General features: G+C 45.6%; 1 pseudogene across 1 annotated transcript; it reads right to left on the bottom strand.

The window, feature by feature from the left end:
* Positions 1–20,930: 20,930 nt before the first annotated feature.
* LOC149325314 (domesticated amidase effector 2-like) lies at positions 20,931–27,785 on the bottom strand (annotated as a pseudogene). Its single transcript, XR_016286280.1, has 2 exons — positions 26,816–27,785; positions 20,931–21,314 (listed from the first exon to the last, which is right to left on the bottom strand). The product of XR_016286280.1 is annotated as a domesticated amidase effector 2-like (transcript).
* Positions 27,786–72,089: the final 44,304 nt, after the last annotated feature.

Below are 72,089 nucleotides of genomic sequence, written 5' to 3'. Positions count from 1 at the left end.
TTGCTCGACTCCATATCCAACACACCCCTCCAATGGAACACAGGTTTCGCATCCCGGAACTGTGGAGACGTGCCCTCCACGTGCGGCCTCTTCCAGCAAATATGTCACATGAAGACCATAATGGTCGGCGCCTGGCACGAGCGGAAGCGCTAGCCCGATATTATGGCAACAAAACAGGTGTATACTACGTGGACGACTCCGGCCCTCATCACGGGGGATGGTACACGGCCGCGGTAATTCAAAACAGCAACACAGTTAACGGCCTAACTTTCAGAGCCCGCAGTGCAACACAAGCAGAAGAGGTCGCGATTGCTCTCGCGGCCTCACATTCCAATTCAAAATACATAATCACCGACTCGCGAGGGGCCTGTCGGAACGTCGAACAAGGCTGCACTCCCTTCCTAGCCTATCGAATATACCAAAATTGCATGCGGGATACGGACCCCGCACACCGTTACCTCATATGGGCCCCTGCTCATCAGGGTTGGCAGGAAACGAGGCAGCAGACGCAGCCGCCCGCGCGCTCTCTCACCGGGCTGTTTTCTCCTTCCCATCCGATCAGGAACCCGATTTTAATCCGGTCTATACATTCAAAGATATTACAACATATTATCAAAATTGTCATCGCCTTTACCCTAGCCCATGTAAAGGCCTGAAGAAGTCGGATGAGCGGCTCCTTCTCCGCCTTCTCACCAATACTTTGCTGTGCCCGGCAGCGCTAAAACATTTTGACCCCTCCTTTAGCGGCAGCTGCCCACACTGTAGTGCAGTGTCTTCTGACACCAATCACATGGTGTGGGCCTGCCCCTCCAACCCCGCTATTCCCCCCATCCCCAACCCAACCCGGGAGGACTGGGAGGCGACCCTGCTCGGCTGCCACGACTTACAGGCCCAAAAAGCCTTAGTCCGGCGCGTCCGGGCGGCGGCAACCGCCACTGGGGTCCCATACTAGGGACCTCCACCTAGTGTTTGTAAGGATCGGTCTTTTACGGGCTGATCCAAACATACCTCCTGTTCATTCGTAATAAATGTTTTCACCACCACCACCACCAACACCGCGCTTACAGCTGGTGATTGCGCCACTGTTATAGCCAAAATAGAAAAAGTAACTTCACAGACGCGGTCAGCGCCGACATTACTTCAAATGCCTAGAAGGTTAGCTGATTTGAAAACCGCCTCAGTATTTCTTTAAGTGTCACCAACAATTGTTTTGCTTTCGTTTCGTTTTGCTAAGGGTGTAGTGAAGTTACGGCGAACCTTTTTAAATCACGCTCTCTCCCGCTCTCCTTTGTCCTGTCATGCGCTCGGTTGCGCCGATCGCGGGGCGTTCGTTTTGTTGTAAATATCTGGCTTCATGCCCGCCCGGCTCCGCACTTCGGACTCTGCGTCACTTGCTTCAGCATTAGACGGCTGGGAGGGCTGGACGCGGATTCTTCGTAAATATGCTCCCAAATTGTTTGCACGTATTGTTTTTCAACACAAGCACTTAGCCTCAATCGTATTCATTCAACCAACTCACCAAGTCATCAACAACATCATGCAAATTATTACTCACGCATCATATGGAAGGCGGGATATAGGAGGAGTCCATTGAGGGGCTCTCTGCCCTAACACATGCTCCCACGTCCATTGTGCGTGGACGCATGATGGTGGCGGCAGTCAATGCTCGATGTGCGTACGAGAATGTCGCCCTATAGCACCGGAGGCTTTTAAGAACGTTCCCGCTTCATTAGGACATTGATGAATGTTTAAATACGGCAGCTCTGTAAGTCTATTGAGCAGAAAAACGGGTAAATTGTGAAATGCGTCATCAGTGTGGCGGTGTCAAGCAAATTGTTGCCAAAGTGTCAAAGGATATATTTCTGTGCTCTGGAGAGCTAAAGATCAGCTTAGTGGGAGAGAACGATAGGGGCAAGGCAAAGGATTCCGTGATTCGGTTGCACCGGGAAACCAATTGTACCTCAAAGTGGTTGAGTGCACAAATTGACGGGCGGTGTTGGTTTGACATGGGCTATGCAGAAAAGGCTTTATGGGGGTTTATCATCCCAAAGCGACTCTACCTGAGGGAGGCTATGCAGAAAATGGGTAAGAGGGGTATATATAACGAAATGCATCATTTTAAAACATTTAGTTCTCGAATTAAACATAGTTACTGTGAACATGCAGTAAGAATTATGGCAAAGGCACGGCGGCACTTTCCACCTGCTATTCTTAGATCACTGTATTTTTCATTATGTCACAGTCATCTCAGTTATTGCAGTGAATCATAGGGAATCACATACAAAACGTATTTATCACCATTGCTAAGACTACAAAAACGTGCCTTGAAAACGATGAGATTACCATCTTCGAATAGTTCTAAAAATAACATTTTTGACGCAATGCAAATCATGTCATTAGCAACCTTACGCGATTACAAAATAGCTCTTATGGTTAATAATATTATAAATACCAACTACCCCTTACCTCTTGGTGCATTCAGTATTCCCGTCCACAACACTAGACAAGCAAGCAATGGCAATTTTAATCTTCCTTTTAGCCATAATGCATACGGAGAAAGACGAATAGAATTTACAGGAGCGAAAATTTGAAACTCGTTGCCAATTGAAATAAAGCAAGCTAGGAATTTCAAACTGACATGCAAGAAACATTTCTTGGGAATGGAAGCAAGGCTACAAAGTTAGTTTTCTTCAATGTGTTTGTGATTGCTGTCCTATATGTTATTTTGTATTGGACCGCTGACTAGCCTCATTGTCTATCGGTCCAAATATCTGTGTATACATTTTGTTTGTGTTACTCAATAAAGACTTCTTGATTAAAAAAAAAGAAGTGCTGTAGAAGATGCAAAATCTGTATCTTAACAGTGCCATACATTGTGAATCGTTTTGCATGGAACGCCCAAGTCATATCATCGTCGTATTGCTCGCGCAGCTTCTAGACTGGACGTAGTTCCACAAGTTTCGGGAGAAGACACAACGTTGATATTGTGGTCGTTTCTACCGAGTGGCAGCGCGATTGGATTGGAAAAATATTTCCCGACCTTCTACTTGAAAATTACGTTTCCGTACGAAAGTAACTGCTGTGGAAGCGCACTTCAACTCGATCTCTGGGATATCCCTGAACCACACTCGAGGCCGGCTCATAGATATCACCATCCGCGCTCCCCAATTAAGGGTACACTGAATAGAAATATGACCTCGTCTTCTTGCCGCAGGACCTCGATCTACACGTTCCCAGTATTCTTAAAAACTTTGATTTATTGCCCTGCGCGGTCGATTTCCCTAATTAAATCCGAATAACTTCCGTCTCCTGGCTTTTTTTTTATTTCCCCGAATACAGTGCCAGGAATCGACCAACGCATGGAGTGCCTTGCAGGCAGTCGCGTGGCACATTCCTATCGCTTTTATTTTGTTTCTTTTAGGTTTCCGTGAATTAATACGTCTAGTCAGAGACTACATAGCTGCAAATTAGACCCGCCTAAATAATAATACGCGTGGACTCTGCTTTCGCCGATCACTACGTATCACTCCTCCGATGGCAGAGCGGCAAGCCGCCACGGGACTGGGTGAAAGGTTGGTCGACTTCTCCCACCATTTGCGGGGAATTCAAAGAAAAGGCGGCAGCCCGATGTTGATTTGATCTAAATGAGGAAAATGGGCCGCACAGGGCAATAATTTGAAGTTTCAAAGAACGCTCGGAACGTGTAGATCGAGGTCTATCGGTAAAAATCCGAGTTCAGATTCCTCTTCAGTGCACCTTTAAAGGGATGGAGACACCAAATTTTGAAGCTATAAAAAGCCTGCTATGGGATTCCTATGTATGCAAGGGCACTCAGAGCCAGGTGTTGGACGCAACAAACGTTTAAAAAATATTTTAATTCGGTTCCAAAGATTACCTAAATGCTCACTCTCACGATCTAGACCCATCGCTAGCGCCATCAACCATGACGTCACAAGGGGTGTAGAAAAATTAAAGTTTTAGTGACGTCATCCCAAAATACAGTGCCGTACGATGAGCAGGGCACAGCCGCGTGAGCGCAGTCGACGCACCAGCGAGCCGCGTTTGCTGCTAACCGCCACTCGCTCGGTTTGCGGCGCGCCGTTGCGAACAGCGTCGCAACGTCCGATTGCAGCTCTTTGCCTGCGTCCGGCCTGCTAGATGTCAACGGCGGGCCGCTCGCGGCAACAATAACGACGGGAAGCGGCAGCCAATGCGAGCGCGGAGAGCGGCAGCGTCATGATGACATAGGGCGCACTCCTTGGAGCCGGGCGGTCTGCGCCAGTCTTCGTGCCGAACGCCGGCATCTTAAGAACGCGATAGTATTGTTTGTTTACGTTCATAGCAAACCCTGGGATATATGAATATCAAAAATGCATCGTTTCTGACGATCGTTGGCAAATACCGAGTTCCTGGTAGAAGTGATGACTGCGATGAAAGCAAATTTCATCCCATAGCCGGTTTTGTGCTGCTGCTACCTGGTGCCGTTCGCCTGCCGTGTGCTAGCTCTGTTGCTGAAGACGTCGTGGAAATCGAACATATCTTTTATTATGGGACGAGTTCACAGTAAAGGGGTGCCGAGCGGAGCACGTTTCTGAGCACTGACCAGTCCCGATCGCAGCGCCCTCAGCTGCGGAGTCGATGCGAAAGCAGCTAGGCCTAGTGACGACTAGGGCAGTCTGGGACCACCGCGCAGGTCGTCGGCCGGCGTTGCCGCAGGCAGTGTCGCTGCCAAAAGATCCACTTTTAGCACAGTCATGCTGTCGTATCTCAAATCTAGAAAGCATCCTTTCTGGTAGCGTGGATGTTTTGTATTTTCTTGTGCAGACGTGAAGTACGCCGACTGTGCCGGCCGGTAGGTCAGCCTGGATACCGTCTGCCGACGTCATAAAAGCGAGCTAAAGAGTGTTCTTGATGTAAATAATAAACCATGGGACAAGAAATGTGAAAAAAGTGTCATTTTTGAGGATCGCTGATCAATACTGAGCTGCTGGTAGAGGTAACAACTGTGATATGAGCAAATTTCTCCCAACCGCGCCTAGCAGCTGCCGCTGGCGCGACGTTGGGGTCCGGCTCGCCTAGCGCCCGCTAGCTCCGCTGCCGAAGGCGTCGAGGAGATTGACCATACTATTATTTTATTGTGAGATAATTCTGTTAACACTACAGCTATTTGTGAAAAGTATGCCTTTTATTATAGCGCAGGCGACTTCCGAAGCGCCGGCCGCTTGCTAAACAGGCTATAGGCCTAGCGACGACCACGGCAGCCAGGTAGCAGCAGAGCTCGTCGCCCGGAGCGCCCGCGAGCGGTTCCGTCGCCGAAAGCTCCCAACATAAGCAGACATGCTTTGTCGCTGCTCGAGTATAGCTGGCAGTTCTGATAACAAGGCGATCTTATCTTTTCTTGTGATATTTGTACACCATCCCAAGCAGCGCTCAGGTACTGCTGCACAGCAGCGAAGTGTGACACCGGTTGTGGGCGCAGCTTGGGTAGAGCGGCGCAGCGATGCTTACTGGCATTTTGCAAAGTGTTTCGTATCCTCACGCGAACCCGCGAAGGCGATATTAGCGTGCGAACAAAAAAAAAGTCGATGTCCACACTCACTGGAATCAGATCTGTCAGAATCCGAGCTGCTGGGACTAGACATGCAGTTGTTTGTTTTCATGCGCTGGTCAACACGTGTGTGAGAAAGCAGACGATGCAGCAGTAGGTGCGTCACAACTTTTGTGGGCCCACGTGACCAAGCGAAGCAGCTGATCTTCCCCCTCTGTGACGTCACTGTGCAACTCGGCGTTCCGAAACCGAAACCGAAAATCGTTCACCTAAAAATGCTATAATAAATTATTCACTGTGAATATATGAATCTTTAAGTGTGTGTTATGCTTCCTGGAGCCATAAGAAACGTTTGAAACTAAGAACGCGCGAACCACAAATTTGGTGCCTCCACCCCTTTAAGTCTCGGTCAGAGAAAAAGCCCAAGAGACGCTTTCAGCTCCTCCCCCTCAACTGCTCTGGTCACGCTATAAGGGCCCAAAGCGTTATTTTCTGTCCTCTTTGATCGTCGTCCTCGTTTCGTGTCCATATAAAAAATCTGTTTGCTAGGCAAGAATAGCGATAAAAGCGCGTTCGAAAAACCTGTCTCCGTGTGGCAGTTTGCAGTGTCCAAAGATATTGCCTAAAATTCAGAGACGTGTTTAATCTGAACGCGGCCCTGAAACACAACTATCAGTCCGATGTCCGACGATCGCCAAGTGTACTTGCTGATGTCGCCGTTATCAGTCTGCTTCATTTGACGGTAAAGATGAGCGTGATATACAGTTTGCTCTGAAACCGTTCTGCTGTCTTCTGGCTGCGTGACTACATTCCCTGAATTGTGAAAATTGCTACAGCTGTGTGAGACACCCAATTTAAGCTACTGAACCAGGCAAGGCTGCTTCGACGTTTGAGCAAATATTGGGGCGGACACTTAAACTCCACCTTACGGGCATATTAGTAATTTTTTACTTTATATTCATAGATCCTTGCGAGTCCTCATACCAGTTTGGTAAAAATAAGATTGGCAGATTCTGATCAGTAATTCGATGAGGGGTGCTGAGCGACGAAAATACTCGCAGCCTACCCTTTAACCGAGGGTAACCGTTTCATGGCTTCAAAAACACGCCATAGGCCGAAGCTTAGCTACCATTAAGTGTGCTTAGGCAAGCGCACAGTTTTTCCGGCGGCGGCGTGAAAGCGCCTTTGAATAACACCGTGTTTTCGCTGGTACGCAGGGAAATTTCTAACCGGCGGATGGGTCGGCTGGGATAAAAGGCGTGAACACAAGGCTGTTTTTTTTCTTTGTGCCGTTAAGGGGGTGCAAGGCGAGATTTCGTTGTTTTTCATTAGCGGATGAACAAATTTTGGTAAGAGAGAAAATAAAACACGCCGTGCTTCGCATTAGTGAAACGAAACGTTCTTCAGCACGCAACTTCCCTCAAGAAACTCCTTAAAATGTGTTAAGATTTCTACGCGATTCATTTCTTCTACGAGCCATGAGTATGGAGGTCTGCTCTACCTTTGTCCTTGTCGGTGACCTATAACGCCATTGCAAAGCTGCCCCACACCTCCCGTCTTCGACTCCTGGAGTATTACAATTCTTCCTGGACGACTGGTGAGGTCCCCACGGAATGGAAGCTGCCGAAAATTGTGCCCGTTTTGAAACCCTGTAAGCAGCCAACATGCTACGCATCATTCCGGCCCATTACCCTACTAAGCGGCGTATGTAAGCTCATGGAGCGCATGATCTGCAGACGCAAAACTTGGTTCCTAGAAAGCCGAAATGAGTTCCCCCAAGAAATGAACGGGTTGCGTCAAAACAGGTCTGCGGCTGACAATATCATCACCTTCGTCTCATAACTTGAGGAGTACCTTCATGCTGGGTACATTCCGACAGCCGTTTTCCTAGACATCAAGGCCGCCTTTGACTCTGTCTTTCACCATGCAATTCTCGCAGCCTTTGCCAGTCTTGGCCTTGGAGGAAAGCTATACAAATGGATTGGGCATTATTTAAAAGAACGGCAAATTTTTATGGCCACTCCAAACGGTCCCGCACGCTTTTACGCATTGGAGAGGGGCGTATCACAGGGAGCGGTGCTCGGCCCTGTCCTGTTCAATATTTTCCTTATACACATAAGCAGAAACCTTCCGCGAGGGGTCCGCATAACAATTTATGGTGATGATATCTGCATCTGGACCGCATCACATTCGCGCTATATTACCCAGCAACGTCTTCAGAGCGCGCTATTGCACATTTCGATGTACCTAGCTTCCAGAGCTCTTCGTCTCTAGCCAGAAAAGAGTGTTGCAATGGCATTTACAAGAAAAACGATGACTCGATATCCACTGCTCCTAGGCGGACGATCGCTACCATAGGTACGATCTCAGCGATTCCTGGGTGTTGTAATCGACTATAATCTGTCATGGCCAGCTCAGATCAAAAAACTCCGCGAGAGGATCACTGTAGCATCGCAAGTGTTCAGGTTCATGGCGGGAACAAGGTGGGGTAGCAACTGGCGATCAATGCTTCTGCTTGAAAAAGCCTACGTTGAAGGAACATTGCGCTACTGTCTACCAGTGTTTCAAAGATTATCTACATCAAGCAATAAGACTCTCGTTGCCGCACGGAACAACTGCCTGCGCAATATCCTTGGCCTCCCAAAGGGTTCCGCTGCATCAGGAACAGTGGCGGAGGCAGGATGTCTCCAACTAGAGGTGATTTCCGCCCAAAAAACTATGCGTACCCATCTCCGCCATGTCCTGCAAGGGAAGAAACACTTCCTGCACCGTGTCCACCTAACTCACAGCAACTCTAGCTTTGGCCAGGCAGTGCAGCTCCTGCCCCTCCCTACTATTAATCAGCCACAGAAACTACTACCTCTGGCCTTTCCTACATGGACACTCTCTCCTCTAAAGGTGAAGAAGTTTGTTTCAGGTGTGAATGCAAAGAGCCGCATGCCACGGGCAGCGCTTCTGCAAGCTACTCTCGCCTACTTAACGGAGGAATATAGGCAGCACACCCATATCTTCACCGATGGTTCAACTACTAAAGGAACCTCTTCTTGTGGCCTTTATGTGCCCTCAACAGGCCATGCCCTTTCTTACGGGCTGCAGGGGAGGACATCCTCTACGACAGCAGAGCTTCACGGTATTAAGGAAGCTGTTTCTTACATCCTGCGCCGAACCGCCGGCCGTTGGGTTATCTTCACCGATTCAAAAGCATCTCTGCAGATCCTGGCCAACCTGCTGAAGAAAACGAATCACCAGCCAGTTTCCGAGGACATCGGGTATCTACATCATTTAGCTTTTGCCGCAGGCCACTACATAACATTTCAGTGGGCACCTGCTCACTGTGGCATTCTGGCGAATGAAAAAGCAGATGAAGCGGCCCGTAAGGGCCATCAACATCGGAGATACATTCGAACTTTTTTCACGAAATCTGATGCGTCCCAAATGGCTAAAAGATTTGCTTCCGAAGAAACGTATCGACTTTGGAGTTCGCCGACACATCAGCACCAATTTCTTCACTCAATCGACCCACATCTTAGATCAAGACTCTCACCCAGAATTCCTCGACATCTGGAAACACTTTATCATCGACTTCGTCTGAATGCTGCATATACAAACGGCGTGCGATACCGTTTTGAACAAATGAACAGTCCGCCTTGTGACAACTGAGCCTCAACAGAAACTGTGGAACATATCTTGCTTGAGTGCACTGCAGAAGTTCTGCCCAGTGCCCCTAACAATGGACAAAGTTTTAGGTCTCTTAGCCTGCCTTAGGCAACAGAGACTTGCAATGAACTTTCTATTTACATATTTAAAAGACATTGGACATATCGATAAGCTTTAAATTCACTTGCACGTTACCTTCATGCATTCTTCATGCAGTGAACTTCGTCAGCCCACTTTTCGGACTATGCACTCCATCATTTCATAGGTTACATCAATACTGGCCGCAATTTCATGGCCACATTTTATCTTCGTTTTTTTACCTCTTCCATACTGCTCTCCTTCTGTCTTTATCTTCCAAATTCCCCTCCCTACGCAGAGTAGCATGCCAGCGATTTTTAAACGCCGGCTAAATTCTCTGTATTTCATTAAAGAGTCTCTATTTTTAAGCCGCTTGAATGTCTCCCACTTCCACTAACAACCAACTAGCCCAGCGTTCTACACTTAAAGAGGATTGGTCAGTGCCCAAGCGTCTGTTTGCAGGTCCAGCGAGCAAATCTAATATCAAGCCACCACATAAAGTCCAAAGTCGTAGGAGGTGGTAGAGGTCGGCTAGAAGAAGGTTACGTGTTGACAATATAGTGAAGTAATGGTCTAAAACACGTCATAAATCCCACGGTCAATTTCGTGTCCTTAAAATATTCTGAGCCTCATTGCGCGGAAGGAAGTCCCTTCTAACCACCCTTAGAATTCCGAGTATGAGGTGTGGATATGAGCTAGCCGCTCAAAGATAAGTAATTGCGAGCAATGCTCTAGCGCGACCTCAGAAAGTCAGCAGCATAAGTGGTGTACAATCAGGTGACATCTTGACGAGTGTTATACAAACGCGAGAGTTCGACAGGATTTGAGAGGTCCATGAGCCAAAAAGCCTGGCTACATTTCCGGAAATAGAACCACTGCTGCGATCGGGTATTACTGGGTGTTTATCGGCGCAGTTACCACAGTGCTGGGATGTCACCACTTCACGCACTTTAGCGTTCGTTCCTAGACACCCTTAGAGCGTGTGGGGGCAGCGGTCTCGGACACAAAGTAGATGCCCTCGACTAAGAGTGCAAGCTCAGCAGAAACCAGCCACGAATTGACAAGAGGTTTGGCCGTTTGGTGCCCAGCTTTCGCCGGTAGCAAGCCAGATAATGGGTCGGAGCCAACAAACAAAACAAACTTCATACAGTAAAGAGACAATACTGAGTCTGTCAGAATCACTGGTACGAGCACATATTGTCGTGTGTCTTGTGATCCGACATTGACTGAGTCTGTCAATGTCGCACTTTACCCCTCGCATAAGAATGCGCACCTTCTTGTCCTCCGTGGCTCAAGGATCGGCTCGGGCGCTAAGCCGCAACACGTCTTCGACGAAACTGGTGACGGTTTCATCGGGGCCCTGGAACCTGGTTTGCAGGAGGTCCTCTGCGCGTTGACGGCGATGCTGGTTAGCAAAATTGAGTCGCAGTTGTGCCTTGCAAGTATCCCACGACGTAAGGGTGTTCTCGTGGTTCTCATACCAGTGACAGGCAGTGCCCTCAAGGCAGAAATACAAGTTCTGCAGGCAATGTTCCGCTGTCCAGCCGTTGTGGCGGGCAAAGCGTTCGTAGTGCTGAAGCCAATCGTCGATGTCCTCGGAGGCTTCTCCACGGAACGGGAGAGCTGAACGAGGAGCGATAGGGAGGTAAACCATGGCAGGCACGGGAGAAGAATCTGTCTTCTGGCCTTGGTTCACAGTAGATCGAGCCATGTGCAGTGCCGGTACGGACCCTTGGTAAGGTGCGGCAAGAGGCCGAATTCGAGGCCGAGTCCTTGAATTCGCCGGCTGGCACGTATCTCGGCTTCCTCTGCCGAGGAGCGGCGGCCGGGGCTGGGAACGCAACTCTGCGAATCGGGAGGCAGGGGATGAGGTCGCATAAGACGGCACCTCCACCAGAATGTCACGGGTCGCTCAAAAGACGCGGGTCGTGAGGACACTGGAAGATCAGGACCACAGGAGGGCAGGCGCCAGAGACAGTCGTTGTTGTTGTTGTTGTCCTCTAGATAATGGCGCGTACCCACTGCGGGGGATTGGCCAAGACACAGGCGGCAACTGATAGGTGCACAAAATGTTAAACAAGAAAATAATGGTTGGGAAGAATAAAATAATTATGATAATAATAGCAATTAGGAAATAAATGAAATGATCTCAGATGTGTAATTGAAATAGGCTAAACAAATGCTGTGAGATCGGTGACTGAAATAGAGAACGGGGCTAAATATTCCACGTTTCAGAAAGCTTTCGTTCCAGAGGAATATTGATCATGAGAAAGAGCAGAGCTTAAGACGGCAGCTGTTTAGTGTCTGTAAGGAAGTTTTGCATGGCGGAAAGCACATTCCAGTTGCTGTGCCCAAGGGAGGAAGCCCCAAGAGACAGAGCAACCCCGGCAGACACACTTAGACCAAGCTGTCGTAACGGAAGCTCCAGCAGGCGGCTCCGTAAAGAGGAGAAACGGCGGCAGGTCAACAAGAAATGATCTATCGTTTCGGGTTCTCCGCAGAACGGGCACAATGGGGAGACCGCCAGACCAGATCTATAAAGGTATAAATTTAAGTGAGGCACGCGACAACGTAGACGCGTGAAGGAAACCTCAAGCTTGCGTGATCGCCATCCTTTACTGCACCACGGGTAAAGGAGATGCCGGAATTCGGGAGAGGAGGTCAGAGCTGATGCCGCGAATTCTTTCAAGAGCAGATACCTGCGAAACCTGGCCGCCGTAATATATGCGCTGGGTGGAAGCACAGATACGACTGGGCCTTGAAGAGATGCCTTCGCCAGGGTATCGGCAACCTCATTCAAATGGATTCCTCGGTGCCCAGGCACCCAGACCAACCGTAATGAGCACACGTGGGATGGAACCAAGAATTTGAGTAACCGAAGTGCCTGAGATGTTGTAGACGCGGTGAGAGAGGTACACAACGATAATGAATCTTTCATAATTATGACAGAAGACAAGGAGCTGTTTAATTTGCGCAACGCTAAGACTACTGCTAGAAATTCAGCCAAATAAATAGGGGTGTAATCGGGAAGGCGGAGTGAGAATGATCAGTCAAAGGAGATGGAGAAAATGCCAACACCGGCCTTTTCTTCACACTGTGAGGCGCCTGTCGCTATGAGCACATGAGATTTAAAGCACAGCAGGTAATCCTGCAATAAACCGCTGAGCAAATGAAAAGGTATCAACTTTGCATGTTTTGGAAAGATGTCATCGAAGACAATATGAATAGATGAAGAGCTGGCGCATACCGGACGGATGTCCGAAATGCGGACGTTTAAGGGGTCAAGGAGGGATTGCACAAAACATATCTGAGGGGTACGGAAACGAGACCAGGATTCGTTGAAAAATGGCCGAGGCTGACGAAGGAAGATCAAATTGGAGGCATGAAGCGAAGAATCGCACATTCTTACGAACGTTTTCACCGTTAAGAGCCGAAATCTAGAAGTCAATGGTGGAATACGCGCTTCCAGGTACAAAACGGAATTCGCCACAAATTTTGGAAGGCCCGAACAAAGGCGCAACGCCTCCCTCCCGCTCCAAGAGAATCAAGGGGCGAAGTTTATACGCTGGCGCACCAGAGAATAAAACACAGCCGAACTCTAAGACTGGACGGACGTACATTCTATAAATCATAAGAAGTGAGTGTCTTCTCATGCCAGAACGAACACTGCTCAGCCTGCGCAGCATACCGACTGCTCGGACTCCTTTCGCAGTGATCTGCTCGATATGGGCCCCCCAGGAAAGAGAAGGATCATAAATTACTCCGAGGAATTTGACACTTTGCACTTGAGGAATTACATGGTTCCGGTAAACAATAGAGATATTAACTGGACGAGAGAGCGGAAAAACCAATAAAGCACATTTATTGACATTAAGGGACAGATTAATGTCTCCTAACCATTGGTCTAGGACATTCAGGTAGGACTGTAAGGACTGGTACAAAGAGGAAATGTCGTTCTCTGAAGCAAAAAAGGCGATGACATCAGCATACACATAGGTGGACACCTGAGGACTGCAGGGAATACTGCTGAGTAAGATGTTGAAAAGTACAGGGGAGAGGACCGCCCCTTGGGGCACTCCTCTCGCTTGTCGAAATTTGCTTGATGAAACACCGTTCTGGAAGCAGTAAAATTCCCTGTCAGCAAGGAATTCAGCAACCCAAGACACAAAGTATCTCGGAAGTTCTACTGCCTGTAGTCTTTGCAAGAGCGTCCTGTGTTCAACACTGTCATAAGCTTTAGATACATCTAAAGTAACAAGCGCTGCGAATTGGTTTCGGCGACGAGCTAACTGTATGCGGCTCTCCAGATCGGTATGGGCACACCATATAGAGCATCCTGGTCTGAAACCAATCTGGCAAGGGTTCAACAACCCAGTATCTGAAATAACAGACATTATTCTACCATGCAACACCCTCTCAATTAACTTGACGAGATTCGAAGTTAAAGAAATTGGCCTTATATTGTCTAACACATAACCATCTCCCTGCATTTTAAGCACCGGGATAATCTTTGCTAGACGCCACTCATTTGGAATCCATGGCCTCTTGAGAGAGTAATTTATAAGTGCCAGTAAGTCGGTGGGAGATTCCTCGAACAAAATTTTAATCATAGAAGAAGTCACACCATCAGGGCCAGGGGCCGCGGGTGGAAGGCGGGATACAGTGTTCGAGAGCTCATTGAGGGTGACCTCCTCGAAATCGTCCAAAGTGGCAAGAAATCTCTGAGGAGAAGGAAGAAGAGCCGTAAACCGGCGCTCAAGGCCTCTGCCTATCTCTTCCAGGGACTGTGCAAGTTCAGCCGGTGACTGAACTAGGGAGACAGCGTTCATGGTGGACGAGATTAGTTTCCTGGATTTTAGGTAATTGAATAAAGCGCGCCTATTACCAGATTTTGAAAGGAATTCGTAGCGTTCAGTATCCTGCAACTCCTTTGCACGAGATACGGTGCGCTGCAACGAACTTATTATCGATCCAGTTTTTGGGACACTGATTGTGGAGAAGTTTCTTCCAAGCAGCCTTTCGGCGCCTATAATCTCGAGCGCGCTCTGCGTTCCACCAAAGGCACGGCGATGTTCCCTTATGTGCCTGAACCAAGAACTACGATTTTTTAGGAGCTCCATCCAAAATTGAACAAATGCGGATGGCATTATCTCCACTGTTGGAATGAGAAAATTCCTGAAGGTCTGCTTTGAGGGCATTTTTAAAACTGTCGTAATTTATGAATGTGCGCCGTGTGCTGTTAGGAGAGGTCAACTGGCACATAACTTGGAAGCTGATCGGAAGGTGATCACTATTGGAGGCGCAGTCAACTGGCGCCCAAGAGGACACAGTTATTCCGGGGGGAAGAAAATGACGTCTAACGCTGAGCGAGACTGACCACGGACAAATGTGGGGAGACCCGAATTTAAACAGATGAGGTTATTTACACAAGCCCAGTCCCATAAGAGCGTACCGCAGCGATCTGTTCGAAACGCCCACGAAACATGATGCGAGTTGAAGTCTCCAACAATTAAAACCTGTTTCCTGCAACTAGATAAAAACGAGTCAAGAGGCCGAACGTCATGCACACCTGTTCGAAAATATACATTAGCCAGAGTGAGTGGCTGATAACCAGGAATATTGAGATCAAGTGCCTGAATTTCGCACTGTCTGTCCATATATTGAAATGACACAGTTGCCCTGTGGCAAAATTTTGTGGATACGAACAATAGCAACCCACCACCTCTTGAGGGCCGGTCAAGCCTGAAAGAACGATAATTTTGTCAATTGTACCTAGAATCCTTAGTGAGCCATGTTTCTTGAAGAGCAATTAAATCTGGACTTAATTTACTGATTAAACAAACTAAATCTGTTGAAGCAGAAAGAATAGACCGGCAGTTCCACTGCAACACCTTCAACGACCCTATGTCGCCGAAAGGGCCGCAGCGGAGACCGCCTGATCCAAAATGCTGCCTTTGGATGTAGATCCAGGGTGATTCTTTTTATTCTTCGACTGAGAGCAAGACGGACCAGCACCACCTAATGGAGACGCACGGCGCTTTTGAGCACGCATCTCAGTCTCCATATCAACGCACTCGTCAGATGAGATTTCTGTCTCACTGTGATGTGAATAACTGGTTGTAGGGATAGACGAAGGTTGTGATTGAGTCTGACTCAGTGGATTGGAAGTCACGGGCACAGAAGGTTGGGGAGGTGGAACCAATGGAAAAGTGATTATGCCACAAAGAGGGGCAATAGAAGCTTGCAATAAAGTGGACATTTGGGATGCCATGACCTGCGAAATACACGCGGACAGATTTTCAACTATGCGATCCATGGCACTTGCCATTGCTTTCTCCGCCGCCGCCGCAATCGCTTGCGACAAGGAGAGACAGTCCAAGCGGTCGCGGCCGGGCGCACGAGCGATTCCCTCCGCGCTTCTTCCTCTTTGCCGGCGATCGGCACCCCGCTGGCTGAAGATCACGTTGAGTGGAAAATCACAACGCACATGACAATATAAGTGATTAAGAAAACAATGCAACTCGCGCAAAGTTGCACTCCAGAGAGATTACAATACAAATGAATTATTGAACATAAGGTGCGCTAACACAAGAGAGAGGCGAACAAACAAGACAGTTTGTTCATCGAGCAACGCGACAGTCCGGCGAGCAGAGGTTCACGATGGTGCCCTCCCGTAGACTGGCGTGCACTGCCTCGACGGTCCGTGGCTGGGCGAGTGGTGTTGTCTCAGGAGTCGAGCAGGCGCGCTTGTCGGAAGCTTAAGCGGTGGTTCAGGGTTGATCCACGTCTCTTTGCTCTACGCGCCAAGGCAGGCGCACACTACACCCAGTATCGGCTGTGCAATCTCCTCCTCCTCGCGTGGGGCGCTCCTGCCCATTGGTCGGGCGCTAGACTGGCTTCGAGTTACTTCCAGTCGTTTCTGGCCTGGCGCCGCCACCGATGCACGAGTTACGAGAGGGAGGGCGCCTCTTAGCACACGCAAGGCTATGCCCTCTCCGCCGGCATCGAGCCGAAGGGTCTCCGACATTCCAGAAGGTGCGATGTCATGGCTGAAGCAATCCCCTTGGCGGTGGTGGAGGGGGAATCCACACACACAAGGCTAGTCGCTCTCCGCAGTTTCCTTCTCCCCATTTTTACGACGCGCGCTGGCGACATGCAAGGGGTGGCGTTAAGTTATCGGGCGAGTAATGCTTCGGCACATAGTTTCGCTTCGTGAATCGGGAATTAAAATTGAGGTAGCTCGTGACCAAGGCCCTCAAAGCTGAATTGCATGACATGAAAGGTGTACGTTAGGGATCATTAGCATTAAGAACAAGACCACTCCTTTGTAGTGCATTTTACAATAGGCATTTGGGCATTCTTAGAATACGTGTAGAACGGTCAGGCACTTTGGAGTCCTGTTTTCTGTGCTCACTAGTCGAAGAAGACGCTTGGGAACCTCGCCCACCATGCGGATGATGGGAATGTTGTAGTAAGTAAGAGGGACCCTGACAGAGGCTGCGGAGTTGTTTACGTACCTGAGCAATTTCCACATCAATAGCAGGAGTCTCATCAGCAGAAGTAAAAGTAATGTTCGGAAATTTGCCATTGTGCCGGTGGTTTCGCTTTTGGTTACGGAAAGCGGGGGCTGATGCTAAAGGTGCTTTTGCAGAAAAACTACAATAAAACTGACCAGCACGGGGAGGGGCTGAGCGTTATGTAAATGTTCCTTATAATTCTCCTGAGTTCCCTCCTGAGAAAGAAGTGTGAGCGGCTAGAAGTCTGCAAGACAGGGAGAGTGGCCATGGAGTGGCGCTTCTTGCGAGGATACCTTGGACCGATCGTTAAATTTTCAAAGTTGGAATTTAAGCGTTGGAACACTATCTGTTGTAGACCGATCATACAGGGACCCACGACATGCCCTTTAGCGCGATTGCGTTAAGACTCTAAATCAGCGGAGAATCTGGTGTAGTTGCCGTCGTCACCGGTGAGAGCGGCAAAGATGGTTTGATGGAGAGGCTTGTGACGTCAAAACATTACAAAACTGTGATTAAAAGGTTGCAACATGACTTAAATGTATGTAAAATAAACTGCTATGGTAAAAAAAATGTGGTAATAACTTGGGTATCAAACTCCTGACGGTTGGATTGCGACTCATACACGTTAATCCTAGGCCCCGCAGTCATGTGCTTTAGGTAGGCACATGCCCAATTAAGGCAGTGCTTTTTATGTATGGCGTGTGGTCTTGTACATGATATGGAAAGAATGTCTGTATCTGCGAAGGTGTTAGGAGCCGCTGACGGCACAAATTAACGCTATCGCGTCATCCTCTCAAAGTTGAGCTAAAGGCGGAGCTAAAAGCAAACACAGCGGAAGACACACGCGAGACGGGAGTGTCGGGCCAACGATGAGCCCATTCCACAATACACGGGTGAAGAATCCTGATGGACCGGTGAGCCACGGTCTATTGTGGCCTCGGTGTTCTAGCGGACAGGCCTTGAGCACGTTGTGCTTGTCGGAAATGATAGTGGTCATTACTTTTAGAGGACACTCAAAAGTGTACGTTGCACAGAAAGAAACATTGGAAGGGACACTGAAGCTCCGCCTTAAGTGTATGACTGCATAGCGTATTATGTTAATTCCCATATATGCGGAAGGTCATTCTCTGCATTACATCCATATGTCCCTGAGAGTCAGCATACCCTTCCTGGCGAAATTACATCCATATGTCCCTGAGAGTCAGCATACCCTTCCTGGCGAAGTGGCGTAGCGGTTAAGCGAGTCTCCACTGCCCTGAGAGGAGCAGGTGCTCCCAGTGGTGGGCCTTGTGCGGCGCAGCTGGCTCCTCCCAAGAGACCAATCAGTTATTTACCGCCACCTGCCGCGGTATGCAGTTTGCTCACTACCCGGTGGGCAGGTTGTGCTGACGCCGAAAGGTCACGTGACATAGGTGTCCCACCTGCCTCCTATCTTGCTCTCTGGCACCACCTTGCTCATAACGTAGTTTTCGCTCATAGCACCAACGCCAACAACGCCGACAAGGACGATACCGGATTTTCTGGACAAGAGGCGTTAACGCTCTCGTGTTAACACCTTTCAGTGGTTCCAAAGCTTCATATAGAGAGCCCAGTGGTGCCCTGAGCGCGGCTGTTTTGACACATACGATGTACATGTCGTATGTGTTCCTTCTTTTTTGTCCTGTTTTTTCGCGCAAGTGCACACCTTTACTAGATCGGAACCAACTTGCCAAAAACATAGCTTTCATTAAACTTTCGTAGGCAGTCTTGCGGATGCATGAGAGCAAAAAGTGATTTCCCTACAAACACCCTGGGAAGAGTCTACACACCCCTTTGCTTTTCGGAAGGCATCCCCTAATTCATAACAATTCCTTGTACACTGATAAATAGCTAAAATGGCTACACCAGATAAAAAGACATGATGCTGAGTTAACAGGAGAAACCCTCGCGAACGCATTCAACCAACATTTTGTTCAAGGTAACACCGCCATTTGCTCCAATGACCTAGCAAACTTTCCGCGTAATGATAACTCGGTGTTTCTGACTCCAGTAAGTGAAACAGAAACTGCAAGCATAATTCTGAATTTAAGAAATAGCAGTGCCAAAGACGTAGATGGAATTCAGGTGAAACCAATCAAACACGTTGCACATTATCTCGCTCCATGCTTAATGCATGTACTTAATTTATGCTTTCAGCAGGCCATATTTCCGCCCAAAATGCAGGTCGCTCGAGTAAGCGTGCTATATAAGAAAGGTGACAAAAATGATATGGGAAATTATCGGCCCATATCGATTCTCCCGGTCTTTTCCAAAGTCTTTGAAAAAGCTATTTTAAACCGATTGACAGCATTTCAAGAAAAGCACAAATTGCTAGCTAGTAGCCAGTTCGGTTTCCGCAAAGGATTTAGCACTGAACTTGCCCTCTTGACGGAGAAAGAACACATTTTAAGTGGTTTGGAGAAAGGTAAGCTAGTCTTGGGCCTTTACATTGACTTCTCGAAAGCATTCGACACTATCAGCCACGCAATACTTATTAGGAAGTTACAACATTATGGCATTCGCGGAAAGGCCGGTGTTCTTATGGAGTCCTACCTTAAACATCGTACCCAAATTGTAGCCATTGGTGATTCTTTATCAGATGCACTTCATGTTTCCCAGGGTGTGCCGCAAGGCAGCATCCTGGGCCCCTTTTTGTTCAATTTGTACGTGAACGATGTTTACGGTATCGCTCCATCCGCTACTTTTGTGAATTATGCGGATGATACAAGCGTGTTTTTCACAGGAGAATCAAGTGATCACCTAATAGCTGCAGCAAATGTAGCGCTTGCTAAGCTTGATGAATGGACCCAAAAAAATAGCTTGAAGATTAATGCTGATAAAACTAAAGCAGTTTTGTATCATACTAGGAACAAAAACATAGACACACAAAACACAATTACACTACGGTCAACTCCTGTAGAGATTGTGTCTAGTTTTAAAACTCTGGGTGTCATTTTTCAAAACACAATGTCATGGGATGCCCACATAGATTATATTACAAAAAAACTATCACAAATAGTAGGCATTGTTTCGCGAAATCGCCATGCATTCCCTCGCCACATTCTGATGCTGATTTATAATGGTCTTTTCTCCCCTAGACTTAATTATTGTCACTTGGTATGGGCATCGACTACTAAATCTAATATAGACAGAGTGCTCATTCTCCAAAAAAAGTTTTTAAGAGCTGTCGAAAACGTACCAATGCACTACCACACACATGAATTATTTAAAAAATACAATGTAATTCCAGTAACAAAATCCTATGACTACCGGCTTTGCAAGTTGTTCAAACAAGAAACTAAATGTAACAATTGTACTATTCAGAACATAGCTCAGCTAGAAAATAATGTAGTTTCATACCAGACGCGTCATTTTGAACCATGGAAGGTTAACACAAATAGAACTACATGCGGTCTACAAATGCTGCAAAACAAGTTACCCCGATTACTAAACAGTTTGCAAGCTAAAAATATCCAACTCGACAATATAACTTTCAAAGCACTGCGCGATCTTTTCAAAACGAAGTAAAACGAGATTTTGTGTCTAATATTTCCCCATGAATGTATTAAAAATGTGAGTACGTGTTACACTGAAATGTGGTAACAGTATATATGTTTTAGCGTTTTTTCTTGTAATATGTTGTTTCTTTTCCACTTTTTTTTCTTTACATGTTGTGATAAAATATGCTGTGTATAAACTTTTTTTTACGACATTCCGCCAACTGCCAATGAAAGGGGGCCTGCGGCCCTGTCAAGCTGGCTTCTGGCAGCTTTTTCTGCAGGCTTCCTGCATCATGTAATGTGATGTGAATAAACTTCTTATTCTTCTTCTTCTTCTTCTTCCGTTGTACTCTCAACGACACTCTTCCGCGTAAAAATTTAGGCACTCCGTTGATTCCGATTCCTGTAGAAAACCCCGAAGACAATTAAACTGATAAATATTAGTTCATAGAAAGCTGGTTTGCACATTTCGTCGCTCCAATATTTGGCCACCTTACGAACCGTAATTCCTCTATCCTCAGGCAATTTTAGCATAAGGCACCGGGATAAGTTGCGTATTGACCACTGCATCGCTGCATGATTTTGTATAACTTGGTTTATTGTTTTTGCGAGTACATAATTTTGACACATAGTTGAGGCCAGCAGTGACACAGGAGCTGTCTGACTGGGTCTCGGGTACTACGAGAGAAGAAGTGCATGTGACATGTGCAGCATAGAGGAGAGGTCAGAGGGTGCGCAGATCTATTCAAGAGAAAGCATACAATAGCCAAAGCGTAAGTGATACATATAAAAGGCATAAAATGCTGGAAGAAGTAAAGCATTTCCATCTCTACACGGGCAGCCTCATGCCTGTGCGTCTTGCTGTGTCCGCGTCTTGATTTAACGCCCCCGAAGCTCAATGACGTGGTACTTGCGAGCGTTGTTAACGTCGTTGGCGTCTCCCATGTCGCTGAAGAAGGTTCTCTTGATAGCATGTCTGTTGTTTTGGTCGTAAACCTGAAAAGATAACAATTTTGTTTCTATTCACATGGAAGCCTTGGCAATGTTTCAGATTTAAAACATTTCTTCTTGCATGATTTGTCGATATTACATTTTTGCAGAGATACGCATCTCTGCTATGAAATCAGGTTCAAAACTACATCTGCAATGCTTTTTCGTGCCAAAGTAGGCAAATTCTTATTTTCTACCTGCATTGTTTTATTTCTGACATAAAAACCACGCATGCCTCGTTATTCACGGTGCACATAAATAAAAGGCATGCAGGTTTTTCTAGTACACCATCGGTTGATTTTTAAACAGCCACTTACCACGTGGCATACTTGATGCACCATACTCATAGTTCAGAAAAATGCTTTCCAAATCACAGATTAATCATATTTATAGCGTATTCTAGGACGAGTGAAAGATGCTCCTAGCAGCGCTTGTTGAATTCGTCTTACTTGTGCGTATAACGTAGCGTTCGTCTCACTTATTCTTCAGCTTTAGAGACAGGCTCAGATATACTCTCTCGATCGCATGCGTCCCCATATTGCAGTCGTTGCCGACCAGGCCTGTGGTGTGGTGCGGAATTTCGTAGCATTACAAATCGTTAATAATACTGACTGCTCTCTACTCATCCAAATGCTACAGTTGATTAGAGCACTACTCTACTGATATTCAATAATTAAACAATTTGAGAATGAGCAGGCACTCCTGGTGCGGGCCGCACACTATTGGCTAATTTTTTGTCGCTCTTCTGCGCTGCAAAATCTGCGAACTGCGGGTTCGCGTTCACACGGCCAACATGCCTGGGGGTGCGCCGAGGAAGGCAACGATAAAACGTGGGGTCCAGGTAAGTGCATGATACTCTTGAGTAGAGGTGTGTGAGAGACTGCTTTCTAGGTACCTCCCGAACTCAGTCATAAGTTTAGAGGTAAGCTGAATTAAGCATGAAATATTTTTGGTCGTCTTGTGTTTTGCATTCTCATGTATATGTCATCAGACCACTTGTGCTGGTTTTGTCTTACAGCACCATTCGGCATAACCGCACTGACTCACAAACGAGCCGATGTACCCATGCATCATAAACGAACAAAAATAAACCCATTTTAGACAGGACAGCTACTCTAAGATAGGTGTCGAGGCTTTAGATTCAGTGTGAGAGCAGTGTTGTTTTAGGTTTATTGTTTTTTTGGGGTTTAACGTCCCGGAGCAACTCAGGCTATGAGGGGCGCCGTAGTGGAGGGCTCCCATGAAATTTCGACCACCTGGGGTTCTTTAACGTGCACTGACATGGCACAGTACACAGGCCTCTAGAATTTCGCCTTCATCGATATTCGGCCGCCGCAGCCGGGATCGAACCCGTGTCTTTCGGGTCAGCAGCCGAGCACCGCAACCCCTGAGCCATCGCGGCGGGTTAGCAGTGTTGTGCAACTCATTTCACGTGCAACTCATGCGCAACATGTTTTAATGACACCAACTTCTCGCCTAAAAACTGGTTCCAAGGAGAAAGAATGGCATATCAGGAGGACCTCTCTTCACTGCCACTAGGATTTATACGATGGATTTATTTTCAAAATTCATTGGCGATCAGCGCGATTGATGCGGAGAGGGAACCGTTGAAAAGTCGGCTCCGATTTCATTACCCATCGAGGAAGGTTTCATGAAAACATTGACTCGTGGCACCCTCTCTGCGCACTCACGTAAACCAGCTCGACCGCCATGGATTTGTGGCCGCCTCCCCGCGCAGCTGCGCTAACTGGTCCCACAGCAATACAGACTGGCAGTTTAACACGTGGTGTAAAAGCTGCTTGTCATCTTCTCTTATTTTAGGACAATCACTGTCGAGAGTGTCCAGTTTGTTGAAATGAGATCTAAAATTGGGTCAAGCGTATCATCAAGTGCCAATCAAGCGTACTTCAAATCGAACACGCGGTCAATATTTGAGGGCATGTGGGAGCAGTCGTGGGCTTTTGTCGTTGAACTCTATCGCACACAGATCGAAGTTGACTCAGGCAACAATTTCTAATGCACCATGCTACTAACTGACAGTTTAAGACACCAAGAAAGGTTGTGGCGATGGTCGCGTGGTCTTCAGCAGCGGCAGCCTGATCTTGTTTGTTCCTTCCACCGCAGGTTCGAATTCCTCTCGAGGCCACAAGCACGGCAAGTGGCTTTCTGTTCCACGCTGTATTGGACACACATCGGGCGTGAAGCTTTCGTTAACATAACCGTTCTAAGCCTTAAGCAGTAATATTTTCCTCTTTTCTTGTTAACAGGTCTTCATTCTGTCGAATATTTCGAAGCGACTACATCAAAAGTATTAAACAGCAGTGCGTATTAACCATCATGATCATCAGCCATACTACGCCCACTGCAGGGCAAAGGCCTATACCATGTCTCTCCACTCAACCCTGTCTTTTGCCAGTTGCGGCCACTGTATTCCCGCAAATTTCTTAATCTTATCCGCCCACCTAACTTTCTGCCATCCCCTGCTACGCTTGCCTTCTCTTGGAATCCACTCCGTTACCCTTAAGGACGAGCGGTTATCTTGTCTCCGCATTACATGCCCTGCCCAAGCCCACTTCTTCCTGTTGATTTCGACTAGGATATCATTGACCCGCGTTTGTTCTCTCACCCACTCCGCCCGCTTCTGATCTCTTAACGTTACACCTATCATTTTTCTTTCCATAGCTCGCTGCGTTGTCCTTAACTTAAGCTGAACACTCTTTGTTAGCCTCAACGTTTCTGCCCCATAGGTGAGTACCGGCAAGATGCAGCTGTTGTATACTTTTCTGTTGAGGGATATTGGTAAACTGCCATTCATGATCTGAGAGAGCCTGCCATATGCTCTCCACCCCAATCTTATTCTCCTAGATTTTTCCTTCTCATGATCCCGATCAGCTGCCACTACCTGCCCTAAACAGACATGTTCTCTTACTTCTTCCTGTACCACGCCATAAGTTGCGAACTGCTATTCTCTTGCTAGACTGTTGAATATTACTTTGGTTTTCTGCACGTTAATTTTTTGCCCCACCGTTCTGCTCCATGCTTTGCAGTGCAAGTCCTTAGTGACTTAGCAAGCCAATGTCATCAGCGAATCGCAAATTACTAAGGTATTCTCCATTAACTCTTATTCCCAACTGTTCCGATTCCAGTCCCCGGAATGCCTCCTGTAAACAGACAGTGAATAGCATCGGCGAGATAGTGTCTTTCTTATTGCTTATTGCAATTTTATTGATGACTTTATGAAGTACTGTGGTAGCTGCGCCGTCGTTATAGATATCTACCGATTTCGCAAAGCCTGCATCACTGCTGAGGCACTAAGTCAAATTCTTTCTCGTAATCAATGAAGGCTATATGTAGGGGTCGGTTATACTCTTCGCATTTTTTTATCACCTGATTGATAGCATGAATATGGTCTATTGTCGAGCATCTTTTCCGAAACCCTGCCTCATCATTCGGTTGATTGAAGTGTAAGGTTGTCCTCACTGTATTAGTATTACCTCAGTAAACACCTGGTTGGCAACGGACAGTAAGCTGATCGGTCTGTAACTCAAGTCCTTGACGTCTCCTTTCTCATGAATTAAGATAATGTTAGCGTTTTTGCAAGCTTCTGGTACGCTCGAGGCCACAAGGCATTGCGCATGCAGGGTGACTAGTTTTTCGAGCACAATCTCTCCTCCATGTTTAAAAGAAAGAGTATTTCCGATGCAAAATAAACGTTCACATTACGATTTGCCGAACATGGAGCATTTCTCAGTCTTACGTGACGTAATACGTGTCCCTTGTAATTTTTCTTATTTCAGTTATAGCTCTGCAAAGTGCAGCTCACAGCCGAGAGCTTCATTTTGATATCCCCCCCCCCCCCCCCCCCGGGATCCCCCAGTGAAGTGATTGGTCTAGTGCAGCTAGAATATTGAGCATCCCATCTTCAACTGCCTACAATGGACTGTTTTCAGTTCGCTAGCATTAAAATCCCTATTCTCAGTTACCATCCATGTTTCTTTGACAGAAACCTCTCCCCGTTACCTTGCGGTTGCTCGGGAAGAGCACCCCCTGCCACCTCACTGCGACCACCGCTGGCAGCTGATTTAGAGAGCAGCTCTGTGGCGCCCGTTTCGCGGCGTCGCCGTCGCCCTTACCAGTTCGGCGTTCATTGTGTTCATTCGCGTTGGCGTTGATGCTTTACACTCCGATCATATTAAGGAAAGGAAGTCCCTGGGTCAATGGACGCCTGAATCGCGCTGTTGTGTTGTTGATGCGGCCGTATAAGCTGTTGCAGGAACGGAGGAAGTGAGAGTGAAAGAAGAAAGAGGAAGAGGGGCCGTAATGAAGAAAATTAAAATTGTATCTGACGAAAGGAAATTACGCACTAACGGTCTCGCATATCTCGGTGGACATTCGTCATCCGTTTGTAGAGGATTGGAGGGAGTGGGAGTGAAAGCAGAAACAGAAAGAGGAATCGTGATGAAGAAAATTATTTTGAGGAATAAAAATTACGGAGGAGGTTGCAATGCTGTGCGTAGGACAGGCCACAGTTGGCACAATTCCAGCCATGGATGGACACCGGAAGCATGGACGAACACCTCGAGCATGAGCCATTAAATCCTTTCGCTTTAAAAGCACGAATTTTTTAAGGAAGTGGAGGTCATATCCTTTTTCATCTATCGATGTCTATCGATGGCTGTCGTAGCCAAAAGAGGGACAAAAAGGCTTTTCTCTGAATTCTTTCTTGTATATAATTTCCAGTGCGAACAATATATGACGCAAGGTTCAAACTACATCTTATCCTGTGATATCTCAAAGCCATACCGAAAAGAAGCAACATGGTGTACGCACAGACCAGTAAATTATATTAAATGCTGCAGAAATTTGCCAGAAATTAAGGTGTCTTTTCTTGCCCTGCAACGCCCACGTTCAGAAGTAAGGTACATGCCGTTTCTAGGCGTTTACTCATTGCTATATGGACCCTGCATGTAAAACTTTCATGCCCATAAGTTTTCAGTAGCGGCCGCTTCCTGTGGAAATTCTTGACGTCTCTTTGAGCAAGCTGAGCCAAAAAAGTAGGACGCAGATATGCGACTTTACGCAAGCCTTCGGGAAATCCTCGTCGCTCATATTGCGATTACTTAGGGAATAATAGGAAGGCATTCTTGAGAATATAAAATAGTTTACTGTGTCTGCGCCTTCTAGAGCATCTCACTGATCGGTCTAGCAGCCCGAAATGAACAAAATTCTAGCTGTTGCCAATTAGTGAAACAGCGCCATCTCCAATTTTATAGGCACAAAGTATTTTTTATGCTGTATTTTGAATTTCGGCGTGTACTGTAAAATATTTCAGAGGCAATGACTTTTAATCTGCCAGCTCACAATTTGGGAATGAAAGGGATAACGAAGTTGTTTTATTCCTTAGCTTCAAGAAGCCTAAAAAATAGATTTATTAAGTTAATTTTCAAGAACCCTGCACACTGCCTTTTTTTTTCATGTTCTTTCTCTTTTGCATTGGCTTCACTCACGTTGATTCCACCGTTCGTACAGCTGTCAAAGACAGCTGCATGCTGGCTCCAGTTTGGTGGCGCATTATAGTTGCCGCCGGGTCCCAAGAAAGTGGCGATGGCTGTCCATTGGGCGATGTTGCAGCTGGGGAAGACAGGCTCACCGGCTACCCACGCGTGTGTTGTGTTGAGGTGTAGACCCGGGCATATGAGCTTCACCAGAGCCGTGCACTCAGTTCGGTCGGGGTGCTCAGGTCCTTGTATGTGCCAATGCACGGCCTTGGGTACTCACAGACGAAGCCTCCGCTCACTTCGGTCCGCGGTGCGTGGAGCATGCATGGAATAAGCGTAACGTATTACAGGCTACCCGGGATAGTCTCACACGGTGTGCACTCTTGGCCTATAGAGAGTGCACACGGTAACGTGCATAACAGCGCCGGTAGCTAACTGCTCACTTTTTTTGCCCTCCTTACTGGATTTTCTCCTAAAACAACGCTCTTAATGCTCCGAAATTCAATCTTGGGCTGAAATTTAGAATGATTATTACAAAGCGTAACTTCTCCCAAATGCTTTGCTCTTGATATGGCCCTTAGAAATAAATTACTGACGAGCAACTCCTTTCCTTGTTTCTCAAAGTCACCGCGACTTTCCCACTTTTCAAACACTCAACAACATTGTTATTCTAATAACAATCCCAAACGCATGTAGCAGTAACTGAGAAACATGGTTGAATGCAAAATACCTGTCAAGCTTCCATGTGCGCCATCTCGTACATAAACATTTTTTTCATGGATACGTGGTCGCTGTTTATCGTTACTTGCAATAAGCGGTTTGAAGAAACCTTGCGTGGACGTCCGACATACATAAACCGACTTAACGCCGTTTACAGCCGTGCTGCGAGGTCATAATGCATCAAAAGCCCATGTATAGCAACTAGGCTTACTTGGTACATTTTTTTCATTCATTTGAAGTATTTGTGAAATGGGACGAGTTTTGCAACGATTTCAAAACGCCAGATACGGTTGTTTGCGAACATGTGACTCTATTAGACCCTTTTCCGAACTTTGGAGGAAACCTGCGAATAATAAAAAAAAAGATGTTGGGGGCCTACTCAGTCACATTCTTAAAACTCAAAATGGGATAGCATGTAGATTTCCTGCTGTGGTGTCCACAATCAGTGTCGGATATCCTTCCTGTTGGAACCGACTTTATTGCCGACTTATATGGTATCTTTGAATTAGCATCTTTCAGAACATTTGTCTATGTTCCATTGGATTATCGCTATATTATTCGGGCGCATTTATCCCATTTATCCTCCTGAATCTATTTTCTGGGGAGGGCCAACTTCAAAAATACGGCGGTCCCTTGCAATTCTTTACTTGGGCCATCTTCCAAAATTTGGACACTCCTCAGATTTTTCAATTCTGTAGTGATATAATTGGTTTACTGGTGGTAACGTGGTGTTGACGACGTTAGGCCCCTTTGAATCACGTAGCTCATTGGGAGTTCTCATACCACTCCTGGTGCCGTGGTGCTGCGGTTGAGCGATGCGCCACCTATCCGGCATGTGGATGATGTGATGACAGCCTCCTGTTGGGCACGTGAGACCCAGGTAACTCATCCCAGCTCCCGTAAAGCCCTTTTTGCCCTGACGGTTCTTAGCCAGGTTGTCTACCTCTCGATCCGTCAACTTACGCGTAATGCCTCGATGGGCAGGTGGCCATTGCATTGAAGTTGTTTCAATTAATTCCGCTGGTACCAGGCAGGGCGGGCAGATTATCCACAAACCTGTGGGCAGGTCTCCACCTGCCCACTGCGGCAGGTGTGCCAGTTGCTTTTTCGTGATATGGACGCACGGACGCTGGACTTTTTCGAGATCGGGACCTCTAAGCCTATCGCAATATTGACGAAGTACTTGGTTATCACACGTTGGAACTGCATTGAGGTGCGCCCTTACCTCAAAGATACGAAAAAAAAAAGTTTTAAAAAGCTAATAGTGCCATTACAGTGTCCTCCTGAGAGCAACCAACGGTGACAGGACCTGCATTCCGTTTTTTAACCTTCTACACCTTGTAAAATGCCATTTTTGGTTGACGCCCCCATGATTATCCTTAGGGTACGGTAATTTCTCGCTAGAGATTAGTCCTTAGTGTTCCTAAGTTGAAAAGAGCAACTTGTCTAACTGATAAATTTACATTGTGGAGTTCTACATAACAGTGAGGACGCATAACAAAGAGTAGAAAAATAAAAGGCTAACATCGAAGTATCTGACGTATTACATACTGGCTGAGCCCGAGGAGGCAGGTTTGTTCCTATATTCTCTTTTGTGTGCCTAACTGCATTCACTGAAGCGTAAACCTCTATGCAAATAGTCCTTCGAAGACATGTTCTGATGCAAACCAAGCGTTGACAAGCGTATCAAGTTTCCAAACCTGCCAGTTTTCGCAACTTTGGCTGGGATAAATTTTTGTTCTATTTTTACTTTCAAGACCGACTGACGATACCAGTGGGAGAAAGTGGGAAAAAGATTTGGGCTGCTTACATCAGGTGTATTCTCTGCATAATACTGTTTTATGATTTTGGACACCTTTACCTTTTGGAAATAAAAGTAGAAATGGTGTGGCCGCCAGAAAACAACAGCTATTCGATGTTCATTACAATATCAATTTTTCATCTAGTGATAAGAGCATTCAGTGACATATGGGATGAGATACACGCAGTATCACCATTTTGAAATTTTGGTCACAGGACGTACCTAAAGTCCCCTGTGCTTGCTTTTTGTCTGTATGCAACGCTACCTTGATAAATGATTCATACCGTATGTTGCGAACAAGGAAAATCAGTCCCAACGAAGGAGATAATTTGGATTTCAAGAGGATAGAAATGCATAGCGCACAGGCTTGCCGCTGCTCACACATCCACTGAGAGGAGAATCTCTGCAGACCGCAACCCATCTGCTGCTAAATCCTCGGGCTAGAGTTTTTCTTTTTTGAAAATGCACCCACATACGTATGACACAGTACACTTGACATTTTTATTTTTTCTCTATTTCTTCTCTCCTTTTTATTTCTTCTTTCGCGGTGGAGTCAACGAGCCCATCTGAAGGGAGTAAGCAGCCTCGGCATGACTTATTTATTTATTTCTTTATTTCTGATACCCTCAGGGTACAAAGTACATTTCAGAGGGGAAAGGCAGTTGATAACAAGAAAAAGCAAACGAAGCACAATTCGTACAAAACTATAGAACGACTCAGGGAAGATAAAAAGAAGTGAGCAAAATTAACTCGGAGCAGATTAATAAAATAGTTTAAGAACAATACTAGTAGGTGGAGAACACAACACTACAAAAAATACAAGAGCGATCATTTTGTAATCAGAGTGATAAGTATTCTTCTAAATTGAGTTGTATCAGTGATGCTAGTTAATGATGCGCGTAGCGAATTCCATTCTTTAGAGGTTAACGGAAAATAGGATTGTGCACATGTCACTGTGTTACAATAAGGCACTGTGACCTTTTGTTGATCACGAAGGTGAGAAATCAACGGTGCCGGTTGAATCCATCGAGAGCGAAGTTGAAAATTAGAGTTGAAAATCTTATGGAACAGGCAGATGCGGAAGTGCTTACGGCGGGTAGCTAGTGGCAGGAGGTTTAAAGACCTTTTCATTTGGGTGACGCTAGATGTGGAGATGGTAATTGCCTAAAATGAATCTAGCTGCACTATTCTGGACAGTTTCCACAACCTGTGTCAGTGAGACCTGTCCAGGGCCCCATATGGATGAAGCGTATTCCATTTGCGGTCGTACGTAGGTCGTGTATAATAATGATTTTAATGAAGATATAGCAAGTGTAAAATTTCTTCGAAGATAACCTAGCGTTTTATTTGCTTTAGATGCTATATGTTCTATATGAAGTTTCCAGGACAGGGTGTTAGTTATATGTATGCCAAGATACCGGTACGATCTCACGCTTTCAAGGGGATGACTGTGAAGAAACAAAGGAGGACAAGTAGTATTTGAACGTGAAACTCTCGTAGATTTGCATTTTTTTTATATTTAGTTTCATTTTCCAATTATGACACCAGTCTTGTATGTTATTGAGATCGACCTGGAGAGAGCGAATATCAAAATCGTTAGTTATTTTACGGTAAATCACGCAATCGTCGGCAAACAAACAACTCCTAGAGTTAACAGTAGCAGGCAGATCATTAATATAAATCAGGAACAGTAAAGGGCCAAGGACAGATCCTTGAGGAACCGCAGAACCAATTGGCACGGTAGAAGAATTAGTGTCATTAGCATGCACAAACTGAAGGCGAGAAAAAAGAAACGCGCGAATCCAGTTCGGAACAGAAGGGTCAATATTTAGAATGCTGAGTTTATATAGAAGTTATGAATGGCTAACTTTATCGAATGCCTTAGCAAAGTCGAGAAATATGCAGTCTGTGGAAAACGCGGAGTCTAAGTAGAAGTGCATATCATTAGTAAAGGAGAGTAATTGACTTTCACAGGAGAAACCTTTCCGAAAGCCATGCTGAGACAGAGAAAAGAAGCTATTATCTTCAAGAAAATTAACAAGGTGAGTGAAAATTATATGTTCCATTATTTTGCACGGTATTGATGTGAGAGAGATGGGTCGATAGTTAGACGGCTTCTGTTTGTCTCCGGCTTTATGTACAGGTATGACCTTAGCAGTATTCCAGTCCTCAGGTAGTACGCCATCATGGTACGACTGTGAGACTATGCTGTCCAAAATAGTAGAGGTATATTCAACAGTATTCCGAAGAATTTTGCTAATAATGCCATCGATTCCGCTAGAAGATGTTTGTTTTAAATTATTGATGATCGTTATAATGCCATGAGAGTCAAACACAATTGGATCCATACAGTAGTAGTTACACGATTGGAGTTTGGGATGGTGGCGATCAACGGATGAAGAAAATGACTGGACAAAAGAGTCATTTAGTAAGTGGCACAAAGATGGTCCGGAATGGGATTTCCAGTTGGTGAAAGTAATGACACTCTGTCGTTAATGCTAGGTTTTATTATGCTCCAGAAGCGTTTAGGATTAGACTTTAAGACGTTGTGGAGCGTTACATTAAAAAAAGAAAATTTAGTAGTCTTTAGTGCACGGGAATAGGCTAAGGCAGCTGATTTATATGCAGTCCATCGCTCAGGTTTTAATGAATACCTAGCTGTTCGAAAAGTCTTTTCTTTTTGTTAGAAAGTCGGTTTAAATATTGATTATACCATGGAGCTTGGTTATTCGAGTAGACGCGCCGAAGAGGAATATGTCGGTTAATCAATTCAGATACCTTATTTCGGAGCATGCACCATTTAGTTTCCACCCAGCGCTCGAGGTAATTAGGTAAGAATATGTCTAGAAAAGAACTCAGTTGGTCATTAATAGCAAGAAAATTAGCTTTGTCGTAGTCTCTAATATTTTTGGAGCGGTTTGATTCAAATTCAAATTCACTTTATTTCTGGTAGAAAGCAAGTATACATCATGAGCAAGAGAGTTTAAAAGGGGATTATTCTACCAAGGAAGACCAGGCAAAAGGCGTTTCATCTACGCCTGACAAGGCCTCGCCTCCTGGCGAGATACATTGCACTCTCTATGCTACAAAAGCGATTGAAAAAAAAATATATTGCACCATTCATTACGTGCAGAAAACAGAAGCATTGTGGACAAGCATTATATGAAATTAAAACCGTAAGTACTACAGAAAACAAGAGAATTTTTCCTAAAAAAAAAAAGCTTACATCATAACCTGTTAGTTATTATTGTGTCAAAAGGTAAGAACCACAGTTGCATAAATATTTATCTCAACAAAAGATTAGCTCCTAACCAGAAAATTATTAGTGTCAAAAGCATGAAAAAGCAACATTTGTGTCTACATATTTCAATAATCTAACAAGGAACACAGCAATACAAACGAAACACAAACCTAAATGAGATAACAAGGAGACAGGTCATTTTTTTTCTACCAGGAGTATTTTTTTTATCCGTGCTTTCGGGAGGTGCTGGGTTCGATCCCCAGTGCCGCCGGGTACCCACCGGTTTCTTTAATGGGTACAAGATTTCCCCTGGCCTGGTGCTCGGCTCTTCTAGGGTGAAATGCTTGGGAAAAGGGTCTTAGACCAAACAGTTGCCTTGGCGGATGAGTGATAAGTTCCCCCGCCAAGCAACCATAAGTCCGCCTCGTGCGGCATAAGCCCAATTTGTGGCCCTTTTTTCACTTCTCCCAAACGTACACCCCTAAAGGAAGCCGAGCGCCAGGCCGGGGGACGCTTGTACCCTTTTGACCGGTGGGTGCCCGGCGGTGGGTTGGTTTCGAACCACCCACCTCCCGCAGCCGAGACGGGCTTTGTCCACACGACTCTTTGCCCACAGTGACGGGATTTGAAGGCGCAGGCTCCTTTCCCAAGCAATGCAGCCCTAGGAAGCCGAGCACCAGGCCAGGCCATAGCTTGTACCCATTTTGAGAAAACCGGTGGGTACCCGGCCGGTGGCGGGAGTCGAACCCACCATACGGTGACTGTACATTCACTGCGATGTCAATAAGCTCTGGAAACAAATTTAAAAGGACAGGAATCTGGTAGTCTAACGATTGTGTACCATAGGAAGTTCTGACTTTTTTCTTAGCAAATGAATTTGCCCTAAAGTTATAGCCGCATTCTTGACGTCGGTACTTCCCAAGAAATGAATTTAGCTTACTTTTTATATGAGTGAATATGTTCAGTGCCAAGCGCTGTCGAAATATACTTGTAATTGCAAGTATTTCATTTTTTACGAACAGTGGAGCTGTGTGTTCTCGCAACGCTGCATTTTCTATGAATCGGATGCATTTCTTTTGAAGAATATGAAGACGTTCCAAATTACCAGTGGTAGTGGTGCCCCAAACTAGTATGCAGTATTGCAATCTTGAATTAATCATGGTATAATAAAGCTGGCGTTTGAACCACGCTGGGAGCATAAACTTAAATCTATTTAGCATTCCAATAGTTTTCGCGAGGTCCATAGTCAAATAGTTTATGTGGTGTGTCACAGTTCAAGTTTTCGTGGAAATGTACACCCAGAAATTTCTGAGCGCTAACACGGTTTAATGTTTGCCCCTCGAAGACTAGTTTAAGTTTAAGATGAAGGTGCGTGTTCTAGAGTTAACGTGAAATGTAAGACATCGGGGTCGCTCAGGCCAGGCATATGTATTACAGGTGACGTGCAATCTTCTGCAGTCGTTAATACAAGATCTAGAAGAGAAGATAAATTTTCAGTAACACGTGTGGGTGAAGTGACGATTTGTGTCAAGCCAAAGTCTGCACAGATGGTGATAAATTGGTTAGTTTCTGCGATCGGTGGGTTAGAAAAAGGGAACGTGTGTGACCAGATAATGTTGGGATAGTTGAAGTCCCCCAAAAGTATAATTTGTGCGCTGGGATATCGAACAGTGATTCGATTCAGACTGTCATGTAAGCTATCACAGAATGACATATCGCTAGAAGGGGAGCCACAGAAAACGCCTACGATCACTCTTTTGAAACCTAAACTCACGCAGCACCACACAGATTCAATATCAGAAACAATTGATATGCAGTGACAATCAAACTGCTCGTCAATTGCGAGCAAAACACCACCACCTGTTCTTTGAGTGCGGTCACTGCGGTAGACAACATATCTTTTATCGCAATGAAACAATTCTGAATTAGATGTTTTGCTGCTGAGCCACGTTACAGTTAATGCAATAACATCTGCTTTGAGGTCGTTAATCAAGGTGCATAATTCATCCTTCTTACGAAAAATACTGCGAATATTAGTATAACAAATACAAAATTTCGATTTCGAGGATATGTCATCTCTTCCCCTCGCGCATTCCTATTTTTTATCCTTATCGGGCATTAGTTGGCGTCCAGAACGAAGAAATCTAGGTGATGCAGAAGCAGTCATTGGGGCAGTATTCGAAGTTGCGATTTCAAAAACTATGTCATCTACTTCATTATAACTGTAACATTTTCCATTGACATGCAGTTTCTTATACCCATGTTTATATGGTTTATGCAGGCTTTTGGTTACATGGTTTATGCGGAGGGTAGACCTCCGTCTACCCGCTTCCTCACTTGTGCTGTATGGCTGTGTAAATGGACGCTTTGACGCGTGTCAGCGCAGTGTACATTCATTGCCAACCTACAACTATTTCTGGCTGGCTCGCGACGATCATGTTAGATCAAAGCATGCCGTTTTGGTTTCAATCTGGTTACGTGAACATGCTTTCTACAGCTGAGAGGTCAATGATAAATGACAAAGGATAATGCACGATGCCTTGCATAATAGTGGTAACAGTTGAAGCCTGTGCTATCAGAACTATATTAAAGTACCAAATTCAAAAGACACAAGTTCAAGTACCATTCACTTCCGCGATACTGCTCAATCAGTGAAAGGCAGCTAATATATGAAGCCGCCCTATCTGCACATCACAATAGTCTTTTTGGACAGTGCGCAGAGTTGGCAGGCGTCTCTTGATAGCGATCCCTCGCTTTATCAGCAGCACACGCTATGACAACTGGGTCACGTCCACTTCAGGCAAAAAGACTCTTGCATCAGTTTTCAATTTTAACATCCCTGCGCCACCTGCGACAAGCTTATCGCACCGTACAAGATAATGTCACCACCTTCATTGTGTTGCCTTTAGTAAATATACAAGAAGGAAATAAAATCTCAAAAACGATGTGCGACGATCAATTAGTAGTTTACGCAGCATTTCTCGAGAACTAAAAAAAAGTCGGTGCGATAAACTCTTCGACCACAGGCACTGATTTAAATTCGGTGTACTGCTCCTGAGCGCCACTAGTTAAGCGTGAGAGTTCTGTGAAAACATTTAACACATCGTGAGTAGCGTAATGAATATTTTGCGGACTCGTGTCAACAGAACAATGGGCTGCGCGCCGCACTCAGTGCTGGAAAGGAATCACAGTGAAGAAGAGCAAATTTCCTCGGCCACAACTAGCAAAAATGGAAATACTTGATACTTGAAGGAATTGGTGAGCGCTAAAAAACACGGAAAAGGGACGAACACACAGGACGAAGCGCTTTCTAACAACTGTTTTAATATCAAAAGGAACATGACTATATACACACACTGCACGTCAAATCATGCACACAAGAGGAAGGAACGCACGCGCTGACAAGAATGAAGGAAAAAAATGAAAACAGGTAAAATACTACGCGCGCTTACAACAGCCGAAGATTACTATTCTTGAGATAGTTTAATTCAGTTCCCCCTAACATCACCGAAGGGGAGCTGACGCATTGCTTATCAGGAGCAACGTGCATTGCGAAAGCTTCGATAATTTCTCTTCCCGTCTGTTTCTAGCCCTACCTATTACCTTGGTGTTTTTTAGCAGTGGTATGCATTTACAGATGCACAATGAGGTGCCAGATTCCCGGATTTTGCAATTTGTTCGCATGATCTTTCGTGTTCCCGGAGCCTCTTGTTAAGGCATCTGCCCGTTTGCCCAACGTAAGTTCGTTGGCAGCTGAGCGGAAGGCTTTAAATGACGTTTTCGTCACACTTTACATAGGTGTTTTCGTGTTTGATGTTGCACCCAGGTTTCTTTTTGTGGTCTTCAGTCTCGTTGACCTTTTTACACATTCCAATGAGCTTATTGGGAGCTGAGGAAACCACCTGGACTCCGTGCTTGTTGACTGTCCTCCTTATTCTGTGGGAGATATTGTGAACATACGGCATCACGGCAGGGCGTCCCTCGTAGCTCGTTTTCTTAGTTTTGTGGGACTAGTAACTTCTCTTAGTAAGCTTTCAGCAATGCCGCAAAGTAACTGCTCCGGATAACCGCTCTCCTTCAATCGGGAGACCTGTTGGTCTACGCTGTGAATTATCGATTGGAGGCAAGATTTTTTGATAGGTAGTTTCAGGCAAGAGGTAGCTACAGCTCGCTTTACAATTCTGGAATGACCGGAGTCAAACCGCAGCAGCGGTTTTTCTGCTCTAGACTTGTAAGCCCAGCAAGTGTGATTGTCGCAGCAAGTCACCAGCGGGTCTAGGAATCTAATCTGACTGTCCTTTGGGGTTTCAGAAGTGAAGTGGAGGCCAGGAAAAGCTATCTTACAAGAGCAGTGAAATTGTTAGCATGGCAAACAGTGCTGCTTTTTCGTCGAGTGATTAGCAACCTCCATTTCGGAACTTGTAAACTATAAGCCAATTCACACACTTATGCAGTATTTCTCTTTGAAGCCAGAAATACAAGTCGCTGATAAAAATTGCCTCCATCAGTTCCGCCCTCTGTCCAGAATTATTCGCGGTTTTCAGGCGTGACGAAGTCTGCATAATGTCATCATAGAGCTCACCCATGTCATACAGTAGCAGAAGGGCCAGCGCTGGCAAAACCTCCAACGTCTTCATTGCTGCTCTCGTTTCGCGCTTGATGGCTTCTAGCTTGTAAAAACGGCGACAGTGCCCTTATTGTGGCGCTGAGCTTTTTTATACAGCCAGCCTATCTCTCCAGTTTTATTTTTGCCGGATGCTGGGGAACTACAGCTCGGCCGCTGTTGTCAACAGCTGCGTCATAGCTTCCCAAAAGCCGGAAATGTTTTGAACTGGCTTCAGTTCCGCTTTTCTGTATGTGATCCTGCTTTTTGATATGATGGCTTTGCCCGATGAAAGTCACTCCTGTATTTTCGCTCTGGTCGGCTGGTGCAGATTAGTCAGGATCCATAGCGGTAAAAAATAGTGTTGCTACAACATTTCATTTAGAATTTAATCTGAACTTTCAGTATTTCCTTTTTTCACGAATGATGATATTCTGAAAACGGCCTGCAATATTCAGCAGATATGTAAAGCAGCAGCAGCGTCAGATAGACTTGAATAACTAATTCGACACATCGAATACTGTGAGGTCAGTGGGATACTAACGCAGAGTTGCATCGCAGTCACACATGTCAGAGTTAAAATTATCATGCCGAATTCCCTCCTTATAACAAAATATTCGAGCCATCGTCCCCGCTCTCATTACACACCAGAATACTGCGGCTAACCAATGTTGCAAACAATTATTTTGGCCAGCAACCAAAACACACAAAACACAACAACCCATCGCGTTCCATTGCTGGCGGTGTCCATTTAAGAATATATTTTTCTACTCGGTCCAGTAAAGATTATGTCTCAATTATTTTCCAATTTCACAGTAAGTAGTGAAAAATTTCAAATGCCAGTACAGCCAGCGATTGGAAGGAACATTATTATATCGACGTGAAGAGTTACAGGGTAGCATGTATCAAAAAGCAAGCGTAAAATACTGATATCTTTTTCCATATTAAATGCAATAAATTGAATAAAACGGACAAAGGTCTGCGCAGGAGGGTGACCGAGTACGTACTGAAATAAGGAGCGCTCAATGGGTAACGTCAGGATGCCACCCTTTGCTCTGCTGACCTTCGCTTCTGTAATGCTCTAGAGCTGCGTTCCATATGTTCATTCCGGAGTTGACCCGCAACTTAACCGAACGTTAAAGGCCTTTGGCTTTTTGTGAATAAGGTACTGAACGGAATGCGAGCGAGTTTTGTTCACAAGAGGGAAACCTTCAAATTACTTAAATAAATTAGATCTGAATAGAATGTTGCGTTGATGGAAGGTCGAATTGCGATGGAGGCGAAATTCCAGAAGCCCGTGTACTATGCTATGTCAGGGCACATTAAAGAGCCCCAGATGGTCGAAATTTTCGGAGCCTTTCACTACGGCGTCCCTCATAGCCTGAGTCGCTTCTGGGACGTTAAACCGCATAAACCAAATCAAAGTGCTTCTCTTCACTGAATCTGTAATTACCGAACTTTCGTGGCTGCAATTGCACAGCAACCTGTCAGTTACTCAGGGCCCAGTTGGATATCTCTCATCACCATTATCATCTGCCGTGGCTGCATCTAATGCCGCACATTGACTTAAAAACGGCTCAGCCTTTCACCAGGCACGGCTATCCTTCTCATACATATTTTCTCAGCTCCCCACCTGACTCTCTGTCTCATACGTTTGCGTTATTTTGTAACCCCCTCCATCGACCATCCACTGCTTGGTTCTCCACACTGCATGCTTCCGCACTGATATCATTTACAAACTATGAACGTTAAAGCTTTCAAACACTTCCAGGTCACTGAAATGCTCTCCGACTTTAATCACTTTTTGGGGTGCTCTTTAGATCACGGGTCTGCGGTACACAGCTGACTGAGAACGTCTTACGAGTAGACTAAGCATATCGCATAGGCCTGCGACCTTCATTACACTACAAATTCGAACAACCGCGCTTACTCCAAAGAACGGTTTTTAAGTAAGAAAAATTCCGAAACACGCCAGCTACCCAATTATCAAATACAATATTTCAACCAGTAGTGATGCAAATGTTTGCTTACGTGTTTTATTCTTTTTAGCAGCACTGTAGATACTATTATAAAAGATAACACTATGGTGTCATTGTGTTGAGATAGAGCATCTGCCTGGGGGTGGGGGGGGGGGTATTATTATAGTTCGGAGAGAAAAATAATTTACGGATCATGAATACCTTGTCTCTCAAACGAGAGAACATTAAATGGGCGTGGAAGAGCCCCAAAGAGAGACACAAAAAATGAAATAGACTACGTACTATGCGCTCACCCTTGCACCGTGCAGGATGATGTGCTTCTTGAAAATGTACGTCGCCGACACAACAACACGCCAAGGTCTCGAATTAAGCTAGCCTTGAAGAGCGAACGTAGGAAATCACTGAAACGAAAGATCATTACCGAGTTTGCGGTTAGATGGAAAGTAGGGGTACTCAGAGGTCTGGATTGGTAACAGTTGGGGATAACATTTAATGAGAATACCTGAGGAAACTGCGATTCGCTGATGACGTTGCCTTGCTCAGTCACTCAGGAGAAGGACTCCAAACCTTAATCAATGAGTGTGACAGTCAGAGCTGTACTGTGGGTCTGAAAATTAATATGCAGAAAACCAAAGTAATACTCCACAGTCTAGGAAGGGAACGTCACTCTGCAGTTGGTAGCGAGGTACTGGAAGTGGTAAGTTAATGCGTCTACTCATGGCAGGTAGTGTCTGCATATCCAGATCCTGAGAGTGAAATAAGCAGAAGAATAAGAATGGGGTGGAGTGCATGTCGCCGTTTCTCTCTAGTCACCAACGGCAGTTTATCAATATCCCTCAAGAGAAAAGTATACAACAGCTGTATCCTACCGGTACTCACCTATGAGGCAGAAACGTGGAGGCTAACAAACAGGGTTCTGCTTAAGTTGAGGACAACGCAGCGAGGTACGGAAAGAAAAATGATAGGTGTAACGTTAAGAGATCGGAAGTGGGCGGAGTGAGTGAGGGAACAAGCGCGGGTTAATGACATCCTAGTCAAAATCAAGAGGAATAAATAGGCTTGGACAGATCATGTAATGCGAAGGCAAGATAACCGCTGGCCCTTAATAGCAACGCACTGGATTCCAAAGGCAGGCATGCGTAGCAGGTGGCCGCAGAAAGTTAGGTGGGCAGATGAGATTAAAACTTTCGGGCTTATAGGGTGGCCGCCGCTGGCCCAGGACAGGGTCAGTTGGAGAGATATGGGAGAGGCCTTTGTCCTGCAGTGGGCGTAGTAAGGCTGATAATGATGATGATGATGATCACTGTACGCCCGCTAAAGATTTATTATTCCATTCCTTCTCTGGTGCTGCTGCGCATTGCGTTTAGATATCCCAATTATAGCTCTGATTGCAAAACTGGGTTAAGCGCACGTTCGGAATACAAAAAAAAACTACAATGCAATCGCTTATACGTCGTTTTATTTGACCATGTTAAGCCACCTTGCTTCAACAGCAGCGATGAAAATAGGCTTATAAGCGAATACATTATCTATGCCGCACATGACCTGAATCCAAGTTCGCAGCCGTGAAGGCGCAACAGCATGAGAGAAGAAATTCGAATAAAAGTCTTTAGCTGCGGAAGACGAAAGTCACACAGTAACCCATGTAGGCTAATGTCTTATGCGGCATTACAGAGAAAAAAAAAATGCTAGTAAAATTCGGCGTCTGTATCCTTTAAAGACGAAAGTCGATTATGGAAGCCACTGCTGTTGTGCTTTGAATAAATGAGCTGCAATCTTGGCCTGCTATAAGCAACCTGGTAATAATGAAATCCGCGATCCATGGAACGCACGGTACAATTTTACCACAGCCTGCGCTTACACTTTTGCGCAGTTCCGTAGGAAGAAATGCCATAATAATACACTTTGCGAGAATACCTCACACCTAGCCCCCCAGAGAAGCAACACAAGAGAGAGCTTAACGCAGTTGGTTTGGAAACGGCTTTTTAACTCTTTCGCTACCGCGGAAAAATGCACGATTTGGAGCGTACTGAAAGAATTTTTTTTTTCTCAAGAACTAATACACCCAGCACATATTGCAATGCATGAAATTGTAGCTTATTAGTTACACTTCTGAATGAAACAAACACCAGAGTTGTGTGTGCAAAAGTAAATGAACATTTATTTGTGAAATTTGCTAAAAACACAAAAAAAGTAAATAGCAAAAACAAAAATTACCGGCTGCACTAAGCCCAAACTTGATTAGAGGAAAACTGGAATATACAAACTGTTGCACATGTTTATAGCTGTCATTATTCACAGTTTCAGCTATGAGAAAAATTTACTGCACTTTCCATGGCTTGTCAAGTCAGGGGTCATGACTGTGGTGCCACTGTGAAGAGCAGTCAGAGGTGAAGATGTGAAGTAGAGGTAGACTGACAAGTGCTTCACATAAGGTTTTATCTTTGTTCCTCCCTTGTTCTCTGATAGCCGAGCTTGTAGTTTCTTCTTTTTTTCATTCTTTTCGGTTGGTGTTGAATGGATTCTATGAGAGGATTGGGGGCGTGGACTTCTTTTCCCTCATCATACCCGAAGATTTCTTGAATGAGCTGCTCCCTGAAAGCCAGCTGATAAAATTTGGCATTTTAGGCAAGCTCTAAAACATCAGGATCGATGAAATAAGTTTTATCGATGTGGTTCAAAAGCCAGGACTCTTTTCAAGTGTTGCCAATAGAAGCTGCCGCCACTGAATCATCCGGGTCCGTTACGTTAAAAAAAAAAACAAAAACAAAAAAAGCGAAAAACCAATTTTGAGAAATGATTTTTGATGGCAGAGGGCCAGAATAGATTATTCTGGTATTTCAGTAGAGATACAGTCGTGGCAGGTCAACAATTCCAATGTATATGATGATTCCAATGAACATCAGAATCTCCAACAGATTCACGTCTTCCCATGAGCAGTCACGCCGAATTTGCTGAAAATCTTCATCCATGCATACTTATTAGTGTTTCCGCACACGATCTTCATCATTTCCGCCGTGAAGAGCATCAAAAAAAAGTCGAGAACTCGAGCGAATCTCCGAGCGCCGCTCCGCAGCGATGTGCCGATATGGACACCTAGCTGTCGTCTTGGTTGAAAAACGCGACGCGACCTTGAGCATTTGGCGAACTGTCTTCGCCATACGTTGTCAAGACCCTGAAGCACAAAAATAAACCACTGTCATCAATTACAAACCGTATGCACCGCAGAAAACACACAGCGAACGAAAACAGAACTTACATGCAAGTACGCGCTGACGTTCCAGGCTCCCAAGGCGAAGTCTCGCTGCCAAAACCGAAATCCAACGTTTGTACATTGTTGCCCGACTAATAACCGCTGCTTTCGTAGCAAAAAACGAAACCGAAACCGGCCGTCGTGCTCGGTGTCAGCTTTCGCTTCCGAGGAGCGCGCGGCGACGCGGACGCCATTTTCTCCGGCTGACGGTGCTGCGGCCGTTCAAAGTTTTATTTTTCACGGCGCCCCCTCATGTCAAAACACTGAAACCAAGGCTGCAATCGAAAGAGCAGTTGTTGAGCTTGCTAACTAGATGACGGAGCACGTCCGCAACGCTCCAAAATTAGCTTTTTTCCGCGGGCGATTTGAATCGATTATATGCGAACGATCGCCTACGGCGCGGTAGCGAAAGAGTTAACTTGGAAGTGGAGTGGCACAAAATGGTTGGGAAAAGTAGACCGCAGCTGTGTTCATGTGTTTTCACTGCCGTATCTTGTGCCGTCTGTCTGGCTGTACAAATAATCATAGGGAACAATATTAAAGAACACATTTTGTACACTGATTAACATTAAAGAAATCGCAGTTAAATCATTAGATGCAAAATGCAGACATCTTACAGAATGTTGATTTAGCTTGTTTATAGGGTTTACCTTCAAAAGCGACAGAGGCTGGGAGGGACACCGCAGTGGAAGACTCCGGACATTTCGATCAACTGGGGTTTTTTTTTTTTAACTTGCGCTGACATCGCACAGTACACGAGACTCTAGCATTTCAGCTCCATCAAGATGCGACCGCCATGGCCGCGATCGAACCCGCGTCGTTCGGGCCAGCAGCCGAGCGCCATGACCGCTGAGCCACCGCGGCCCCCCTACATAATGTGACAACAGTCACAATATAACAGTAAAACACACCATTCGGTCTCAGGTGGCGCCTAAATTAGCAGCAAGGAGAGAGCAGATGTGTATGAAGCACAAGCAGTAAATGCGAAGATAAAAAAAAATCAAACATGCAAAGTAAACATTACTGGAAATTTGTACACTATAACCAGGAGGATAAACTACAGTCTACAGAGAGCAATAAATTAAATAAAATAATGGAGCGGACTTAAAACTACTTACATATTTCGAAGGCGAAAGCATTATTTTTTCATTTATATTTTTTCTTTCCTTCCTAATGATACGCATACATTTAGAATACACTCGTAAGGAGACACAGCCTCTAGGTTGGCCTTTACTCGTCCCGAACAAACACGGTTTTGTGCTGCCCTGCAAGCGCCGCATATCTGGCTCCCCTGTCTGAATGCATGTGTGTGCCTCCTAGACTTTTGATGTTTGGTAAGGTGGGGGTGCAGGGGTAAGGTTGCCTGGTGTTTTGTGGCGTAAGCATGCATAGATTTCTTTTTCGGCACTGATCCTATGCAATAAAGAAGAAAAAAATGGTTTTGTTCCCTATGAGTTGCGTGCTAGGTTCGCAATATAAATGTCCTTGCTTGAATTCCAAGCGCATTCGGGAGCAATTTTATTTTTCTTTGCTGATGACATCGCGAGTTCATGTGGGTTTTGGTACCACTTTTCCTGCACAGACGCCGGAATCTGTTGCTGATCAGCCATATAAGGCTTCCGCCTTAATATACTGCACCTGTTCAGCCAGTGCAAGGACGAAAGAAGTCATGTGCAAACTAATTTAACATCCCCTTCCGAGTCACCATGCACTCCTCACACACGGAAAAAAAAACCTCCATGCGAACCCTGCGGGGCAGGGGTCACCGCGATACATGCTTTATTTTCATGCACAAAATTCAAGAAAGTGAGAGAAAGCATCTCTATAGCCATCACGAATAGCTCATTACTTCCTACGTTTTGTGTTAGGCGAAAAAGCAGCATTTGACTATTGCTGCGCACGTACATTTCTCAAAGCAAAGGTTATTGAACAACATGTTATAAATATTGCTTCGGTTGCTTCGAACAAAAACACGCATCTGTAACCTTTAGTTTGGCGCATGATAGCCTTAGTCGATTCAGCGCTATTTAAATCAACAAACGGGTTCTCTAATCCATGCTGCTCTCTCTGCTTTAAAGTTAGCTCACTTTTGTAGATCTCCTTGCGACGTTTGCAATGCCATTTCGTGCAGTTGTTTCAGGCATTAAAATTCACTCCTTCTGCCAGCTTAAAAACTTCATGACTGTCTTTCAGTGAATGAGTGTAAGCCGCTGTTAAAACCTTGATATTCTCGCCCACGGTAACTGCAACCTGTTCTTCCAGTAGGGACTCTATAGGCATAACATAGCCTAGATGGAGATGCTCCCTCACTACTTACTGTACCTAACCGACAATTGTTGATCATTTAATACCGTTCAGAAAATTTTGGGCACATCTTCGTGGAAGTTCCGCTTTAAGTGCAATTTATACGCCAAGCCATTGGCAGTAGGACGTCAACAGCCAATGGATGGTTAATGAGCTTTTTCTTTGCCTTCAGTAACACTCATTCTTTGCTTCCTGAGTTAGGTGTTCACGGAAATTTTACGGACGCTTGACCGAATAGCGCCGATACTAGCGTTAAAACGCGAATACCTCATCAGGACAAATTTCGCAGTGTGGGAAGTGTCGTCACAAGTGGATTTCGCTCGACCATTCGTCGTTGTTGAATGCTACAGCTGGTCCTTCGACTTTCGCTGCAAATCTCATCATGCAGAACAAGTAGCAGGCTGTGTCACCGACCTTCCGCCGTGATCGGTATAAAAAACCAGTACAAATTGTTCACAACAAACTGTTAACATTGTGCGCGCAGCTGCCTGTCATGCAGTAATTCAAGCGTCCGCTTGAAAGTCGTTCGACAGGGAAGGCATTCTCTAGCATAAAGCGAAGTCCGCCACCTGTGCTGCTGCGTGAATTTGTTTGTTCATGTATATGTGTGCTTAAGCCGAGGTGTTCTAAAAAGTTTCAGCGACGGAATAGGCACCTATCCAACCAATTTATTCTTACTCGAGTCACTAGACACTCCGCCCCGCCGCGGTGGCTCAGTGGTTACGGCGCTCGGCTGCTGACCCGAAAGACGCGGGTTCGATCCCGGCCGCGGCGGCTGAATTTCTTGAAGGCGAAATTCTAGAGCCCCATGTGCTGTGCGATGTCAGTGCACGTTAAAGAACCCCAGGTGGTCGAAATTTCCGGAGCCCTCCACTACGGCGTCTCTCATAGCCTCAGTCGCTTTGGGACGTTAAACCCCATAAACCAAACCAACCAACTAGACACTCCCAAAAATGTTTTCGCAAAGCAGCAAAACATCCTTTTCTTTACGTTTTCTTTATGCATTTATTTGCGCTGGCAGAAAATCGGTAATAAAAGTTCGAGTCTTGCGGCAATAAACCAGCTTAAATGCCTAGTGGCAATTTTCGCCTTCTTGTGTTTGAATAACAATGCGAATAACACTTTGACAGTTACCTTTATTTTCAAATATATATTGGTTTCTCAACAAACATAGCTTCAAGCATAAAAACGTGAACATTTTCCTGCACAACTGGAAGTGCTTCCATACGCTGTAGTGGGGAAAGCGAATTTTTGCCAAGATGAGACGTGAAGCTAGGGCGGTTGGTTCGAGTGCATAACAAAGGAATCGATCAACAGCAAACAAGAAGACAGGAAGCAAGAGCGTTCCATCCGCCTCGTCGAGCTTTTTCCGCTGTTTCTCCTGTGTATTTAGTTCCTCTTTGTGCGTCAAGCTGTGAAATCCCAAGCAGAAGGGTGATTCACACACAACTCGAATATGGAATGAGTTGACCGCAGTTCCGTTTCAAGCTCGCTTCGGGCTTTTCCACGAAGCTCAGCCTTTCATGGGCTTTGTGTCTCGTACTGCGTCCAGTCAATCTCAGTAAATACTCAATACTCAGTCTGCGCTCAGTAAATAGCTAAGTAACTGTTTATAAGGACACTTTACTTTCTGATGGGTGCTAGCTGTGTAGTGCGCTGGATGGTGGTTGAGTACAAAAAAGGTTATCTTATTTCTGCCATGGAGCAAATAGCCCTCATTTGTGCGCGGTCGCCCACTAAGCAGACAAGGATATTCCGCTCGCTTTATGTATCAAAACACTTTCGTAGAACATGCTTCCTGAGCTAGTATACGTGCGTGAAAAACACAAAATAAAACTGTACCTGAGCGCTAGGCAGCACCACAAGCAGATTTTATTACGAGGTGTAGAGAGAAGGACCCCTCCCCTACCACTGCTGCATCAGCTAAGTACAATGTCGAAGTCTCCCCGTTTGCTCTCAACATCTTTTCACCTAGCAAGCAGGCTGAAACTGCGACTCGCTTATCCAGATTGGGCGCCGAACGGTGCTTTAGCCCATGGTATCTAAAGTGGACGCTAAACCAGAGGTGACCCCGGTCATCTAAAATGATTCATTGCATTATTTGGCTGGCAATCCCCTTCATTCTGTCAGCGCATATAAGTAGCTAGACGTTCATATGACACATAATTTAACATGGTGTACCCATATTCAATACTTCACTAACAGCGCTAATCGCATGTTAGGGTATTAAAGCCACAACTGTTCCGCCGCTCCATCGCTCCTAAAACTTATTACTTATAAAACGCTAAGACGTCCTAAACTACAACACTCAGCACCCACATGGCATTCTACGCAGGAAAACCTTTCAACGTTTCTCGAACTCATCCAAAATACTTCCTGTTCAAGCACCACAGCCATTAAACCTCACCTTTCCCTCGCATCCTTGCAATCTTGCCGGAAAATCAGTCACGTAACTCTGTTCCACAAGGTATACAACCACGCCACGCTGCATGATGATTTCAAGCCAGAAGACATTTCCCGCCGTGTTGAGCATCGTGTCATGGTTACCATTGCGAAACGCCATACCAGTGATTTTTTTTGTCTCACTTTCCCTGGAATTGCATCGAGTGGAGCCACCTTCCCTCCGATATTGCAGCCATTGAAGTTTGCCTAAGTTTCCGCGATGCACTAGCTAGCATTGTATATTCTGGAGAAAGTTAAATTTGTGTTCTAATTAGATTCACTCTAGAGTAATCACTATTATTTATTTTATAGAACCGACAGCCCACTTTAATGCTTTCGGCCTGGAGGGTGCAGTAAATAAGTATGAACTTTCCAGCTCCATCAGAACAGCTTTGAAAATGTTAAGATCATTCAAAATAGGCTGCAACTGTGGGTCTCCTCAGGTCGGTGATGCCGCCATTATCGCATTTTATTGAAAGAAGCACACATATATTGGCCACCGGCACGAATGAAATCGAGAATAAAGATTAGAACAAACCGCAGAATGTTTTCTTAGGTTTTTCTTCCCCGCACTGTGCGAGAATTACCTTTTGTATGGGCCTCTGCTAATTATGTTGCCTATTACAACAAGGTTAAGGATTTCTTACTAAGGTCGGCTCTCAGTGCTCCCGTGATATTTCCTGTCCCTTACTTTATTCTCTTGGAGATTCTATTTTTTAGCGATGCCATCATATCTCAGCCAGCTTCTATAATTGTTTACTTAATAGCACAGATTTTCATCATTTAGCATACCCTTGGAATGCCGGGTGATGTAAATCAAGCCTGCGCGAAGTCTTAGTGACGGTTCTGTGGTGCAGAATCCGCGCATAAATTTGATGCGTGTTCGCAACGACAAACCTTTCTGACTCAAGTGTTGGCAACTTGCAGAAAAGGAACTGTTTTTCCGCTTTTACAAAACAGTTCCCGCTTGACAGAATAACTTATCTGGAGGTCCCTCTCCCGAGGTTAGGGTTCCCTGTGTCACTCCCAGTTCTTTTTTGGATGCATGCACCAAGCGATTCGCGTTAAGTATGGTTTGTAGATATTTTCACGGCCCGTTATTGCAATTCGAAGGTTCCTTTGTGAACTCTATTCAACATTATTCCACGTGTCTTTCTTCGTCCTCCAAAACTATTTTGTAATAATGTTTCATTAAATACTTTTAAGTACTTTTCGAAATTTTCGTCGAGTCACTATTCTAATTTTTCGCCTTTTCTTTTTGTTATCCTCGTTATCGCTTATTAGTTTTTACTGAGCATTCGCGAGCAGCGCGTTGCCATTCACTGCGTGTGAGTATGTGCTTCTGTCTACTGTGGTTATAACCACTCTCCAATAAAAAGGCAGTGAATCAGCTCTGCGACTAAAAGTTCATGTTTTTATCGCCCAAGGTGACTCGCTCATAAGTGCGTCCAACTGTACAGCTGCTCGTAATCTCTTTCTTTACTTGTCTTTTTTTTTTTGCTGAGCCGTTTCAAACTATCTTGGACCCAGTGTTGTTATATGATGTCTCCCGAAATGCACACAAGGTGCTTTCATGTGTGGGTATAAAACTGCATGGCGCTGGAGCTGATATATCCGTTGATGGCTTCCTCGGTTAAAAATATGACTGGTCGCCTATCATCACAGTGACTGCCGTGCACGGTGTTGCGACTGGGCCTCCCACCCTGTCTCACTGTTGGGACTGGAGGAGCACCTCAGCTTGCTGCCACTGTTGCGCAGAGCAGACTGAAGAAACGGTCGACGGGACGGTGAGTCAACGAAACGTTTTACAGTTGTACAGGTGCCGTCAGAAGTAAAGGAAGGCAATATTACCGAAAAATTTAATCGTTGCCCCCCTAGTTCATGCATCCTCGAGTACATATGTGCAGCCTAATTGTGATTGTGAGAATTGCACTGTGCACCAACAAGCATGGACCATTATGCTTTAGGTTTAAAGAAATTAGATTGTTTTGACAAAGTCGCCTTCCATTTACTTTTGACGGCAAGTGTACGTACAAGGGCTCCACATAATCGGCACAAGTGCCGAGAACACAGCGTGGTAGCACAGAGGAGCGGGGCGATGACCCGACGCGAGCGTCTCGCTGGCGTGATGTCTCGTCTGCTGCCCGTCTGCTGCTGTGGCTCAGCTCGGTTCCGTTTTTATAGCCTCCGGTTACGGTTGCTGTCACCAGCCGTTTTAACTCTCCAATCAGGTCACGCCAGTGGCACTGTTTCAATTGGACGAATCGATGAGAGGTGTTCGGCCGTTGAAAGCTTGCAGCCTGGAAAGGGCGGCCTGCGAAGCCTGGGTTGAGCAAGGAGAGGGGGAAGGGTCTGTGGGGGGAAGCCAGGATGAATCATGCTACAAGCTGCGACATGTTCGAGAGTCCGGGCTTGCTTTGTGCAATGGCGAGCGCACGGCGCTCGTATACACAGAGGTCAGCGAAATGCGTGCTCGAGCATAACAACGGATAAGAACTACGTTTCTGATCATTTTTCTTATTGCATTTATCTTTTTTGTCAATCTATTTCTGAATACCAAAACGGTTCAAGATTTACGTCTTATGGGTGTTTAATGTCCCAAAGCGACTCAGACTATGAGGGACGCCGTAGGGGAGGGCTCAGGAAATTTACACCGCCTGGGGTTCTTTAACGTGCAGTGCCATCGCACAGTACACGGGCCTCTAGAATTTCGCCTCCATCGAAATTCAACCGCCGCAGCAGGTATCGAACCAGCGTCTTTCGGGCCAGCAGCCGAGCGCCGTAACCACTCAGCCAACGCGTTTTTTTTTCTTTATTGCATTTTCACAACGGGTACAAAGAAGTAAAACATGTCAGCACCACTGCACTGACACGGCAGGTTAAAATTTTTTCAGTTCAACCAAGTCATCCAACACATTTAACCAAGTTGGCTGACCAGGCAGTGCCTGATACACTTCCCTCAGACGTATGACACCTTCATTGAAATGCTCGCGTGGAGATCTCACAACTACTTCGCATTGTTGAATTGTGTCCTTGTTTTCCATAAACTATGGAGGCCAAGGAGCATAATAGTGTCATAATAGTGTCATAAGAGTTTCCTACCGGTAAGAACCTGATGCCATGCGGGTGTAGCGGTAAATCTTTCTTTAAGGTTCTTTGAAGCACATCCCAGAAGAAAAACGCATCCCAACAATCTAAAAACACGTGATCTATTGTTTCAGGTTTTTTACATAGAAAACAATCTGTTGACCAAGGGACAAAGACTCCTTTATCATGCATCCATGTTTTGAACGGCAGTGTTCCGGTGTGAAGTTTGAAGAAGAAAGTTTTCAAAGATGGGTAAACTGGCATTCTTTTAACCCTTTTGAGCACATCTGCTCCTGGGCCTCCGCCGTTTGACATTCGGTAAAAGGGTACATGGAGCTTTGATTCAATTAAATCTTTATACAGATTTTTTCTAGTGACATTGGAGAGGTACTGCATTGAAAATCGCACTTGTAACATTCTGTACGCAAGCACAACTTCACACAGATAACCTCTCACGGTACCACGCATGTTTTCAACAGAGCATACTACAACTCCTGGTAGCAATCGACATAAACGAACTTGCATAACTGTGCGAAGAAAAATATCGTTCTGGTCGTGAAGAAACATAAAGCGGGACACGATTTGTCGTACAAATAAATGAACAAGACCGAGACCTCCTCTCTTCACAGGCAAGAATAAGTTTGTTCGACTAGTTCTTTCCCATGTCGACGCCCAAATAAATACATCAAAAACCCGATGGATCCTTTCAATATTGATCCGCGATGCGCTCAACACATTCATGACGTACCATATCTTGGAGATGAGGAACAGGTTACACACAGTGGCGCGCGAGAACATTGATAGTGGTCGCCCCTGCCGCCCACTGGTCTTCTCCTTTGCCAATGCCACCTGTTCATTCCATTATGGTTCGGGGTTGCTATAAGAGTTCAGCGGTACTCCAAGATATGTCGTCGGAGTTGTGGCCCACCGAAATCGGGAATAATAGCCTGGCGTTTCCTCCCAGTCACCATGCCAGAATCCATAACTGTTCTCCCAATCTATTTGCGCTCCGGTGCATTTGCAAAACTTCTCAACAGCTGTGGCTTCACAGATACTCTGTTTACTTGAGACCATTTCGGTATTCACAGCTGCAGCGTTGGCTGAGCCGTGTTCTACTCAGCCAACGCGGCAGCTGTGAATACCTAAATGGTATTTTGCATTGCAGTGTGCTAGTACGCCATTCCTGGATTCCGCGTTGTAGTTGCAGGCGTTGTCGGCGTAACCACGCCACACCTGAGAACCGCGGCAGGTAGTAGCAGAATGAAATGCCACGTGCCACTGTGAGATGCAGCATATCGTATCTCCTCAGCATATCGCAAAACTGAATTTTTTTTTATTTATTTATTTATTTATTTATTTATTTCATAATACTGCAGGCCATTGCTTGGCCCAAGCAGGAGTGGACATACAATGACACATAACCAAAAGAATAAAGTTATTCAATATTAGCAGCACACGGAAACCAAAAGAATAACCTTATACAATGTTAGCAGTGCACGGATACCAAAAGAATAAAACCAAACGAATAAACTTATACAATATCAGCAGCACACGGATACAAAACATGCATATAATCAATATTAGCAGGTAAGTAGACGATTTAACGCACCTGAAAAATTTTGCGAGGAAAAAACAGATTCCGGTAACGAATTCCAATCTTGCAGTGTTCTAGGGAAAAAACTGTATTTAAAACTGTTAGTTTTGGCGAAAAGGGGAGTAAGTGAATGTTCACGAACGTTCCGAGTCCTTCTCACTAGAGGACGCTTAATGCACTCCGGAAGCTTCAGTTTATTTTTACCTGTTAAACTGTTAATCAAGAATACCAATCTATTAATCTTTCGGCGGACTTCTAGTGTAGGAATGTTATTTGACATCATTAACTGCGATGGAGAGTCTTCCCTTTTGTATTTTCCGTATATAAACCTAACCGCTTTCCTATTTACTTTTTCAAGGACCATTATGTCCTTTTTCGAGTACTGGTCCCAAACGACTGAAGCATATTCAAGTAAAGACCGCACACAAGTTTCGTAAGCCAATTTTTTCATGTGTGCTGGGGCAGTTTTTAGCTTTCTTCGTAAAACCCATAGCTTTCTCAATGCGGCTGTAGAAATATTAGTAATGTGTGACGACCATTTTAACTTACTGTCGAGTGTTACACCTAAATATTTATATTTCTCAACTTCCAAAATCCCATTACCGCGAATAAGGTAAGGCAGCAAACTTGGAGACTTTTTTCTAGTTATACGTAAGACAACAGTTTTTTCACTATCAAGTTCCATAGCCCATTTAAGACACCATTCTTCAATGGCAGAAACTGCTTTTTGTACAGAGCTGTGGTCATATTCGGATGAAATTTGTTTAAACACAACACAGTCGTCTGCGAATAACTTAACAGAAACATCTTCAGGTACAACCGCAACTAAATCATTGACATATATTAAAAACAACAATGGCCCAAGCACACTTCCCTGGGGGACTCCTGATTGAACACTAACAACACTTGAAGCGGTCTTATTAATTTCCACATATTGCCGTCTGTCTGTAAGGAATGCTTGAACCCACCGAATGATAAAAAAGGCACACCCATACATTCCATCTTTAGAGAAGTTTGGCATGTGGCACCTTATCAAAGGCCTTGCTAAAATCAAAGAAAACCACGTCCGTTTGCCCGGACGTATCAAGCACCCGCGCAAAGTCGTGCACAGCCAGAACAGTCTGAGTAACTGTAGATAAACCCTGCCTAAACCCGTGTTCACAATCAGAGAGAAGATTATGATCGCTCAGGAACTTTCGCAGATAGCCGGCTACAATGTGCTCCAACATCTTACAGCAACTGCATGTTATGGAAACAGGCCGATAATTTGAAACTGATAGTCGATCACCTTTTTTATGCACAGGAAGCACACGTGCTATTTTCCAATCTGAAGGAAGTTTCCGCATGCTAATGATAGTTTAAAAATGTCTGTTAGGCAACCTGATATTTGTTCTGCGTATCGCCTCAAAAATACATTCGGAAGACCATCGGGTCCAGCGGATTTTTTAGTGTCCAGTTTCAAGAGCATCGCCAGGACACCCTCACGAGTCACTTCAATACCCTCCTCTGGTGCAGCCGCTGCTTTTATTTCATATTCATCTAATTCTAAAAACACCTCGTAGAAATACTGATTAAAATTCTCAGCTATTTCGGCAGCGTCCGTGATAATCGTGTCGCTAAGTTTTATTTTGGTAAGTGCATCTTTGGGCTTACTCAAGTGCCGCCAAAATTTCTGCGGATCAGACTTTAGAAACTCTGCTAAAGTGTGCGAAAAATCTTTAGTCCTGCCGCTGCTCACTTTTGATAACAGGTCACGTTTGATGTCTTTAAACAGCGGCGTTGACGTCCCGTGCTTTTTACGATATCTCTTAAGTCTACGCTTAATGTGTATAATTTCACGAGTAATCCATGGATGTTTCCGCTTTTTAAATGTTTTTCTGTCTGGAACGTAATCTTTAACACAATGCCTAAGCACATTAGCGAACCTTTGCCAAGAGCTTTCCAAATCACATGTAATCACAAGATTTTCTTCAATATAGTCAATAATCGCCACATCGTCAGCTCGACTAAATTCCTTAACTGTAGCAATATCGAGCGCGTGTGTTTTTGACGTTTCAACTTTCCAGGAAAAAAAAACTAACTTATGGTCAGATATACCGGGTTCAATTGTAACCGTTCCTTCTCTAAATCTTTCGCTAATGAACAGCAGGTCAAGAATTGATGTTTCGCGAGTGCATTCAGTAACTATTTGATCAAGACCAAGAGCAAGCATAACATCAAGGATAATATCGCTCGTTTGCGATAATCCAAAAGACAGATTGTTCCAATTTAGTAAAGGCAAATTAAAGTCACCCGTTACAATCACATTCTTGTTTCGTAACAGCAACAATCGATCATACAATTTACTCAAGAAGCTTTCATCAGCATCTGGAGCACGATAACCCGCACACAAATGAAACGCTGTTTCCTTCACTTAGATTTTTTTAAAAAAGGCTTTCATACTCCGCAATCTGGCTTTCGACGTCAACATCGACACAGGATTTAACAACAGCAACACCACCCCTTCTAGATCCTCGGTCCCGCCGATATAACCGATAACCTGGTGGGACGATGTCATCGTCACTGATTTGCTCGTGTAGCCAGGTTTCAGTTATGGCGAACACGTGCGGATCCAAAGAGAGCAAACATTCTTCCAGTTTTTCTGTTTTGGTTACAACGCTTCTTGCATTGAGAGAAACTAACCGCACATCGTACGTATCTGGCCATTAACTTTCAGATAAAGATGTGGTGTTGCGTTCTATCAATCTCCTAGAGTTTAGAACAGCATCCCATTCATAGAACCGCCCATCAACCTTCAACTTGTCATAAATCAAGGAAACCTTACTTCCAGCCTTTTTTTGAAGTTTTGCACTTTGCCAAAGATGCTTGCATTTGCACAACGTTTCCGCGCAGTAGTCATTATCGATTCTGATGTTTTCTCCTTTTAGTTTAGACACATTGCTCTAGACTGCTTGCTTTTCCCTATAGTCCTGAAAGTACATTATGACAGGGCGATTAGAAGAACTTTTTCCCATTCTATGAATTCGAGCTACAGATAAACACTGCACTCCCAATATAGCGGAGAAAACATCATCGATAACTTTCCTGCGCAAATCCGACTCTGATTCAATAGGATCTTCCTGTACGCCAAAAACAATCAAATTTGACCTCCGACTTCTATCTTCTAGATCTTCAAGCCTGGCTTGATGCGTGCAAGTGCATCCCGCACACCATTCCTTAAGAGGTGCGTTAAAATTTCGCATTACGGGCTATTGGAATCACCCGCCGTTGTGGTGCTGTGTTTAGGGCTCTCGGCTACTTAGCAGTGAATCCGCAGACGCTGCGTTTTGATGGAAGCGAAACGCTGAGGCACCCGCGTGCTGTGCGGTGTCAGTGCACGCTAAAGATCCCCAGGTACTGGAAATCATTCAGGACCCTTCGACTATGACTACTCTTGCTTCTTTCACTCCCACCTTCCTCCTTCCCCTTTCAGAACGTCTCGGTTGTCCAACGAGTTTGGAGGCATTTACTACGCCATTTCCTTTCCTCAAAAACCAATTTCAATTTTACTATCGTAACCATCTGTTATTTTTAGCGCAAATCCCACAAGTCTAGCAGGAACCCATAAATAATAACTTTCGGCTATTTCTGTCAATTTGATCCATGCTTTTTTCCCGAAATTCAGTGTGTGCGTGTGCGTGTGTGCGCGCGTGCGTGCGTGCGTGCGTGCGTGTGTGTGTGTGTGTGTGCGTGTGCGTGTGCGTGTGCGTGTGCGTGTGCGTGCGCGTGCGCGTGCGCGTGTGCGTGTGTGTGTGTGTGTGTGCGTGTGCGTGTGCGTGTGCGTGTGCGTGTGCGTGTGTGTGTGCGTGTGTGTGTGTGTGTGTGTGTGTTGTGTGTGTGTGTGCGCGTGTGCGTGTGCGTGTGCGTGTGCGTGTGCGTGTGCGTGTGCGTGTGTGTGTGTGTGTGTGTGTGTGTGTGTGTGTGTGTGTGTGTGTGTGTGTGTGTGTGTGTGTGTGTGTCAAGAGAGCGAAACGCCTACCCAACGCCACTTCCGACCAACTCACCTCAAGTCAATGTCAACCTATATCAGTTGCAATCTATTACGCCCTGGCCGCTTGTCTTGACAAACATTATTAAGCGGGAGTATATAGCGTTCGGATTCTTTCTAACTCATTGTTTTTTTGGTTTCATGTAGTACGGGACATTATTTGTCTTCACGATTTCTGACTGCGCAACAAATGCGACGCGTAACATTCCAAAAGACAATAGAACTCTCGAAATTGTGCTCGAAAAACTAGCCACCCTATATACGCAACGCCTTGTGACCTCGAGCGTACCTAAAGCTTTAAAAAACGCTAACATTATCTTAATTCATAAGAAAGGAGACGTCAAGGACTTGAAGAATTACAGACCGATCAGCTTACTGTCGGTTGCCTACAAGGTATTTACTAAGGTAATCACTAATAGGGCCAGGACAACCTTAGACTTCAATCAACCAGATGACCAGGCAGGCTTTCTTAAAGGATACTCGACAATGGACCATATTCACGCAAGAAATGAGTTGATAGAGAAATGCGCAGAATATAACCAGCCCCTATATATAGCGTTCATTGATTACGAGAAAGCATTCGACGAAGTAGAAAACTCAGCAGTCATGCAAGCATTGCGGAATCAGGGTGTAGAAGAGTGTTATGAGATAATATTGGAAGATATTTATAACGATTGCACAGCTACCATAGTTCGCTATAAAGTCAGCAATAAAATTCCAATAAGGAAAGGTATCGGGCAGGGAGACACGATCTCGCCTATGTTATTTATTGCCTGTTTACAGGAGGTATTCTGGGGCCTGAAATGGGAACAGTTGGGGATTAGAGTTAATGGAGAATACCTAAGTATTTTGCGATTCGCTGATGACATTGCCTTGATAAGTAACTCAGGACATGAACTGCAAAGCATGATCAATGAATTAGACAGGCAGAGCAGAACGGTTGGGCTAAAAATGAACATGCAGAAAACTAAAGTAATGCTAAACAGCCTAGCTAGGGAACAGCAGTTCGCAATTGATAGCCAGGTGCTGGAAGTAGGAAGAGAATATGGTTACTTAGGGTGGGTAGTGAAAGCTGATCCAGATCATGAGAGAAAAATAACTACAAGAAAAAGAATGGGGTGGAGCGCATATGGCAGGTTATCTCAGATCATGAATGGCAGTTTACCAATATCCCTCAAGAGAAAAGTATACAACAGGTGTACCTTACCGGTACTCACCTATGGGGCAGAAACGTGGAGGCTAACAAAGAGGGTTCAGCTTAAGTTAAGAACAACGCAGCGAGCTATGAAAAGAAAAATGATAGGTGTGACGTTAAGAGATCGGAAGCGGACGGAGTGGGTGAGAGAACAAACGCGCGTTAATGATAGCCTAGTTGAAATCAAGAGGAAGAAGTGGGCTTGTGCAGAGCATGTAATGCGAAGGCAAGATAACCTCTGGTCCTTAAGGGTAACGGAGTGTCCAAGAGAAGGCAAGCATAGCAGGGGGCGGCACAAAATTAGGTGGGCGGATGAGATTAAGAAGTTTGCGGGAATATGGTGGCCTCGGCTGGCGAAGGACAAGGTTAATTGGAGAGACATGGGAGAGGCCTTTGCCCTGCAGTGGGCATAGTCAGGCTGATGATGATGATGATGAAAGTACCTCCAACTTGCTCTGGATGCAAGAAGAGAAAAACTTTCTGTTTCCTAAAGAGATTAAATCTTCGATTTTTTGTCAATTTATTGTTCGCTGCTTTATTTCATTTTTATCTTCTTTATGACTTTATATTTTGTTTTTGGCGTTTGCATCTGCAAAGCCCTCCCTTGAAAAAGATAAACATGGCCACGATATCAAAATTCGACCTTTGGCAGTGCTGTTCTCGTCCGGCTCTAAAATGACTGGTCTATTTCATCTCAGTATACCAGCCTGGAGGGTAGGAGTTTGGTAATTAGCATACATAGCTTTAAGGCCTCGCTATCATATCTCAAAATTCATAACTTTATAAATTCTATGCTCCAGTAAAAGCCTTTCTTTCTTTGTGTTCAAACATGCACCACTGTGACAAAAAACGACTTCTTTCTCGATCTTGTGCGTCAATATCAACTCTGCACTGAACGGTGCTCTATGTTCTTACTAAGCTTCAAAACGATGCGATAATCGCGGAAGAGAGAAACAAGCTCTGTTTCGGCTGCCGCTGCAAGTTTGTTTAATTTTTTCCCGAAGGTCTTTTTTGTTACTTACGCGAAATATTTTATTCAGTAAACTGGCGGGAAATCACACGAAGAAGATGAAGTGTGCTATGTTCTTTTATGGAATTCGTGAGCGCCTGCATTAAGTGACATGGGTGAGTTTTTTACAAGAATTGGGCTTGCAGCCTTGCAGAGCTAGTCCAGTACTTCTTGGGTTGGGCTGGCGCGGGACGCGATTCATTTCTTTAGAAGCGTAGGTCACGAAATCAGCAGCGTTTTGTCCCTGCTGTAATTTGCATTGAGATTACAGCCGGTGCCCTACTCGGCTTTTGGTGCTCCACTCAGTATTTATTCAGCTGCCAGTTCTAAGCGCCAGCCTCTCAACCCAGGGTGATGTACTCTTTATTTCAGATTTTCGGTGCACGCACATTATCAATGGGCACACAGCCGAGCTCCTTAGCGATGTTTTTCGTACAGAGCTCAGACCGGCTAAAGCAAGCTGTGTAGCCATGTGATTTAGATCAGACGTGGACAAAGCAGGAAAGGTTTGTGAACGGGAAAAGGTTATGTATTCATCGGATTACATCGTGTTACGACGAGCGCGACATTACAAAACTCACACGCACCAGGCAGCGGCATCACGCGACTAAGGTCTCCCTAGGTACAGAGTTGACAGATGACTACTCGCTGTAGCCATCTGTGACGGAGGGGCACAGGCGGTGAAGGTCAACAGCAGGACAAGGTTCGGCGCTCAGCAGGCTTCATATCCCAGTGCGTTTTAAAAGTATATCCCCCAGTCTTTTACATGAGTTCTCGGGGTCATGAAGAACCAACCTAAGCTGACAAATATGGCGACATGGTCCGCTCGGAAGCCTGAGCTTCTTCTGCTGCGGCAGTCTGCTGAACTCCAGCCGCGGTTAGCTCAGGTGCTTCAGGGCACAATTCTGTGCCACATCTACTTTACACAGCCTCATTTGGTAGCGTAGCGGGCAGTTCTTTGTTGTGATTTTTCACTCTCTGAATACTCAAGAGGGGCAGTAAGCGGCGCTGCTTGTAGGTTCACAAGGGCTTGCTCGAAGTACGGAGTACGAAATGGCTTGGTTTATTTCGAGTCAATCCTTTCGACCCTTGGGAAGGAACAGCCAAGGTGGGCGGTGGCACGACGAACCACGGAGGCTACGAGTGCCTTCTGTTTGGCACTCTTATACAGGCCCTTGAACATGGCGGAGTGCTTAGATGTGCCATCTTTAACGGGCTCTTGGCACTGCAGCCTGGCGTACTCAACAGTTTAAGACTTCGCATCACGGTGACTCATGGTAGCAGCGTTTTCGTTGTTGTTGAACATTCAGTGACTTGTCCTGGGCTTTTGTGCGACGTTTCGTGAAGTCCAGTAACATTGCATCAAAGCTAGTTGTCAGTGGACGGCGGAATTTCTTTGTGAGCTGATTTGGAGATACCCATGCAACAGTTCGAACGGCGAAAGTCCCAAACTCGTCTTGATCGAGATGCGAATCTCTGTGGGATAGCCACGCTCAAGGCTTAAGAAATGGCATCTTCCTACTTGCATTTTGTTCTGATTTGGTGCGGTGCTCCTGCTTTCAGTGGTGTGCAGGCCATGAAAACAAGTTTACTGCAGCTGCTGCTGCTTTTACGGATGATAATAGGATGTTCTGGAAATGACAGGAATGCCGGGTGTGTCCGTGGACGTCATGGTGCTAGACGCGAAGTCCGCAATCACGGAGTGGAAGGACGGGTGGCTTAACATGGGCGATACGGCCTGGTAGTCAAAAGCCAATAAACTAGATGGCGACGGCTGGACATCAACTTGACTCGAGATTGAGTAAAGCAGAAATTTGGGCAAGTTGGTATGTATTCATTTTTGAAACAGCGCAACAAATACGGGACGTGGAAACTGAGGGGTAAAGACAAACAGGCGCTGACTAACAACTGGGTTTATTGAAACAAACACACAAATATATAGACAGAACTCTATATAGAACTATATATAGAACTCTATATATTTGTGTGTTTTTTTTTCAATAAACCCAGTTGTTAGTCAGCGCCTGTTTGTCTTTACCCCTCAGTTTCCACGTCCCGTCTTTGTTGCGCTGTTTCAAAAATGAATTGACTCGAGATGGCGATCTGTGAAGGTAGTGAGGCTTGAACAGGAACAAGAGCTGAGTTTTCTGATCTGGAACATCTGCTATGTGACTGCAGTGACTCATTCCGTAGTGCTTGTGATTGTGAGGCGACTCTGTGAACCCTGGTACGTTCTCCATCATCATTGACTGTTCCATGAAATTCGAGGGCTGCTCATCACAGTCTGCATGGTCATCCTTCATCACGTCGTCAGCAACAGTTCTGAGCATGCTGCGAGGTAGTCATAGAGGTTTTGACCTGGACGCTGTAACGAAGGTGTGCGCGTTTTGTACGGCCGTGGAAGGAACCTCAACTGCGGAAGAAGTCCGACTCAAAGGAGACTCGGCTCTATATGTCAGCATGCGATCAGCAGGCAAACTAGCATGCTCAACAATTTAAAGACTTCCCGGCCACTTGATGCGCGTTGTCAGCGACGCATCTTCGAAGTCACTCTTCCTCTTGTAGTCGTAGGATAGCCGCGTTGGCGTGTGCAAGAGTACACCGCTCTACGTTCTCGGGAACACTTTTTTTGTCGTATAGCAGTACGGTGCTGGTGCTCGGGGGCGCACTTCTGTCGGCTTGGATGGCTTTAAAACAATCCTCGCCGAGGGTCAGAAGAGGAGGGTTACCATCACTTCAAGTGCCGCAGAGATGGGCCCGATAGAAATCATCATCATCAGTCTGACTACGGCAATGCAGGGCTAAAGGCCTCTCCCATGTCTCTCCAATTTACTCTGTCCTTTGCCAGTTGCGGCCACCGTATCCGCGCAAACCTCTTAATCTCATCCGCCCACCTAACTTTCTGCCGCCCCCTCCTACACTTGCCTTCTCTAGAAATCCACTCCCTTACCCTTTTAAAGACCAGCGGCTACATTGCCTTCACATTACATGCCCTTCCCAACCTCATTTGACCCTCTTGACTTCGGCTAGGATGTCATTAACACGCGTTGGTTCCCTCACCCACTTCTCCCGTTCTTGATCTCTTGGCATTGCACCTATCGGTATTGTACCTGCGGCTGCCACGGTACCTGCAGTGACGACGGAGAGCGTCGTCGTCTTCCTTGTTCAAGGCGATAAGGCAGAGGCCATGAGAAGGTATTCAGTCGATATTGTTACCTTGGAGCCGCTTTCTGGGAAGGCGTCAACTTTTCCGACGCCTGCAACAGGAGCTCCTAGGACTACACAAGTGATCTCTGTTGTAGCGGTTTTGCTTCATGTTCCGTGAATGTTGCTGAAGTGGAGCTCTCGGCGCAGTGCACTTGGCAGCCTAACTGTCGAGAGTTTAAGAACGTTGCTCTACTTACGTCTTGGCCTGGGCTGTAGGCAAGGGCATTTTGTTTGGAAGCAACTGCCGCTTACTGGCCTCTCGTTCCCTCGGTGGTAAGCAGGCAGTGTGAGTAGGCTGTGATGGTGGTGGGGTTTGTCGAACAGCAGGCGGCTGTGATAAGTTTGGGCTGTGGACAGTCTGATATCTTTGGGCAAAAGGATCAGAAGTTCAATATCTTGGATATTGTCCTGTACGTCGCGAGAAGCGGGCGAAGCGGCCATGGTCACTAGTACGATCAATCTCGATCACAATTATCAGGTACTCGGCAAAGTTCTCGGTCGCTGCACTGAAATGACTGCAGCCAATTGGTCGTCCTGTATCTCTTGCACGAGGTACTCAATGCGCTCTTTGCCGGTCAGACTCATTGGGCAATGGTTAATAACCCTGAGTTTCGCAAGCGAGTAGTTAAACAAGGTTCCACTTCTGTTTTGTACCCGCACAGCTACTCTTTCTTGCCACTGCATAAGCAAATGTTGCTCGCTGAACTGCGCTTGGAAGGAATATATCATCCAGGGCATTTTGTAAGCTGGCTGCCCGCTGTCACTTTCCAATCCGCTGCTGGAACAAGAAGAGTTTAAGAAGAGATTGCGATAAACTTTGATGTTGCCCTGGTCACAAGTTGCTGTGTTTGTTCGAGAAGCTCCATGTACCCGTGACCGGACAGGCCTGGGTCGCCGCTGAATGCGCGGATGGTCGCGTATATGTCAGGCAGCGTGGTGGCGTATATCGTCGGGTGGGCGTTTGAGACGCGTTGAACGCCAACTGTTGTAGAAATGCTAAGAGTAGGCGCATGTTTTTAGTTTTAAAGGGGGGGGGGGGGGGGGGGTAACTTTCACAAGCGACTGAGGCTATGAGGGGCACCGTAGTGTAGAGCTCTGAAATTCGACCACCTGGGGTTCTTTAACGTGCACCGGTATCGCACAGTGCACGGGCCTCCAGAATTTCCCCTTTCCCCTCCATCGAAATTCGACCGCAACGGCCGAGATGTTTTGCACTGGGTCCGCTGGAAATGCTATCATGGCTGGAATCGTCTCTTCGGCTGTTGCGAATCAAGTGCAGGCTTGAAATTCACAAAACTAATTTCAGCTGATACGCTCAGTTTTCTCAGCGATGTAGCCAGACAAGACGCTGAATGAGGTCTTCTTTTGTGCACGGGGTGCCGAGCTCCCACTGTGCAAATTCTTCTCTTTTGAAGTCTGCTGGGAATTCGGCGTTCCGCGAAATGACGATGGTGTGGCAGTCGGCATGTTGGTTTAGAAGCTGAAAATATTTTGATGACCTGAACAAATGTGACCATATTGCGCTATATGTGAGCAAGAGAAGTTTTATTGTTCGCTACATTACACCAGATTACGAAGAGCCCGACATATTGCAACTCACACGCACGGGGCTCCGCGGCGTCACGAGACTAGCCTCTCCCCAGGTCCAGAGTTGCGAGATAACTCCGTACTGTAGCCATCTGTGTCGGAGCGGCATACGCTGCGAAACGCACCGGCAGCAAGAGGTTCCGCGTGCAGCACGCCTCACAGCGAAATGAGATTCACTAAGCAGGCACTTTGCGCTTGCTAGTGAGCTATAGCGGAGAGGCACAGCGCAGAAGACAAGACGTTACTCTTACCGTGTCCTGTTCTGCAGGAAAAGGAGGCTGTGAATGCACCGGTTCGAGCTCGTGGGCACACTACTTGAAACTGATGGTTGGTGCGGTGCGATATGCGGGACGCTGCTGTAGTCAATGGTGCTTGATTGAGGGATGCAAAGAAGAACTTGTGCTACTAGGACAGGCTAGCAAGGCGGCGTCGACTGGAGAGCGTTGACAAGCCGGATTCTGATTTGAAGGATGGTTCGGTAACTTCGTTCGAATATAGGCAGTGCATGAATCTAGCATAGCGATCTTGAGTAGATTCTAATGAGTCGATGATATATGATTGATGCAAATTCCAAATGTGCGAGGTGTATTCAAGTGTCGGCCTAACAAGTGTCTTGTATGCGGGTAGTTTACCATGTGGCGAGGTGTTCCGTAGATGACGTTGCAAGAACCCTAAGCATTTTTTAGTTGCCTAGATGATATTGGTAACGTGCGAGCGCGAAGACAGTTCGTAAGAAAAGTGGTTGCACCTTGGTACTCATAAGATTGGACTGGCTATAGTGGCTTGTTAGCGATGTGTGAGGAAAAAGCAAAAGGCTGTGACGGCGAGAGAAGGGCATACATTTTCATTTAGTGGCGTTTGGGGTCGTTTTTCACTATTCTACAATGCTCTTAAGATAAAAGTGCTGAGCGGCTTAATGAGAGGCGTTACTGATAGTACGGTAAATGCCGCAGTCATCTGCAAACATGCGTATATTAAAGGAGACACTGTGAGGTAAGTCGGTTATATATATTCACAACAACAGCGGAACAAGGACAGGCCTTCGAGGGACTCCAGAAGTTATTGGAAAGAGACTAGACAAGCCATTACTGCCAAAGACCATTTGCGAACGATTAGTCAAAAATTCTTCAATCCAGGTTTCAATTTTCGGGGCCCAGAAGTTTTAATGGCAAGCGACAGTGAGATAGTTTATCGAAAGCGTTGGGAAAATATAGAAAGGTCGCGTCAGTTTATATGTTCTAATCAAGACTAACAAGTAAGTTACAAATGAAAAGTGCCAGCTGCGTTTCCCAAGACAAACTCTTCTGGAAATCATTTGTGAAGAGTGAAAAATGTGATTCAAGTCTAGAACGGTCATTATTCAGAGCAGGTGACATGTTCCATCATCTTTCTTGGTAGGGTTGTTAATCAGATGGCGGTAATTTAGAGGAGAAATTTTATTGCCTGATTTTTAGACAAGAATGGTTTTTCCCAATTCCCAATCATCCGGTACGTTTCCTGAGGAAGGCTACTGGCAGAATAGTAAAGAAAATACGCTGTCGTCAGGTCTTTTTACTGTTTAGTGTTTTAAAGGTGATTTTGTGAAGGCCAGCTGATGATAGCTAAATTTTACCGATTATCAACGAAATTCTATCTGCAAAAAATGTGGTACCTGGCATGGTACCTTCAATGTTGCTTATCTGCAAAGAAAAAGGCGTGTCAAGTTCTCATGTAAAAACTGTCGAAAGTACAGAGTTAAACGCGTCTGCACATATGGTTTTCATTTTACAAATATGGGTGGTCTCGCCTTCGTTCTTCATACCATGACAACCTCCTGTTACCAAGTAACAAACCTGAAGCTAGGAACGAGGAACAGAATTCAGGAAAGTGGACTAAAGGGGCAAAACAGCAAAGGTCGCGGCGATCTAAAGCTAGAATATAGAGGTTTTGGAGAAACTTTGGCACCATACTTCCTTGGCGCTTTTCGGTCGTCTTTTGGCAAGGCTTCACGAATGGCAAGAAAAGTGTGAATGCTTGGTCAGCTTACAGACTTTCTGTGCGTCTCCAATGCGGAAACGGCAATCAAAGCAAGGTCTTCGGTTTTTCTACGCTTAATCTAGATCTCACCGTTTGACTGAAGCTTGCTAGGCGATGACTTAGTAGAATTTGATCCTGCGATTGTGAAACTAGGAATTCCAACAGTTCCTGCTGCACATAAAGCCGTCTTCGCTGTGGCTCGGTGTTTATCCTTCCGCGTCGTTTTGCTGGTGTATGCATAGCGTACAGAACCATCCGAATAATTGGAATAATCCACTTGTATTTGTAACTTTTTTTCGCAGCATCACAGAGCTCGACACCAGGTTCAAATGGTAAGTAGGTTCGTGTTGCAGTCCACGTTGGTGACTTCAGGCAGTGTCTTTTTTGCACATACTTTTTTACACCTAACTGTAAGCTTGCATGGGCAAACGAGGAAGTCACCATGTTGAAGTGCACTCGAGCGATTTCATTCTTTGGGCTGTCAGTATCGGCACTAAATATTTGTAAAGCTGCCAATGGGCCTAATTGAATTTTCATGCATAACTTCATTAGTGCCCAGTAATAGCGCACTAATGATATTAAGGAAAATATTAATCCGTGAACACTGCAGATTGTAGGAACTGAGGAATGGAGTCGGTTAAAAATAGGTTTGGTTTGGCTTGGTGTATTGGGATTTAACGTCCCGAAGCAACTCAGGCTATAAGGGACGCCGTAGTGAAGGGCTCCAGAAATTTCGACCACCTGGGGTTCTTTAACGTGCACTGACATCCCGAGAAACAAAATTCGTACTCTTGGAAATGAACACTGGAAGCAGTTAAATTACTTTACAAATTCCACCTGCGCCATCTGCTGTCGTGTACGCGCGATCAGCCCTCGACCAGCCTTGTCCCTCTCAGTTTACATGAGGACATCTGAAAGCAAATGTGTTTGCTGCACTCGAGACTGACACCCAACTTTTGCTCGTTCTTTGCCATACCAAGAAAACACAGTTTCGCGAAGTAGCTGCTCCAAAATCATTTGGCGCTTTATTTTCGTGGTGTGAAACATGTCACAAACGTGGCAGCGTGAGACCGTCATTGTTTACCATTGTTACCTGCGGCTGTGGTGCCAATCTTACATTCATCTGTTGAAGAAACTTTGGAATCTTGTCTCTGCCACCGTAACGCGGCTGCGGAGAAAGGCTCGGTGCTTTCTCCACGGTATGAACCAACAAAGTAACTACTCGGTTCAGGGCTGCCGTGAAGAAAAATGGTTCCTGGCAGGGGGTCCTTTCAACTGTCCCGCCGAAGGGCCTGAGTGCCGCTCTTTTACCCGACGCTTATAAGTAAAAGTATTCTATTGCCGTCAATGACCACTTCTCGGAATGTGACGCTTCATGCCTAAGAAGGCTAGCTGTTCAGTTGATGTGGAAGACATGTTCCACTGGGCACATCATCCTCTGTCATTCTGCGCAGTAAGAAATGTTATTGAGAACGCAGGACCTACGGCCATTCAGAACAAGGTCGGGTTATCAAATAACAATTTTTCAGAGCTTTTAATGTTTTAAATCATCCACCGTCATGAAATTTCCTGATCGCGTTGTCATTAAAAAAAAAAAGGAGTGTGCATAGGCTCCTTCCAAGCACGGTTTTAAAGTCATGGATCTTCATCGACTTAAGAAAAGCGAATTCAAAGTGTCACATTACAACGCCCGAGTTGTAATTCTTTAGATACGTTGACAACTAATTTGTGCTAATGAAAAAGACGGAAGCTCGTAATGAGGCGTTATCGTGAGCATATTGCTTAGCGAGGGTGCTCTTGTGGGCTAGTTGGTGTAACAATGGAAGAGGGAACAGAGCGAACACGAGACGAAGAAAAGGGACACAGAATCTACATTCCATGACTACAGCGCAAAGAACGGGACAAGAAGAAGGACACAGGCAGAGACACAACACAGCGCTGACTTACAACTGAAATCTTTATTGCCTGCCAGCCGGAATAAGTACCTAGCAGGCGGGGAAAAATGAAAAGTAATAGACACAAGTCATGCAGCGGAAACAAAAAATTCAAAAAACAGACTAAAGCACACGCGTGTCAACATTCACATTCAATGTAGCGTTTTTCTTTTCCTGACAGCAGTATAGATGGTGCGCTTATGCAATCTTCAGGGAGCCTTGCTATCATGTGTGCTTCTATGATTTCTGTAGTTAGCGAATCGCGGTTCCTACCTATCACAACGCACTCGTTGTACAATGGTACGCAGGCATCATTGTCATCTTCGTCATCAGCATCATCACTTTTGCCGTTTCTACAGTGTTTCGATACGTGGCCTACGATAGGCCCACGTGCGACATTATAACCATGCTCTTTCAATCTTTCGTTGATACATCGGCCGGTTTGGCCGATGTATTGCTTCCCACATGACAACGGCAAAGAGTAGATGACTCCCTCCTGGCAGGGGACAAATTGTTTTGCATGCCTTTTCAGGCAGCCGCGTGGTTCCCTGTTGGCCGAATTTACTTTTTGGACCAGGCTGGACAATCGGCTAGATGCCGAAAACACGACGTCGACTCCCACATGCTTCCCATATCTCTTCAGGTTATGCGAGACCTGATGAAGATATGGCACAACGGCGACTTTTTTCTTTTTCTCCTTATCAGTTCTGCTGTTGGCATCACATCTCAACTTTTTCTACAGTTTTTCTGCGACGGAGACCAAAACTTGTGAAGGGTAACCGGCCTGTGTCAATCGATCTACTTGGTTGTGGAAACTTTGCTCCAACCTGTGTTCGTATGTTTTCTTTACAACATTGTTAAAAACTGAATGGACAATTGCTCTTTTCACGAGCTTCGAGTGGGCTGATGAATATGGCAGGATGGGTTTCTGACCACGGGGCTCAAAAGCCCAACATACATGGGATGAAATGAACTGAAGTCAGAGATCTAAAAATCTGATGGAATCATTAAGTGGTACTTCGTGCGTTAAAATCATGGGTTTCAGGCACTCAGAGAACACTGAAGAAACATAAAGGAACTGCTGTTCGAATTCGACGTTGTCACACTCTAAAACACGAAATAGTCATCTACAAATCTAAAAATTCCACAAACACTGGATCCTTTGAACCGCTCGTTCAATATTTGGTCGCGCAAAGCCAGAAACATGTCACTAAGAATGGGTGCAAGTCATGAACTGTTCATGCCTTGCACCCATTCTTAGTGACATGTTTCTGGCTTTGAGCGACCAAATATTGAACGAGCGGTTCAAAGGATCCAGTGTTTGTGGAATTTTTAGATTTGTAGATGACTATTTCGTGTTTTAGAGTGTGACAACGTCGAATTCGAACAGCAGTTCCTTTGTGTTTCTTCAGTGTTCTCTGAGTGCCTGAAACCCATGATTTTAACGCACGAAGTACCACTTAATGATTCCATCAGGTTTTTAGATCTCTCACTTCAGTTCACTTCATCCCATGTATGTTGGGCTTTTGAGCCCCGTGGTCAGAAACCCATCCTGCCATATTCATCAGCCCACTCGAAGCTCGTGAAAAGAGCAATTGTCCATTCAGTTTTTAACAATGTTGTAAAGAAAACATGCGAACACAGGTTGGAGCAATGTTTCCACAACCAAGTAGATCGATTGACACAGGCCGGTTACCCTTCACAAGTTTTGGTCTCCATCGCAGAAAAACTGCAGAAAAAGTTGAGGTGTGATGCCAACAGCAGAACTGATAAGTAGAAAAAGAAAAAAGTCGCCGTTGTGCCATATCTTCATCAGGTCTCGCATAACCTGAAGAGAATTGGGAAGCACGTGGGAGTCGACGTCGTGTTTTCGGCACCTAGCCGATTGTCCAACCTGGTCCAAAAAGTAAATTCGGCCAACAGGGAACCACGCGGCTGCCTGAAAAGGCATGCAAAACAATTTGTCCCCTGCCAGGAGGGAGTCATCTACTCTTTGCCGTTGTCATGTGGGAAGCAATACATCGGCCAAACCGGCCGATGTATCAACGAAAGATTGAAAGAGCATGATTATAATGTCGCACGTGGGCCTATCGTAGGCCACGTATCGAAACACTGTAGAAACTGGAAAAGTGATGATGCTGATGACGAAGATGACAATGATGCCTGCGTACCATTGTACAACGAGTGCGTTGTGATAGGCAGGAACCGCGATTCGCTGACTACAGAAATCATAGAAGCACACATGATAGCAAGGCTCCCTGAAGATTGCATAAGCGCACCATCTATACTGCTGTCAGGAAAAGAAAAACGCTACCTTGAATGTGAATGTTGACACGCGTGTGCTTTAGTCTGTTTTTTGAATTTTTTGTTTCCGCTGCATGACTTGTGTCTATTACTTTTCATTTTTCACCGCCTGCTAGGTACTTATTCCGGCTGGCAGGTAATAAAGATTTCAGTTGTAAGTCAGCGCTGTGTTGTGTCTCTGCCTGTGTCCTTCTTCTTGTCCCGTTTTTTGCGCTGTAGTCATGGAATATCGGAACCAACTCGCCCAGCAACTTACCTTGACAGAATCTACACCTGTCCGACCGCGGCAGCCGTGTTCGATGGAGGCTAGACGCAAAAAAGCGCCCGTGTGCTGTGCGATGTCAATGAACGTTAAAGATCACAGGTGGTTAAAGCGCCGTTAAAGATCCCTTCACTTTAAAGATCGCCTCCACTACAGCATGCCTTTCTTCTTTCACTGCTTCTTTATCCCTTCCCTCACAGCGCTCTTCGGGTGTATACTGAGAAACGTGAGAAAATTACTGCGCCGTTTCCCTTGCTAAAAAAGTAAAGAATGAGTTCGGAGGAATGGAAATGGCGCACTATCTGTATCACATATCTCAGTGAACACCTGAACTGCGCGGTAAAGGAGCGGAAGAAGGTGGGTGTGAAAGAAGAAAGAGGTGCCGTTGTGGTCGTCTCTGGAATAATTTCGGCCACCTGGAAATCTTTACCGTGCGCTGACATCGCACAGCACACGGGTGCCTTTTGCGTTTCGCCTCTATCGTAACGCGGCCAACGCGATCGGGTTCGAACCCGGGCTCTCCGGCTCGGTAGACGAGCGCCTTAACCACTCAGTGACCGCGCCGGGTTTTCCTCAAAACCAATTTTAACTTTTTCCCTACGCCTGTGTTGTTCTTCGCTTCTTCGTCCTCTGTTTGTGCTGCTCCCTTTTGCCATCGGTCTTGACCTTTTTGCCTACAGTGCCTACGGCGAAAGTTCTACTCGAACTCAGGGAGAAAGGCTGCATTAAGTTCCTTCACGTACGCTTTGTTTTTGGAGAAACGCTCGCAATAACAGCCACGGTCAAAACAATTAATCCTCAAACACCAATCTACGGTTTCACAGCTTGCAAAAAGAGTCAAAGCTAAATATTGCATCCGCTCTCCTCACGCTAAGTCGTGGGAACATGAAGTTCGTGAAAGAGTTCAATTGCAAACTGAGGCGGCTGCAGAAAGCAAGTTTCCCCAGTGCAATAGTGGCCTTAGAGGCGGAACGCCAGATTTGTGATGTAAAGCCTTGTGGGCGTCACAAGCAGGGATTAGATGCGCGTTCGCAGCATCAATCAGTTGTAGTGCATTCGTGACACTGCCTCAAGAAGGTGGCCGGAAAGCGAGCAGCGCCTATTCTGTTCTCCGCCCCGGGGAAGATGGCGCGCATGTGTCGCCTGGTTAATTGAGCGAAGAGCCCAGCCTACAAAATAAAGCACGCCAGGCCACACGTTGCCTGAGAGGTAGCAGTGCTGTGCAGCATGCTACCTACCCGACTGGAGCAAGTGCTTCATTGGGCAGATTTGATGATTAACGAACGCTCACAAGAACAGGGCAGGGGAGTTTAGGTGAGGCGGAGGTTATTCAGCTGTCTGTATTCGCCCTTAGTCACAAAAGCGAGCAAGTGATCTGTTTCTTTAACCAGATATGCGTGTTGCCCAAGTTTATCACGCGAAAGAGCCCAGAAAGTTTTCATGCTTTTTATAATTTCTTTATGATAACAGCGTCAGTGCTTGTTCTCTTGTGCTCTGGAAAGAAGTAAAGCATTACCTAATCGCAACCATGTCCGCCACCGCATCAGTGAGGTAGGGAGAGAGATAAAAAAAACAAGGCGCACAGGTGCGAAACGAACAACAGAAGTTCTCTGAGATGTTCACTTTTCTTTTTGGTTTTTGTCTACTTCGGTGATTGCGGTTTCCTTACAATGGTTTCGCGCGCTAGGTGTCTGAGGCGCCTCTAGTGTACACGAAGATTTCGATTCGTGGTGTAAAAGGCCCCCAATTAGCCCACCTGTCTACGCTTAGTAGAGCTAACATTGCCATCGGAGCTAGCAAAACTGTAGTGTCACGTCCATGGTCACCACTGTCCAGAGTCGCAGGGCCGCAGCGTAGCATTAAGAAAAAACCAGCGCTGCAGGCATTCGTCACTGAACTGCCCGTGTCGTGCTGGCGCACTCAGCACGCGCTACTCATCTTTATTTAAGTCTTATTCCCAGCCGAGGCCTGCGTCGATGGGCGCTACATTATCATCATCAGCAGCAGCCTTACTACGCCCACTGCAGCGCAAAGGCCTCTCCCACGTCTCTCCAATTAACCCTGAAAAACCCAGCTAGAAGCTGAAAAGCAGAGCTGTCCCTAACACTGGACTTTTTTTTTGTTTATTGCCTATAAAATCGCTTCTACGCTTCGCAAAAGGTATTTGCAATTTGCTCATTCGAAAACATCCGCAGCATTTCTGCATGTCTTTACCGCCTTGTTCTCTGAGCCGTCCCGTGCATGCGCAAAGCTGAAGTCACACCCAACGCACATGCCATCCTCTCGCCCTGGTACCCGGCAGCACGAGTAACAGACCTCCTGAACAACGTTTACTCACAAGGGGCTGATGTTAGTGCGCAAAGCGAGGGCGCACAAAAAAGACGCAGACAAGTAATCACCACTATCTTTTAAGGCGAACGTCTTTAAATGCTCATGCTCGCGGTGTGTGTCCGTGCGCTAGAATCATGCCAACCTCCTTCCGTTGAGAAATGTCAAACGTCACTGATTTGTGCAGAATGAGTGCTCGGGCTTCCTGACGTGAAAGTTGATATATTCTGTGTGATCCTGAAAAGAGGAATCCCGCAAATTCCAATTCAAATTCTTTATTTCTCTTTTGTAAAGATACAGACAGTGGAGGCGCAGAAAAAGCTGTGACAGACAGCTTGACTAAGCCGCATCCCCTTTTCGCTTTTCAGCAGCTTGACAGCGACTTTTAAG

This window comes from Amblyomma mixtum, chromosome 10 (genome assembly GCF_055824585.1).
Source record: "Amblyomma mixtum isolate Tamu chromosome 10, ASM5582458v1, whole genome shotgun sequence".
Taxonomy (NCBI): Eukaryota; Metazoa; Arthropoda; class Arachnida; order Ixodida; family Ixodidae; genus Amblyomma; species Amblyomma mixtum.
Note: the sequence above shows the minus strand (reverse complement) of the source record. Positions and strands in the feature narration are given on the sequence as shown.